Raw genomic sequence first — 72089 nt, 5'->3', positions numbered from 1 at the left:
TTCATGTTCTCGTAGAAGCACTGCTATGTCTGGCATGGTATTTTAATGCTTTTATTTAAGTTATTGATTACTGCAGCTTATTATAGCGATATAGTGATGCAAAGTTTTCTTTAAATATAGCAAAATATCAACGAAGTTCTTTATTCCTTTGAAAGTACATTCGATTATATGTGGATTTCGACTTCTTTTGCATGACCACCACGGGCACGCTTGAGAAGTCTAGGCGCTGAACCAAATTTTCGACAGCTTTCAAGCATAAATCGGTCCATACGGCTGCAATTTCACGTTCGATACTCGCACGAAGTTCATCAATCGTTCCTGGATTGTTGGCATAAAACATAGACGTGACCCAGCCCCACAGGACATAGTCTGAAGGCGTCAAATCGCACGACCGAAGCGGTCATTGAATTTGCCATTTCGTGAAATAACACGTTCACCAAACTTGGTCCAAGCCCATATCATCCAATTCGGTCACAAAATATGCAGTTATCATTGAGCAGTAGCGATTCCCATTTGCAATAAAAAAACTTTTGTAGCGCTATTATTGATAAACTCGCTCAAAAAGTTTGGTCAATTGTCTCCGAATTTCGGTAGTAAATTTTAGTTCGGCTTGTTGTTGGATCGAATATCTTTCCATAATAAAATGGCAAAAATATGGTTCCGTTTGCAATTCAATTTTACTTACTTTGATGAAAGAGTTTAAAACGGGTGATCCAAGTAGTGGTACCTTTATCCAATAGCCGGTTTTTGAAATATCACGCGTGAGTCGTGTCAAGCTGTCGTATTATTTTTGTTCAGTATTGTTTGGCATTTCATCATGGGAATGCTTACGCCTGTACAACATTTACAAATAGTTCAACTTTATTATGAAAATTCGCGTTCTGTAAAGAATGTGTTTCGCCCGTACACGCAACTTATGGTCAACATAAATAATCGGCCTATTGACCCATCACCCATATTGAAGCCCAATATTCATTATTGGATAATATTCGACCGAGTACACCACGTCCAGCACGCAGTAAAGAAAATATAGCAACCGTAGCTGAGAGGATACACGTGGGCCGTAGAGGATTGATTCGGAGCCGTTCGCATCAACTCGGACTGACGAGCGGAATGACTTGGCGCATTTTACGTGAATATCTTAAACTAAAAGCGTACAAATTACAGCTTGTGCAAGATCTGAAATTAATAGGCTCTTGAAAAGTTCCAAGAAGATCCAAATTTTTCGAGCCCAATTTTACTCAACGTTATGGCCAACTTTTGGCACAATGCGTATATAAACATCCCGCATTTGGGACGACGAGCAACCTAAAGAGATTCAAGAGCTGCCATTTCATTCAGGATAACAACGGTTTGGTGTGGTTTATGGGCCGGTGAAGTTATCGGTTCATATTTCTTCAAAAATGATGGTTGGGAGAACGTAGCCGTCAACTTAAAATTATAGTAACCTTTGCCTATTATATTTGAAGTTTCTGTGTTTTTTCTTTAAAAGGGAGGAAACCACGAAACATATCACTCTTTATATCGATAGTTGAGGAAATTACAAATTTAAAGTCAATACATTTAAAACATTAATTAAGACATTTCGAAATTGTTTTAACAGGTTATCAATATAAACCCTCTAACTAAAATTTTAAATATAGGAATCCTTTTTAAAGGACACCAAGTCAAGTGCCACAGCTTTTCGATTTCCATGGCCAAAACATGAAATTTCGGATACATGAAAAGGACAAGCTTACGACCATAATGCATACATTTTTATAAAGCTCAACAAAAAATATGAAAACATTAAAAAATGTCTCTATTTTATTGTTGTAGCCGCATAGCTTGAAAGTGTGATCTTTACAATGTTGAACAAGCCTCAATGGCAATTGTCATAATATCAAGTTTTTGTCAATGTTATTGGTGATGATGGAACTTTCTCTTTGTTTTCTCTGTCAGTTTCGTATTGTTGAGAGTGGCTTTGAGCTTTTTTTCTTTAACACCTTGCAGGAAACGACAGACACTTTAGTCTATTTATCTGTCTCTCCTTCAGTTTTTGAGATAACAATCTGAAATCGTGCTTATTTATTTTTCACCAAGAAGCTGCTCATCGGAATCAAGTGCCGGTATGGAAAACTTTTCCATTGGACGAGTTATTTTCACGAAATTCGTCATAGGCTATTGGTCTAGTCAATGGTGCAAGCTCCGAAGAAACTTTACACGTTGAACCGCGATACTATGTTATACAAACAGACCAATTAAATTCTTGAAAGAGGTCTTTTTTATTTGTGAAGGGTATTATAGTTTCGGTGCAAGGCAAGTTAAAGTTCTGTGTGTTTCTTATTTCGTAAATGCATAATCTTCGCCACACGCCCGCCTGTTGTATTCTCCTCAGTTAATAAAAGAAATCTCACAGCTCAATCGAATTTCTTGAACCAATTTGTTAGCAAATCATTTTATCGAAACTCTGTGCGAATGTATGCGATTATCTTTTTTCACTCGCGTACCAAGGCAATATTCGCTGCTAAGCTGACTGACTGAATGCGGCATCCTCTCTGTGGCTAGCGAGGTACTAGTACAAATAAACACACTTGAGTTTGCATTCTTTCCCACTCTCAACTCTCTTCTGCACTACGCGCCGCTGTCGGTTTGCCGTTGACTTTTGTTGGTTAAAACATCCCAGTTTGCCTGCTTGTTTATCAGCCGGCAGCATACACAATACGGTTAAATGGCGAATCGGTGATGGCAGAACTTGTAAATTTGCATTTTAATAATAAATATGATTGCTGTTGAAGAGGGAGCAGTGTGGACTAAAGAGGTTTGAGTGCGTTTAGCGACGCTGAGTTGATAAGTGAACAAAAAACCAGGAAAATATTCTAAAATAGGGAAAATGATATAAACTTTAAAACTACCAGTCAAAAGTTTTGCTAAAGGACCTATTTTTCTGGCAATAATATTTTTAGTTCAACCACATTAGACTGCCCCCGTTCAGAGATATATGAAAATGTCAACAAGTGCCCCTTAGGCATATATATAACAAGCAGTAGTAATAGAACAACAGTTTAGCCATGTTTGCTGTTGTGAGTGTTTCTGTTTTTTGTTGCCTAAGGATGACACCGACAATTTATCATTTGCATGTAAATAATCTTTGAGGAAGTTAACAACTTGTACCGAAACAAATTTGTACAATTTTCTGGGTGAGTGATAAACCATGATTTGTCTTTATGGTTGGCGTGCAGGCACATTAGGGCGCTTAAAATTTGGCTAAAAAGATTGAGAAATTGAACTCAAAAAATTTTTGGTCAAAAGTAGGCTATAGTTTCTACAGATGCTATAAAAAATTTGTTTCAATTTAAAGTGAAGAAGGGAAACAAAATTCCTACCAGAAAATACTGCATACATTGGATTGAAATTTTCATTGTTTTTACATAAATCAGGAATAATGTTACAATAAAAAAATATCTTTTAATAAGGACAATATATTGAATTGGATCCAGTATATTTACAATTTTTATTATTCGTATTGAAATGAGTTAATGCTAATTTTTTTTGTATTACATTCACCTAAATTAGAGGAATAAACAAAAAAATATAGAACCTATTATGGATTTCTTCTGGCGAACTTGAGGCGCCCTGTTGTAAATCCGGCTATAACCGCGTAAGCGATGTCTACAACAATAAAGAAGAAGAAAAAGTAAAAGGGAGGGTTCATAAATTCTTATACAATTAGTAAAACTTCTGATTCAAATTAAATTTGAATAATAAAATAAATGTGTATGTAGTTTTAGGTCTCCCAAACTGAGAAAATCTAAGACAAAGAAGTCCGAATTCATTCAAGCAAAATCGCTGCTGCTTCACATTGCAACGCATCTGCATAAATGCCTTTAAAGCTTTTAACGTTAAACGAAAAATGCAAAAGTATTCTAGCTAACTTCGTGGCAACCGCTAGCAACAACAATTGTAAAAACAATTGATTGAATTTTCTTAGTTGTTGCAGTTTTGACCGATTGAATGTTATTCTAGTGGAATATGGCTCTTTCGGAAGAATATTGATGCGGCGATGAAATTTCACCTTAAAAAGCTCTGCGCCAGACCAGTTAAATATATAATATTGCAACTGTTTGACATTAAGAGGATTATATGTACGGTGGAGGAGAGGAGTTAGTGAAAGCAATAACTGAGTACCACAAAAGCTGTTCCGTTTGACACCTTAATGGATTTAAGCGACGGATACGCAATGCGGTATTGAGCTTCAATAAACGTCCGATGTGTCGCGGCTAATACGCATTTAATTGGATTTCTACACCGCGGTGCATCTGATTCACCTCCACAGCTCCCCTCAACTTGTTTGAACACGTTAAATTGCACAACGGTTCACTAGTTTCGGCAGCTTTGATGGCGCTTTTGTGAAATTAGACACCTAGATTTATCCGAGTATTTAGTTCAACGAATTGTTTGTCTATCTACCAGTCTGCTTAACTTCAAGGCGCGAAAATAGGTAAAAGATGCGCGAGAATGCCGGGAAAACTGCAATGCTTTGCATTAGCTCGATGAGAAGATTTATTTATGTAAATGTCCAACTTTGGACATAAATTGCGTGCACTTGGGGCGCGCCAATGAGCTTTATTGGTTTACGTATACTTTGTGATTTAGCGAGATGTTAATAACAAGTTTATGGGGTCTAGTGTTTGATTTCAAATGCATTAACTTCATTTTTTTTTTGTGAATAATGGAGAAAATAATATGGAAAAGGTTAATGGGAATAGACTTTTAGTCTTTTTACCAAGAATTCGTATTGCAGCGATTGATGAAAATGTGAAAATGTTTACTATAACAAAGACTCAGTAAGCCATACTCGTATATTAGCCTTTGAAACGAATTGTGATAACTGAATATTTTTATTCAGTGTTAAAAAAAAGTATGTTATCTTATGATATTTAGTATTTTTCCGGAAATTGACTTTAAAAACTGCTTCAAGGATTGGTAAAAACGTTCGCACAAGTATTTTGGAGGCAAGATAGATTACCTTAAAGAAGCGAAATAGATTTTGAAGAATAAGAATTTAGAGTTTTAAAATTACGAACAAAGTCTTACTATTTTTTGCGGTGGTATATATGGCGTCTAAGATAGGTCGTTGTTGAACATGGGTGTAAGCAAACAAATGTATTTGGAACTAAATTAAAAAAAGTGATGACTCCGATTATTTCGTCATTGGCGCCTCAGAAATGCTTTGTATAATAAAGAATGCATTTCGGCTGCCTACGGTTTGACCCAAACTCACTAGCTGCCCTATAAGCGAGATGAAGTGTAGCCAACGCGGAGACACATTCAATAGTTAGTACTTAGCTTTGCTGGTGATTTAATACTGTTTGCTTTGCACATTGTCCAAATGCCAAAGTTCATGTTGCGTCCGATTGAGCGCTTTTCCGCATACATAGAAATCTACATTATTAATTGGCAAAGCGCATAGCAATACATTAAAATGTTGCCTTGAGAAACGGTTTGACATTTTTGTTGATGTGCTGGTCACTGCGAAAATGTAAGCGAGATTTATAAGAGAAAAACATCTTAAAGTCGCTGACCTGAAAGTAATTGACCCTAAAATATTTTCGTTGTAAAAAGAATTATTGCACGATTTATGGTTCAACTAATAACAATCCCTCCCCCCTGTCGCTTTCTGGGAGAATTTAATGCAGCGAGAAGCGGATTAAAGTTTGGTGTGCCAGAAATATATTATACTACTATAGTACATATAGTAATTCCGTATGAAGTTTAAACTGAAAATTTACTACTGAATGTTATGGCTTTAGCTGACAATATATCGATGACTTTTACCATAATTTCCCTTCAGTTTATTGTGCCTCATAGAATGTCATCTGGTATTAAACTGCATTGATTAAATATTACTTGGTGGCCAGAAAGTCAGTAAATATTGAGTATAATTACAGAATTTTGCATAGACTTTCCTTAACAACGAGCTGTGTTAAGTTCATAATTTAAGATATTTTTTGGAATTCCAATGACGCTAATACTTATAAAAGATAGCAAGATTTGTAACCGAAAATTCTATAAGAGAGTTTACTCCGCCGACTAAAACCAATGATTGAGTTTACTGGAGACAAATGCTAAAGGTTACTAGCTTTAGGCAGATTAGATGGCCATGCACAGAAATTTTTATTGTTGGTTAATAGGGTCTTACTAACGATCTACATTTGCTTCCTTTTTCAAAAGGGACTCTTAATCGCTTATGGGTTGAGAACAAATTGCCGCTAGTTAAGGATTCGTTAATATAAATTAGGCAGATAGCAGAGGTATATTCATAAAATAGCTTTACGCTTTGAGATATAGGGCACTTTACTCCCAAAATGTGACCATTTAGAATTTATCTTAAGGAATACTTTGTAGCCCATTTTGGAGCACAGCAACAAAAGCAACATTAAAACAAAACTTATATGAATATGATGGCAGAGCAAACCCGTTGAGTTTACATTATATAAACTGTGGGTTTGAGACTTGCTGAAAGTTATTGCTACAAACATTGTTAATTTTTTTCAATTACTGTACACTACTGGAACTATAAACATACTCAGAAAGTGCACTTATATACCTTTTCTTGGTGAACTCGCTTCTCAAAATGTAAATGTGTATAGAAATGTAAGAAGGAATGTTAAGAAAAATGTATATGAACGTGGCGTACATAAGAGGCCGCTGGCCGCAAATGGAAATTAAAGTTAGCATATTGTATTTGTGGTAGCGGTCAGTAGCTGCAGTGGAGAGTCTGTGCTGATCCCATGCAAAGTGGCGAACACTTGGTGACAGTTAAAAAGCACTCAAATAGATATAGTTTGTTCGCACATACATACATATGTGTGTGCAAGCAACCACTTAGCAACAAATAAATTCCTCCACTTCCATGCTTTTCAACACGCGTGTTAGTATGGGTGTGGTAGACTGATGTCTGTTATGCAAACAATGCAGTTATTTTCCAACAAAGATTAGCTTACCTATAACCTTGTCAAATATGCAGTTCACCTAAAACAATTTTAGACACACCTGCATATATGGGACATATTTACATAATTAGATATTTCTTAATAAGGATGAGTCCAGTTTATTGTTAGTTCGTTAAAATTAATTTAAATTTGTATGGTAGAAAAATTGGTATTCCTTCTGTCAATTGACTGTTGACCAGCGGCTCTATGGAACTCGTCTAGTTGTAGTTTCACTCAAATATACTTTCCTTTTATGTCATTATTGCAAAATTATTTGCTTGAACTTATTAACTAAGATGTACTGCGGTAACTACTTAACCTGTGCTATGAAAATTGTATTATAATTAATCTATTTGTCTTTGTAATTATTTCGTATGCAGTTTCCGTACATTGCGACAATAGTTGAAATTTACAGGTATTATATTAGGCATCAGGCTGATGTGTAAAACCAAACATACGTATTAAGTAAGGTGATGTATTCAGAAATCGAATTTAAAACTAGATACCTTATCATAATTACAGGGTAATCCATTAGTAATATTTTGTCGCAACGTTTGCTTACTATCAACTTGGTTCAATACGAATTCTCAACAACTTTACATACATCAATCAAGTGAATTTCACTAAAGTCTGCTTTTTCCGAAAGCGGTTTATCTGCTGAGTTCTAATAAAAAATGTAGAAAAGGAGAAAGAGAAGACATACTTTTACTAGGTATGTAGCCTAGGTTAAAATGGCTAATCTATTAGCGCGGCGGAGAAACCAAACCTAGGCTATTCATCGCGAAGCCAAAAACTCCTTTGGCTTGATAATAGCTATTCGAACAGTGTCCTGAATATATCACAAATAAGCTAAAGTACTTTATGTCTACTTTTGCTACATTACTTGGATGTCTAAGTGTATGAAACCAGAGGAGATTTTACCTTGTTCTGCCGAAAGCAGGACATTCGAGGGGAAAGTGTTGAGATGTTTCTTTCTCACGCTTCCTATGTAGTCACTAATTTATAAATGAATAAAACACTCTACGGAAAAGTTAAAGCTGTAGTATGGTCTTTAATTGTAGCTGGGCCAGTGTAGCTTGTTATTTCGAAGATAAGTAGTTTAAATAAATCTCATTAATACATAGTGATTAATAGGATATTGTATGTTATTTCTATCGAGTTGACAAAGGAATCATTTTTCAAATCAAAATAATTTCCAAAATAGTAAATGAAAGGATATGTTCAAGCTAAAAGTGAAGCAAGTGGATCGACATATTGGGAGTGCCGAGCACAGCTTTCAATCTTATTTGGAACTACTAAAAATTAAATGGAAATATGAATTGTGCACCTTTATTTTTAATTGAATAACGAATGAAGTTAAAAATTTAAAAAAACATACAGACTTAATTCATATCTGTTTACTTACGTTTGCAACAATAAATCCTTTCATTCTGCACTCTACTTTCATACCGTAGCAACTAACTGCATTGGGTTAATTGGGACAATAGTATATCGAAGAAAAACTAAATTAGCAAAATAACTTAAATTTATTTTTAAATGTTCACGTTAAAAATAAAACGCTTATGATTTTGGCGCAGATTTTGCTTTAATTTAGCGTGTTGAAGTATAAAACGTATATGCTACAAGTATGCACTCTGTTTTAAATTTCACCTTTGAAAATCACTGTTATTTACATTTCAGACGTCCAGCTTTGTCTCTTATACACTGTGTACTTATCGTGATTGTTGTACATTATTGTTGTAATAATATGATACCAAGTACCGACGATAACAAATAACGATTGCTGCATAATCATAACTCTTTAATGATTTGCCTACAAGCGTTTACTCATACGCAGTGTATGACGCGGCTGAACAAAGTGTGTGCCTGAACGTTTGAATATGGAGTTGATTGTCCAGCAGCGGTATCATACACTTTGTTGGTAGTTGGTGGCAGCATCAAAAAGGACAATAAAATGCGACGTAACTATTTATTTATAGGCATATGAATATATGGTTGTATCTGCATGGAGTGTTTAATCATTACAATAAAGTCAGTAGGTCACAATGAAATACGCATTGCCGTCAGACAAAAGGCAAATGAAATGAATCTGTAGTGCAATAAATGTTTTACGTAGCTGCTGGCAAAATCAATTTTTTATATGAGTACGAGCATGAATGTATATAGGAGTTTATTGTTGTTAGGTTAGCATTAAGGATTAAATTTACAGTGTGACAAAAAAGTGTGCGGAAATAATAAACAAAGCGCAAATTTTTAATTATTCAACACTGTTTATTTTTTCGCCTTCAAAGTAATCCTCACCGGATGTGATTCACTTATGCCAACGATTTTTGCAGTTCTCGAAACACTTTTCATAAGCACTTTTTGGGATGGCCTTCAGCTTCTTCAGCGGTTTTATCTCTTCGATCGACTTAAAACTGATTCCACGGACCGCCAATTTAGTTTGGGGAACAAGAAAAATTGCACGGAGCCAAATCTGGTGAATACGGTGGTTGATCGATGGTATTTATTGCGTGTTTGGCTTGAAATTCGGTCCCAACCGTGGCTCGATGCTATGGTGCATTATCATTGTCTAAAAACCATCAATTGTTCTTCCATAAATCCGACCGTTTTCGACGGATGTTCTGAAGTAAACGCCTCAATAAGGCCAAATAGAAATCCTTATGGAACGTGTGACCTCCCGAAATAAATTCATGATGCACAAACCCACGAATATTCTAAAAAAAACAATAAGCATCATTTTGATTTCTGAGCGCCTTAGGCCATTGATATGACTGTTGACTATCTGCATGTCAAACTCATAAACGCATGTCTTATCGGCATACATATAATGTTCTCCATGTGGAATCGGTATTCGCATGATCATGCATGTCTAAAGAGATTTGTTTCCAGTTTCTTTTTGAATAAGTTCAGCTTTATTGGGACGAGTCAAGCAAAAACGTGTTTAATACCCAAAATATCTACCATAATCGTTCGAACAGTCTCGCGAGAGATGTTGTGTCGATTTTCAAGCACCATATCTTTCAACGCACTACTGAGGTGTACCGACATAAGCAGCTGCTGTAAACAAACTTTGACAGTCCTACTATCTTAGCAAAATAGATGTTTTTTAAATATCATTTATCCAGGGAATATAGTTCCAATTTCCCGCCTGCTTTTTTTACACAATGTATAGTGTTGATGTTGAATGTAAACTTTTGTGTGTATTGAGCTAATCATAAATAATGCGATTATAGCCGCTGAAAATGTGGTGATACCCGTAATGTAGCTATAATCAACAACTGCTAAATGAAATAATAATATTTTGCCACTATTGTGCGTATGAAATTAAAATTAATTTAAAATATTCAAATATCACTACGAATTATATTATATCTTCAAATAAAAACAAGTCCTTATAAGCGGCAAAAGCTCCTAACGGGGACAAGTTACTTCAAGTCACAACTCTATTGGCAGACAGATTCCTTTGTAATTGGATTATTTGTTCTATACTTGAATTTTCATAGAAATTTTGCATTAATTTCACTTTATTCTCTTTCATTGAGGCAAATTCAAACTTGTACTGTGATATTAGAAGTGCATTATCGGCAAGTATTCTTAAAATAACTTTGATTTTTATTGCTTTCGAAATCTTCCAAAGAATTACCTTGACGAATTCGATTCAACACTTGTATATATTTTCCAAAGAAAAGTAATATTCAAATTTTATACTTACCAACAAAAACAGTGAAATGCCATTTTTAACAAATTACTATGTAATATTAGTTATTTTTATAAAAATGTATCATTTCCAAAATCAACATTAACATATATTTTCTTATTAATAGCAAACAACTTAACGCTTAAAATTATCGGGACATTAAGTAGTATTTAATTGTATACTTAAGCGTATCTTTATTTATTAATTTATTTAGTTTAGGCATTGTCATGATGTTTATTGTTATATTACTTAATCCTATAGATGCGATTTGACAAAAAATTTTGTTTTTCATTTTCATAACTGAGCACCTGAACGTGGTTCAATATCACACCTACGACTCGGTAGATTATTACCGCTGTGACGTTCGTTCCTGTCTGGTACTCTAGTCTGTCTATGTAAAATATTCGTGCAAGCGTAACGCTGATCGCAAAATTGTTTTCGTGAAAATTCGCATCAAATGTTTCATTCAACGAAGCTACGAATGTTTCAAAACTGCACGATGATTCTTAGTGATGGCTGTGTCGCTCTTTCTATTCAGGTCGAATACCAGGTTTTGTACTTCGTTTCTGTAGTTTTTTAAAGTTCCACGCTGTGTTGCCATTATTTTATTATTATTTACCTAACTCAATATGGTCCTTGCAAGACAGGCTTTCCCTTTTGGCCTGTTTCCCAACTCATTGCATGGTTAAAGAAATGGAGGGAAAATAGTTGTATAAATAATTAAAATAAATTTGAATTAAATATTTAATAAATTACACTGGCCTACAAAAAAAAAATTGTTTGGTTTGGTGCAGCGCTTTGCGCATCAGTAGTCGATATAGTAGGTAGGATGAACCATATTCCCGCTACTAGATGTTTTTTTCTTCTTTCTTATGAACAAGAGCTGATATGGAAAATGTGATCATGTGATCGTATTAACTCACAAAATAGATCCAAAATCAGGTACAAAATCTTAGGCACCAAATTGAGTGTAGACCTGTGTTATTATACCCTATTTATTTAATATTAAAAATTTAACTTTATAACCACTATGAAGCCAACAACCGGCTGTAATGGTCATACAGGTATATGGTATCTTGAAAGAACCTTTAAATTTAATTTTATTAGATGGACTGACTGAATAATAATGCAAAGAAGATGTAGCTTAAAACGAAAAAATTATATAAAAAAATTAATAAGCCTCCATCAAAAAATCTGGAATTCTTACAATATAATAAAATGTACACAAAATACTCTACTAATTTTTTGCACAACTTGGCTGACTCTTGCACACTTACATAACTGCGGGAAACGGTTGGTGACAATAAGCGTTACCTGCTGGTCGACGCGTGTCATATTACACACTGTAAAATACGGTATTTAATTTCCTGGTGACCGCACTTTGCATTGCACTGCAAGAGCAAGGGATAAAGGGAAAAAAATAAATGGGTAAGAAAAATTGAAAACGAGTCAGAGATGACAAAAAAGGCAGTATACACTCACACGAAGGCGCACTTACCTCGGACCATAGCTCAAGATGCCAAATTTCCTTGCACCGCTCACTAAAGCACTCTTGCCGTCTAATGGGATGCTGTGACATACTTCAGGCGTCCGTTCCCCCAGTGGCATTCGTAAAGCCACATTTAACCTCACGATTTTGTATGACCGTGTTGCATACAAAGCTACGCGAACGCTGACACAAAGTCCACTCGCCAGTCTCCCAACGGACACACTCCTCATGACCGCACATTTCAAACGTGTCAGGAATGCTTAGTACATAATCCGTGCAGCATGCATTTTCGACCGTTTCGATGTCGCTTCCACTTGTGATTCCAGCGAATTACAAGTATATGCGGGCGTGTGAAGGCGCAGACGTAGGCAAGCTACTGAGCGACGCTATGAAATAAAAAAATGGTAGGGGAAAATATTGTAAAACTAAATATTTGTGTAAATAAAATTTCAACATATGAATGTATTGCGCACTCATACAGATATGGAAAACATGCCATAAAGCTAATGGACGGTTAAAATGCAATACAAACAGTATGTTGGTTACTCATACGCCATGGCGAATTGTTTCGTGCACAGTTGTTTATTTGCGTGTGAGAATAAAAAATTATGTTTTAATGTGCGCGAGCGATACTTTGGTAGCAACTCAGTTGAACGTGAATAAATTGACTCAAACCTCAGAGTGTCAATTTGGGAATAATTTTCGGGAAATTATTTTTTATGTTTCCAAGTCTACCGAATTTTCATAATGTTGATGCCAATATTTTAAACATATGATATTTGAATCAATTAAAAATTTAGTTTAATTTAATTTCTAAGAGACGGCAACCTTCTCCATAAAACTTTAACTTTGTTAATTTTTTAATTTTAGAAGGTTTTGCTTTGATTTTTGAGTTTTAGCTTAAAATTTTCTTAATTTTTTTTTGGAAACTCTTGTAAAAATATTTATAAACCTAAATTTTCGTAGAAATTTTTATAATTATTTTGTCAACATCCAGTTGTGTTACTAATTTTGCTGAGTTAAATATTTTTACGGTGGCAACCTTATTTCAAAATAGTTAAAACTGATAATGTCTCTTAAAACTTTATCGTTATTTTGAACTTCTTATCACTTTAATTTTTACTCGCAATTTTAATTTTTCTAGTTTTTTTTACAAGGGTGGCAACTCTTCTGAGAATATTTTCAACTTTTAAAGTTTTCTATGCTCTTTGAATATTGCAAAAATTTTGTTAACATATAAATTTTATTACATTCAAAATTTTAAACATGTGGCAACTCACAAAATGTGAAAAAGTAATATTTTTGTGATGACTTCCATCATTCTATAGCTTTTTTTTATCTTATTGATTTTTTATTTTAAGTTTTAAAACAGTTGACTCTCTTTCAAATTTTGATCACCTGATCACCCACTATGTATAGTACAAACAGCAACGCTTAACTAAATTTATTAAAGTCGAAATTGTGCGAAACTTACCCATATACTTTCCTCGCCAGCATTATCACACTTCTCTGAACACTCCGACCAATCGCCGATGCGCCATTTGTGCGTGACTGGGTTATTCGTAGCCACTGTTGCTGCGTGGTGAGCCGGAGACCCGCTGCTGCCACCTGGCGCGGTTAATGTGGTGAGACGGCTTCGTGTGTTAGTTGTGTTATGCCAACGGCTTTCACAACTGTTGATAGTGTTGTTGTTGTACTAGTGATGACGCTTATGTGGTCGGTTGCTTCCTGTTCGTTCCACTCATTGCTGCTGCCGTCCATCGTGATTGCTACAGATGATGGAGCAAATACTTCGGACGCTACAATGTCCCGCAGATATTCAGTAACGAATTGTGGTCGCATCTGCTCGTCGTGTTCAAAATTTTCCAAATCGATGCCTAATTGTAGACTCTTATCGAACAGCATGTGATGACGTCTCGTATCGCCAAAGTTCTTGAAGGCCACAAATGATGTGGTTGTAGAAAACTGCCAAAATAGCAAATTGAATTAGCAAAGTGGGCGGCTTAAGTTCTGCAAGATTATTTTATACTTTATTTTTTTTTTTTTTGGTGGCATGGCAAGCAACTTCTGCTCAAAATAATGGTAAATCGTTAAATGCTAAACTGAGTAAAGATACAGTTGTCATGCTTTTAAGCGTACGTGAGGCACAACATAAAGTTTTCTACAAGCATATAATAACCTAGCACTCGCCAACATCTCTGCATCACCAACATGTCCATATACATATTCATCAGTGACTGTGTATGTAAAGCTACTATAAAGTTTCTATGATATGTTGTGGTCACCCACATTGTAGGCGAATACTTGACAAAGCAGCCACATTGGCCCACTTTCTTTTCTTATAATCACCCCTTTGTGCTATATACGCTATTATGTGTATGTGTGTATACAGAATTTGTTCATAAAGCAATCTACGCTCCTCTGCAACTTACCTCAATCACCTCCTCATTAAACACATTTATTTCCTGTGACTTTTATGTCCTTCTCCCTTTAGAACTCATCTTATCCATCGCACCCTTTCTCCTGCACTAAATTCTGAAATTTATTGCATACATGTATGTATACAATGACTAAGGCTATTTTTGGGTATTGCTAAACAATTTTAGTCGTCAATGTTCATTAAGATCTTTGTTTTTTTCTAAATTAATATTTTTTTGCAAATACCGCCTGTATTTTTAGTTTTTGTAATTTTATTTCTAAAATCATCCAAAACACCAATCATATATTAAAACCTGCGGACTGAATATACAAGTATATGGTAATAATAGATTACTCACCAAATACAACAACTCACCAAAAGCATCAAGCTTATTGCTACATACCTAAAGCAAGCCCTTTCCGTTTACCGTTTGTGTGTCGAGACAATATTATGACACTGCTCGTAGCAGACTTGCTGATTTCCCTCGAGTAGATGATCTACCGACAGGCTGAGCGAGTGCAGCATTTTGTAAAAGTACAAAAAAGACCAAAAGCTTTGCGAAAGCTCGCAAAACCATGTAAATGGCAGCAACAACCTGTGGCCATTCTGCTACAGTTATATTGTGAAGCAATTATGCATTCATTGAGCTCGCACAGGTTCTGCGCCAATTGGTATTGCTCCCTACGGGCAATATGTCGCTTTTTCAATTTTCTACTACTAGTGTAAGCACTTTCAATTGAGCTACGTATACTAGCTGCTATGTACTGGTGAATGTCTCAGTAAGTGTGATTTGAGTCAAACATCGTCAATATTGGCACATGCAATATACATACATATGTCTGTTGGTTACATGCCTTGGAAAGTGTGGAATAATACAGCATTACTGATGCAGTTGGCTGGCCCCTGCGACTGGTGTGAAAATCAACTGCAATTGTGTAATGAAAATGAGCAGTCACTTTATAATCGTTCTCTCTGTGCTAAGGACCGACAAGTGAATTGCAGATAGACTATCTTATGTTTTGAGGTAATACAGTTGCCATGTGTCGCTGCGCCGCATTAAATTCTATAGCTGATCGCACGGAAAAGAGCATTTATGACTGGATGTCTAATAAAATGGGACAAAAAAATCCAATTTTCTTTTGCTTTGTGCTCTAAAAGATTGGCTGATTAACATATCTAAGAAATGCTCTCCGAATTTGAACATTCTCTTGTTGCGTGAAGGTCCTCCACCTAACGGTTTTCTATTTTTTCATGTTATCAGAAAGAAGAAGTTGTATTGTACTTCAAACTACCTTAATTATTATTTCGTTTTATCGATTTTGTAGGAATTTGAATGCTTTTAAAGAAGGTTTAAATTTTTCCATTTACCTAACAGCTTAAAAGATATTAGCGACTAAAATTTTATAATATTGAAGAAAATAATTTTTTTTGCTTAAGAAAACGAAGGAGAAGTACTATTTATATTATTCGCCTCATTCAAATGTAAGATATGTACTTAGTTAAAAATTGCGTCAGTATTATGGATAAAGTCAGCTACAGAACTTGATTATCGCAAATGGCTATAAGAAAATGTTGACTCCAACGTATTTTCTCAGAGTCAATATCCATTATGCTCGGGAAGTATTGATCAACAGCATGCACAATGTTGCCCATATCAATACACCAGAAGCTAGAACCACACAGAGCGTCCACAAGTAGGACAGACAGCTCTGGCCCCAATGACAATGACGAATAGAGAAGTGACGTCTTCTGCATGCATAGCAAGTCAGTAGAAATACTAAAAACGAAATACTTCTCAGTCGTGCCACAATGGAGCTGAAGCTGGAAATTGCGCAACAAGTCCAACATGGCACAATTGTTCATGCTGGCGTGCCCCAAAGGCAATGTACACGCCCCTGTGCTTTACATTCTTCATACAGCAGGGCTTCCAGTGATAAACCTTGACTCTACAATAACGACAACCTATGCTGTTGATATTGCAGTTCTAGCATCAAGTGGCAATCTTAATACTGCTTTCATAAAACTGTAGATGCAATTGGATGCTCTACAACCATTGTCATCAACACGGAAAAGTTCGTACAAATAGTGCATATCCTCAAACACCGAAATTGTCCTCAAGTAACTTTTATGGTCAGTTGTTACTAACAAAGATCACTTAAAAATGAAAGGAGCTTAACTAGGATTGAAGTTGGCAAAGCTTTACTTGCTACTTAGGCCAACATCTCGCCTTAGTCTGAATAATAAGTTGCTAATTTGTAATGTAGTACTTAGGCCGATCTGTATGGCATTCGTATGTGGAGTAGTGTAGCGAACTCAAATTTAAAAAAAAGTAATTTAAGCTTTTCAAAATGAAATGTGAGAAACGAAGTCCTCCACCCGGATCTAAAGAATACGAAGAAAGTGTGATTAAAAACTGAAACTCTTATTTACCTATTAAATACTACCTTACATACATATGTCATTTTACTCCAAAAAGTCTGATTTAAAATTTCAAAATATTATAATTAACTATAAAACCCATAAATGCGTATAAATTTATTAGGGTTGGAAATTTAATTGTGTGACTATACGAATTATGCAAAATTGAATTACACTTTGCAATGAAAAAAAAGTATAGCGACGTTGGCGTGACTTTCCGTGACAATAGCTTATATGACATTTGCTAAAGAGACACAAACATGCTTACATTGCATAAATATTTACAAACTTCAATGTCTGCATCAGACATTCGAAGCGTTACGCAACTGACTGGAACTGACGATGACGCTGAAGCTGTAGCTATCGTCACTGTTGCTGCTATTAGCATTTTACGTATGCTAGCGCGCTTCACTTGCTCAATGTGTAATTCGAAAGTCGACAGATAAGTAGAAGCAATGCTGACTGCCACATTGTGTACTTAGCTCAGGCTAATACGTTCGTACGTTTTCCACACAGTTAGTTGGCAGCCGAGCGAATCGCTATCAGCCAGACGGAATTGCACACGTACACATGTGAAGTTCTGTATGTATGAAGTTGTTTGCTTTATATTTAAGAAAGATTAGTGTGCACTTAAATTTACGAAATCACGACTTCGCACTGCTTTGCATTTGCCATTTGACGCTTTGCATTTTAATTTGAAATTGAAAAAGGTTTTCTGATGCTTTTTTATATACATAAATATTTATTAAGCATTTTAAGCGCATAATATTTTAAACGTTAAGGATTATTATTAATTATATTACGTAGTTACGGTTTCTACGCCAGTAAAGAAGAAGAATAAGAAGTTACTAAGAAATAAAAATATGAACAATATCCACGTATAATTTGTATACTCTTGCAATCCCGTTGCTACCGAGTATTCTAGTTTTGTTCACCTAACGGTTGTACGTATCACATAAAACTAATCGAGATAGATATAGGGTTATATATATGTATATACATAAGTGATCAGATTGACGAGAAAAGTTGAAATCCGGTTTGACTGCTGTCTGTCTGTCCGTCCGTCCGTTCATGAATTCTGGACCAATTCACTTTTGCTCGATATGACCACCTTTTGCCTTAACTATGGCCTTGAGACGGTCAAAAAACGAATCGCAAGCTGCCCGAATGTGACCTGCCGGTATTTTGGCCCACTCACGGCCAATGGCTTTCTTCAGCATCTCGAGATTGGTGTATTTCCTACTTCGGACCTTGCTCTCCAAAATGGCTTAGAGAGAATAATCCACTGGATTCGCATCTGGTGAATTCGAGAGCAATTGCGTGGTCGTAATGAAGTTCGGAACGTTGTTTTTCAGCCATTCTTGGTTCACTCGCGCTTTGTGAGACGGTGCTGAGTCTTGTTGAAACGTCCATGGTTTGCGACCGAAATGTTTGTTTGCCCACGGCTTCAAAGCAGCCTCCAGAACACTGCTTCGCTCTCTCAAGTCTTACTTGTTACTGCTTCGGTGTGAGATCATGGGCCTTTTGGTAAGGCTTGACGTTGAGCTCATTTTTCAATACGCTTCGGATGCTGCGTCGGATATTTTCAGTTCTTTAGCCATTTGATTAGCACTTCGTCGTGGATTTCGCTCAAGTCGCTTCTTCACTTTCCGAACCATCTCACGTGACGTTGCAGTCTTTTGATGACCACCTCCAACAACTATAAAGCTGGTAACTCGGTTGGGGTTGGTAGCGCGCTTGCGTTTATTAATTGGTTAGTGGTCGACGGCTACTCCTGTTGATCATATATATATAAACACATATACATATATGGATCGACAATGAACTCTTCGCCAAAGCTTTTGCCGATGCACTTTTGGAAGTTAATAAAATAAAAAGTAAAAATTAACTTAATTGGAAATTTCATTTAAAACTGTCAAAAAAAAAAAAATATTAACAATAATATATCAATCACTTGAGTTGCATAATTAAAACTAAAATAATATGCGAAATTCACAAATTTTTATTTAATTCAATGTTAAACGTTAAAATCTTATATGAAATATTTTTGAAAATAATATAATATACCTTGTACGTAAGACTTTTGAGGATTTTATTACATCTGTTTGTTTTATGTAACAAGCGGCATGCAGTACATGTAAGGACTCTTCGAATAGCGAGATTTTCAAACTATTGACAACAAATACTTCTAATTTGTTTAATTTAGTATATATATATTGGTGGTGCAAATTCAAATTGGGAACGAAAGCAAGAGAATATACACTAATATGTAGCTAAATATTTACCTGTTTACATAAATCCATACAAGAACATCATTATAAACCCGTTAAATGCATTTATTCATTGTCACATTTTCATTGTTCCCTGGCGCTAATAGCATTAATCTACTTCCGTTTTGGTTTCCATTTTCGTCGCTTTGTATAATGCGTGTTTCTTATAATATGCGACCAACATAACCGCAGACAACACGTTTATGCGACCACGCACTCTCATACAGTGTCTAGTGCGTACACACCCATATATAGAAATGCGATGCAACAGTTTTTGTTGGCATGTGGCAAACCGCTTGCAACAATGACAACGCCAACAACAATATGGCTAAACGACAATTAAATTTGCATTTAATTTGCAAATTTAGGGAATTTTTTTCATTGGTTGAAACAAGTGAGATAATATTTACACATATGTATACATACATACATACTTAAGAACTGAATCGGACAATTCAGTCTTCTGGAAAATATGTATTTCAATGGCACACTTATTAAGAGCCTACCCAAGTTAATGAATGTATTGAGTTTATATACTAATAGTTTCGAAGAAATTTTTACTGTAATAAACTGTTCTTAATACGTTCCAAAAGGAAATTACATTAAAGGTCTTTGTAAAAGGAATTGTTCATTAATTAGAAAAAACACAGCGTCTGGGTTGTATACAGAGTTCAATATAAAATAAAGAAAAGTGCAAAATTAGATTTTAAGCGTACAATTTAAGAGTTTTTCCTGACTCGAAAGGAAAAGCAGGTTTGATTGATACATATTGCTGTTTGTTTTGTTTTGTTTGCTGATAAAAAAAACAAAAAATGGCAACTAACTTACTATATTGAAAGCATACAAAATACAGCTTCTGCAAGAACTGAAGCCGCTTGACCTTCACAAGCGTCATCGCTTTGCTCTATGAAGATCCGACGTTTTCGAGCCAAATTTTGTTCAGGGATGAGACTTACTCACCGTTCATCCATCAAACCGTTAGAGTTTTTCCTGTGGGGATATGTAAAGTTTAAAGTCTATGCAGATAATCCCGCTTCGATTCAGGCCTTGGAGCACGTGTCACTCGCCAGCCGAAATGCTTGTACGAGTCATTGAAAATTGTACTCAACGGATGGATCTTCTGAGACAACATTTAAAAGCGATAATCTTCAAGAAATAAATGGCAAGGACCGTTCTCGACTGATGATAAATTTCCCCATTAAATTTGTCTTTTGCTATAAGTGTCTGTGTTTATTCTTTAAAAGGAAGGAAACCTCGAATTAGATTACCCTTTATACGAGTGGGTGAGTGCATACAGTGGTTATCTTATCCTCATTGATGTTTTATTATTATTATTATAAAGTATTTATATTATAACTTTTGTGGTTAAGAAAATTGCCGCCAGCAGGCAATATTATAGCAAATAACAAAATATGGCAGAGTAAATATGAGTGTAAATCTACATATGTTTCTTTGTAAAACCATTACGATGTGCAACAACAAATAATTATCATCAAAACCCTATGCACATATATATAAAAATGCCAGTAAAGAAGTGGAATGCATGGGAAAAGGTCAGCGCCTGAAAACACACTATGTTTGGGCCAACAAATGCTGCCATGATTCTACAAAAATAAATCTCCCACAAACAATTACGCAAATGCTCAGAATTAAGAATGTTTGAATAGTTGTTCACTTCATTTTTACCCTTGTGACACTTACCACTATCACTTATTTAAATAAAATACCCGTTTAAGTTACAAGGGTAATTCAATATGGATTTAATTCGATTTTTTTTTTCTCTTTATAAATCTTAACAAATATATACAACTAAGGTTATTACAATTAATTTTGATTCGATTTTCAATTTAAAAAGAATATGCGGAACTATACTGATCGAAAAGGTGTTCGAAGAAGCGAGAGAATCACAGCGGCGACGTATTTCGAGGTCTGACCAAACGAAACTGGAGAAAAACCTTTGACGATGACCCTTACTAGGCCAATACAAACACATTCTCACATATGCAGAAAAAAACATACTTAACCTTGAAAGGAGCATCATCGCAGTAGCCGATTAACTCTACTTCTGTGCACATGTGTGTATAGAACTTGACTACTTCTCATTGTAAGCCAAACATGTTCGCTATACCAAATGGCGGGGATTGATATTATTGATCGCTTTGAGGGTACATACGTTTAAATCGCTTCATTGATATTCACTATATCTATAGTCCACATAATTTTAAGTGTTACAGGTAAACAATTACAGCCATTAGCTTAGCAATTTACGGAACATGATCGCTAATTGTGCAAAAAACTGCCTGCACGGCGTATCCGCAACCAAAGGACAAGCATATGTGGAACAACATGTTGTATGAGTAACTTAATAAATTCGTTTTCAGTGTTGAAATTTAAAAAGTTACATCATAGCTTAAACTAATAAAATTTTAAAGCAGGCTTGTGCTTCTGTGTGAACATGTATCTTTGAGTATTTCTTTTAAATATATGAATACAGATAAAATTTGTAGAAACTCAAGTTAATTTACCTATGAAAGAAGCTTAGTAAGCCTGTTTATGCTGTATAGTATTTCGAAATAATTTCAGTTGTCCCACTGCATGCACAACGTTCATATATATTATTTATTATGTAGAAAAAAAAGGGAAAATAAAAGTCAAGAAAGAAAGAAAAACGAACGGAAAGCGTTAGAAAAATTTCTTACAATAGTGAAAACATTTTATGTTTTTTTCATTTAAATAGGGGTTTTCTCTTATTTCACTATTTATTATTTGCATTCTGTGAATTCATTCTTTGAGCATTTTGTCGTGGTTGGTATTTGCTACGTTTGTTATTATTGTTGTGCTGTGCAAGATGCCAACGAATTGTGCGCCAAATCGGTGCCCCATCCACTACCTACAGCACTGCCAACTAGCCCAGCAATTGCGTCGTTGACATTGCTGTAGCAGCGGTTATTAGGAAGGCAGCATGCGCCTGTGGCTATGCTATTATTTGCTTACTCGCGTGCAAATATTATTCTTGCCATTTTTAACTATTCTGCTCAGATTAAGTTTTCCGTGTTTTTAAAAAAGTTTCATCTTTTGCTTAATTTTTGCAATTTTTAAATGCTCAATTTCATTTCCATTTCAACTTGTCTGTGGAAAATAGCATTCAGTGGTAATATGCAAAGCAAATAATGAGTTCGGGAGCAAGCGAACACTTTACACTATTTCCACTTGCAGGACTGTACACAATAAGAAATGCATTCGACCTTCTAGCGAGTATTGTGATGAGAATTGCTTAGAAAATTAATTTCATGCCATGAAGGAAGAGAATATAAGAAAATATTTAAAATAAAGTAGATTTTGAAAGGCGTCTGTTAATCAAAACTATTTACTTTATTGCTCTGTAGCCATTTTAAAAATCGATCTTTTCACGTTGGATCTGCTCGCCTGCAAATTGTTGAGTAGTGCGTAGAAGAATAGGATCACCAGTAGAACATTTACAAGACTGCAGGCATTAATGGCGCTGTAGATTTCAGCAAGCCACCATCATCTTCGCCGAGCTGCTGTATTAATTGCAACTGCTGAATGATAATGAGAAGTTGAAAGCAATATGTCAAAAGTGGCATGAGCCGAAAAGCGCGGGGCGAGCTTAAATTTGTAAATAGCACATTTTGCTACCTTTTTACATTACTTTGTTACGAGAGTATTATAGGTGTGTTCACATAACGGTTGTTTGTAAGTCATAAAACTAAAAGAGTCAGATATAGGGTTATATATACCAAAGTGATCAGGGTGACGAGTAGAGTTTAAATCCGGATGTCTGTCTGTCCGTCCGTCCGTCTGTCCGTCCGTTTGTCCGTCCGTCCGTCCGTGCATGCTGTAACTTGAGTAAAAATTGAGATATCATTATGAAACTTGGTACACGTATTTCCTGGCTCCATAAGAAGGTTAAGTTCGAATTCGGGGGAAAAATCGGCCAACTGCCACACCCACAAAATGGCGAAAACCGAAAACCTATAAAGTGTCATAACTAAGCCATAAATAAAGATATTAAAGTGAAATTTGTCACAAAGGATCGCATTAGGGAGGGGCATATTTGGACGTAATTTTCTTGGAAAAGTGGTCGTGGCCCCGCCCCCTACTAAGTTTTTTGTACATATCTCGGAAACTACTATAGCTATGTCAACCAAACACTACAGAGTCGTTTCCTTTAGGCATTTCCATATACAGTTCAAAAATGGAAGAAATCAGATAATAACCACGCCCACCTCCCATACAAAGGTTATGTTGAAAATCACTAAATGTGCGTTAACCGACTAACAAAAAACGTCAGAAACACTAAATTTTACTGAAGAAATATCAAAAGGAAGCTGCACCCAGGCTTTTTTTGAAAATTGAAAATGGGCGTGGCGTCGCCCACTTATGAACCAAAAACCATATCTCAGGAACTACTCAACCGATTTCAATGAAATTCGGTATATAATATTTTCTTAACACCTTGATAACATATACGAAATATGGGTGAAATCGGTTTACAACCACGCCTTCTTCCAATATAACGCTATTTTGAATTCCATCTGATGCCTCTCTGTATAATATATACATTAGGAAATGAAAATACAATTCAATACTCAAAGCACAAACATTGATCTAATCGAATTAATTTTACAGCAAAATAAAAAATATGTAAATGACGGATAATGAAATCTCGATTATCACTTTATCATGCGAGAGTATAAAATGTTCGGTGACATCCGAACTTAGCCCTTCCTTACTTGTTTGTATTAGTAAGCTACTGAAAATTGCAAACGACTTTTGAAGAAAGAAGAATCATAAAAATCCAGAATATAATTTTTTATGTTGAAGGTAAGAATTTATTTTACTGTAAGTATAAGTAATAAGTACCATCGAAAATTGCATGCATAAGAACAGAAAAACCAAAAAATCACAGAAAAATCAGTCCGAAGGCGACCAAAGAAACAACAGAAGCACAGTGGAATCGAGAAAACAAATTGCAATTTCCAGAAACAACAAACCCAAAATAGAGTAGCTTTTACAATTTCATATTGGAATGCTGACAACATTAAAATGGTGTAATATTTGCTGTTGTTGTAATCGAGATTGCACAAGACCTAGCTTGTAATCGTCGCTCACATGAGAAGGATGCGCATTAACTTGCTCGCACGCAACAAAAACCAGTCGAGTAAACGGATTGACAAAATCTTATTAGGAAAGCAATTCAGCATTCAACCACGTTAGTGCTTCAGCTCTAGCAAGGTAGTGGCATTCTTCGGAGCTTCGACGCGAGTAAGACGCAAGCGAAGCGGAAAAGTTGATAAAAATTGTTGTCCACAATAACTATCCGTAAATCTAATACTTTCTAATAAGTAACCGCAAGTGCGCGTGTGCATCCATGAAACGGTTTGAGTGCACATCTCAACGCAGAGCAAATAAGTGTACGTAAGGACTCAGCACCCAGAATCACCAGCAGCTAAAGGAAGTCACGCAAGTGTATATCAGAAGTTTTTTTGTTTTTGTAAATATAAACACTTCTTTGGTTTAGAACTACACTGAAGAGTCTTTTGTCCAGCTCGAAAAAACTAGTTTTTCTTCGTTTTTCAGTTATAAGTTGAAGTTGTTTGTAGTTGCTTCATTTCAATTTTGGTATATCTGCACTCATATATACATATGATATGTGTAAATATGTAAAAATACTCAGTAATGTTTGCAGACTCACCTCATTTTTCATGATGTTGCCGTCCACATTCTATGCCTGAGCGTTTTTGAAACATCAATTGCTTTCTCGAGGACCTTGCTGCTTACGACGAGTGTATTGGGAGCTGAAAGAGGATAAATACGTAAAATATAATACATTTCACATTACGAAAGCTTTCAAGTTAGTTAGCTTAAGTCCTTCTTTGTACAAGTAATAAAAGTTGTAATTTTTTGATAACTTAGTTGGTAACTCTTGTAGTCGCTTCGGATAGTCAGAATTTACCAGTTGGACATATCTCAACCTCGTGATCGGCAAATACTCCTTCACCTTTTAAACTTAAAGATCAAGTTGTCTAATAAACTTTTTTCGAACGAATAATAAACAATGTTATAAAGAGATTCATCCAATATCGCCAAAATCGTCGCCAACTTTATGCTAACACTTGGATGGTCGGAGTAGGGAAACTATTTTGAACAAGCCGTCCCAAATAACAAAACAAAAGTAACTACTTTCTCAAGAGTTGAATAATCCGAGCCAATAATTTGGGCGTGTGAGTAAAGATGATTTTTTGGAAGAAATTATGTATCACATTTGGTCTACCGAAACAGTAAAGATACCAGCTGGATATTAATAAAGTTTGGATTTGAAAATGAAAAAGAGACAATTTTAAAAAGTTCCAATAACATTTGACGAAAAGCGTTTAAACTAGCAAAAATCTGAAAGAGTTGGCTGATGAAATTTTTAAATTTTGCTTGCCGCTTTTATGTTTAACATTTTCTGTTGCTTCTGAATAATCTAAATTCTTTTTTGTGGTAAAAAACAGCCAAATTTCTTTGAGGTCTCACTTTATCCTAAAGTAGCATCATTACTGAAAAAAAGTTTGTCTCTCATAAAGGTGACACCAAAAACTTCTCTAAATTCGTTCGACAGTAATATGACTTTTAATTTTTCTTAACTCTGTTTTTAACTTTGTGTTCCTGTGTTTTCTTTTTGTGTCATTTATATACATATTTTAATTCCCTAATGTAAATTCGAAACGTAAGTATCCAATATACTCCACTTTTTACACATGCAGCATCAGTGCCAACGGCTGGGAAAAAGGACAAGCGGATGTAAGTAGCGAGGACATTAAGCTCGGCTCTGGCATTAAAAGTGTGTGGGTTCGAATGAAGCAGAGCGAGGCAAAGTCAAGTTAAATGAAGTGAAGCGGCAGCGGGTTAGCAGGTGACGAAACGCGATAAAGCGGTTGAAGCGATATGTGATTTGCAGACATCGTCTTGAATGCTTTTTATAGGGATTGAGAACAAAAGTAAGATGGTAAGACAACAAATATGAAATACAAAAGCAGTTCACATACATAATGTGTGTTCTGACAATAACAATTGTGAAAGCATATGAAATCCTACAGACGCACATCTATTGCGTTTTTTACAGCTGTAGAAAAGGATATGTGCCGAGCGCACTTCAGCACTTTGTTAAAAGATTCTTACCCATACTATTTTACACGTAAATGAAAGTGGAAACTTCGTAAGTAGATGAGTGCCAAAAGGCCACAAAGCTATTTGTTGTGAAGCAAATGGATACCTACTCAATATCTACGGCCTTGGTGAATAAACAATATCCTTCGCCAGCAAGAATATCAAAGGTCTCTGTGTTCAGTGCGATCAGAAGGATGTGGTAAATCATGAGGTTCTAAAACATGGCGAAGCTGTTAAAACTAATCGCTACAGACAATAAATTATAAACTTGAAATATGTATTGATTGAAATACGACCACATTTGGCCAGTAGACACGGCAAAGTAATTTTGTTACACGATGATGCAACTGCACACAAAGCAAAATCGGTTCAGGATACAATGAAAGTACATTTACTGTTATTTTATAGTAGAAATGTAATAAAAATAAGAATTGTTTCATGTCTCTTAAACAAAGTGTACGAACGAATGATGCCAACAAATTATTTAGGTTGCCAAAAAATGTCGTATGTATAATAAAAATATTTCTCGCATAATAGCAAAATGCCAGTGCCAACAGCCGAGTTCTTAACCACAATGAAACAGTAACAATCTTGATGGCGACACGGCGACGCGACAAAAAGTCTCTTCTCCACTACGTTTGCCGACAGCAGAAAATAAACTGGCAAACATCTTTGAAATAATAAAAATGAGCAGCAATAACAATAACAGCAATAATGTATTATCTCGCTGGAATTGGCCTACTCCAACTGCCGCATATGCGAGACCTCAGGCAGCTAAGAGAGCTGGCTGCTGGTTGCAATGCACATTAGGCACAGTTGCTAAGAGCATTGACAGACGGCAGTGTTAATCCTGATTAACTGAAATAATACGGATTAATTCAGAAGTTAGTAAATATTGCTGACTCCCATTTAATCCTCAAAATCAAAAGAATTAGCTGCATTTTCGTTGGGGAAATGGGATAGCACTGACTCAGTGCGATCGTTTTCTCGAAATCAAATGTTGCTTCCCTCGGCCTTAAAATTGTTGATGAAATTGTATATCGATAGGTCCCACAGTACAAAAACGGTCCGCATATGTATAAAGGCGATCTACTCTTTACTATACGTTAAGCTCTGTTGGCGTAGAATATTCGGATTGTGAGTCTGTACAGAAGGCTACAGAAGACGACGTCACTGAGACTCCAGTAAAACCGCACTGCACTATATAGAGAGTCAGCCAGGGGGAACCGAATAAATGAAAAGAAAAAAGAGAGAAAGAATAAAAAGGAGCAGTAGAAGAAAAAAGAGAAGGAGGAAAAGGAGAAGTAGAAAAAAAGAAGAAGAGCAAGTAAGGAAGGGCAAAGTTTGGGTGCAAACGAACATTTTATCTCTCTTGCAACTTTCAAAAATTGAAGCCAGGGAAATACTTTAAGGTGTAAAAGCAATCACTTTACAATCTATTCTACTATCACAAGCTTTCGCTAAAATTTATCTGTTTTAGGCACAAAGATACACTGTTGTGAGTAAAACACATTCTCTTATTTTCGTTGGTATAACTCACATATTTTCCGATATTTGCGGTACAAAATCACCACGAACTTCGAAAATTTTTATATTAGGTTTATGGTATTTTTATATTAGGGCTTTGGCATACAGACATACCTTTACGAGAGAAGGATTATCCCTAAATTTCAGGTATACCGCTCATTGACCAAAATTTTCGATCAAAAACAACTATAGGCACCGGGGTTCAAATATTCGGTACCTAGGGTCTTAAACTGGATTAATTGGATTTCAACAGTGTTTAGAAGAAAAAAGAGAAGTAGGAAAATGGGAAGTAGACAAAAAAAAGAGCAAGTAAGGAAGGGCAAAGTTTGGGTGCAAACGAACATTTTATCTCTCTTGCAACTTTCAATAATCGAAGCCAGGGAAATACTTTAAGGTGGTCATAAATTGGCACACATTAAGGTCATTCTTCTACTTCTTAATTGGCGCAGACACCGCTTACGAGATTATATCCGAGTTAACAACAGCGCTCCAGCCGTTTCTTCTTTTCGCTACGTGACGCCAATTGGATATTCCAAGCGAAGCCAGCCAACGGAGTGGGGGTCTCCTCTTCCTCTGCTTCCCCGGCGGGTACTGCCTCTAATACTTTCAGAGCTGGAGTGTTTTCGTCCATCCGGACAACATGATCTAGCCAGCGTAGCCGCTGTCTTTTAAATCGCTGAACTATGTCGATGTCGTGGTATATCTCGTACAGCTCATTATTCCATCGAATGCGATATTCGAATTAATCGTGCAAAATTTTATCCCGTTATATTAGATACTTCTTGATTTGTGTACTGGAAGCGGAACGAATCAAGAGGAATTTTAAATGGTGCTAAATGGGAAAAATGCATCGATTTCGCTTATTTTCACACTAAATTTTGTCGAAATCGGTTGGTCAGTCTCGAGATATGGGATTTCACCAAAAAGTAGTCGATGCCACGCCCGTCTTCCAATTTCATACCACCCTCTATAAAGCTTTCTTATACTATCTCGACGGTAAAATTTAATGCCTCAAGCGTAATTAGTTATTGATTTATCGCGTTTTGAGTAGTTTTTAACAGAATCGTTATATGTGGAGTGAGCGAGTTATCCACCGATTTCATTTTAACACTGTCGGTAGAAGTTTTTATAAGATTTGCATTCAGCAAATTTGGTCGTTGTAGCTTAACTGGTTTAAGGGATACGTACTTATTAATATAACTTGTTAGAAGGCGGTTATATATTTACATCTTAAATAAGTGCTTAGTTATGGCACTTGATACGTTTTTCGTTAATGACGATTTGTGGGCGTGGCAGTAGTCCGATTACGCTCATCCACGAACTCAAATTCAATCGGATTTAAACTTTTCTTGTCATCCTGATCATTTATATATACATATATATATATATAACACTATGTCTATCTCGCTCCGTTTTAGGTTATACGTACAACCGTTTGGTGAACAAAATCATAAAACTCTGTAGCAACTGGTTGTAAGAGTATAAAAAGGAGAAAACGAAGAGGGAGAAGACGAAGAAGTAAAAAATAGAGAAGTATAGAATCAGATTGGTAAATCATTATAAAAACCAATGAGGGTGAGTTTGGTACCAGTGGCACCAACAAGACAGCAGTAAAACATCCAATAAATTCTTACAAATATAAATTTCCTACTTCTTGTTTAACAACAATATCTAGGCTAAACAAATAAATGTAATTAATATTATTACTATACAATTTGTGGAGGCATAAGAGGTGCAGAGAAATATTGGATGGGCAACGAGAAACTTGCGGTTCTTGACTGGGTTTAATATTAATTAGTTGTTGGTGACAAATTTCATTGCCTAAAGAATATATGCCAACAGCAGCAACAAATATATATGTAGATATGCGAGTGAAGCTTTTACAATAATATATTATCAAGCTACAAAGAAGATGACATTAGTACATAGACTGTAAAGTTCAGAAAAAACAATAACAACAACAATAAATTTAATTGGTTTATATGTCACATTCATTTGTCAATTAAATGTATTTGATTTGTTATTATTATCTTTCAATCCGTTCATATGATTACTAGGTCAGTGGACACGTGCAACTGCCGAACTAAAAGGAAACCAAAAAATTCCATAAAGAAAAAAAATAACGGTAAGCTCAACGGTGTAAAAAATTATATTTCTTGTACCAATTATAGTATCCAATTGACCTCACCAATTGCTCTATTCGTTTTGACATAATGAAGCTTATCATTAGCGCTTGATTTGATACGATAGGGACCGAACAGCAAGTAAGAGTACCAACGATTGGTAAATTATTGTAATAACAGGACTACAAATCTACCTCTATATCATTAAATAAATGTTTGGCGTTGAGTATAATCACTTAGGGCCATTAATGGCGCCAAATTCAGTGTGCTCAGTCATTTCAATTGCTCGTTCACTCAGTGACCCACTCACGTTTCGGGGCTTTTGAGCAAATAAGCTGTCATTTAATGTTTACCACTTTCATTTACTATCCTGTTTACCACACTGTCATCAAGCAAATTCGATAACTATCGCCATCATCAACGAGCGTCACTCTGCTGTTCCATGCTTTCGTAATAATTTATTGTTTTGTCAGCGGCATGCGGGACCTTGCACAAAAGTAACTATAATTTCTATGTCATTAATTCCCGAGAGTGCAGTGAATATGGTGCACAGTGTGTGCTGAGCGTGGGGGGAACAAAATTCGATAACAGTTGTGAAACCATAAAGTATTTAAATTCTTGTGCTATTCACTGCCACACGGACTGATTGGAAAACTTAAACTTGTATAATATACACATGTATGTTTACAGTCGGTAGAGTTCAGTACCATAAAATAGTTATATCATCCACATGCCCTTGAAATATTTCTTTTGCGAGGTTTTTTTTAACATCATGGAGTCATATCTTAAAATTCAGGGAACAGTGTAGCCAAATCAGTATTCAAAGTGATAGTTTTTCTTCCGGATATTTTGAAAAAGCTCGAGGAAACATCAAAAAATTCAGTGTCTCATGGGATTACCCCGAATGAAGAGTTTCTATATATGGTTTTCGAAGACGAGCAAAGTTTAACAATTAATAATATAAATTTACCTTTATTCGCTTGTATTTACTTATTAGTATGACAATCTTCAAAAACTCGATTGTACGTTTTGAGATACATATCTATTTACTTTATGCATAGTTTCTCTAACATAGATAATTACTCATTTTAAAAAAGAGTGACGAGTTTTAAGGTGGTGGGAAACCTTATATCCAAGGTTTTTGGAAATGAAATTTTCTTCAAAAGCTAATAGAATTCGACTGATTTATAATCAAAATCTTTAGTTTTCTATAAGGTAGAACCACTCGAATAGTTGTTATAAGTATGTTTATACTCTCGCAACAAAGTTGCTAAAGAGAATATTATAGTTTTGTTCACATAACGGTTGTTTGTAAGTCCTAAAACTAAAAGAGTCAGATATAGGGTTATATATACCAAAGTGAACAGGGTGACGAGTAGAGTCGAAATCCGGATGTCTGTCTGTCCGTCCGTCCGTCTGTCCGTCCGTCCGTGCAAGCTGTAACTTGAGTAAAAATTGAGATATCATGATGAAACTTGGTACACGTATTTCTTGGCTGCATAAGAAGGCTAAAATGGGCAAAATCGGCCCACTGCCACGCCCACAAAATGGCGAAAACCGAAAACCTATAAAGTGTCATAACTAAGCCATAAATAAAGATATTAAAGTGAAATTTGGCACAAAGGATCGCATTAGGGAGGGGCATATTTGGACGTAATTTTTTTGGAAAAGTGGGCGTGGCCCCGCCCCCTACTAAGTTTTTTGTACATATCTCGGAAACTACTATAGCTATGTCAACCAAACTCTACAGAGTCGTTTCCTTCAGGCATTTCCATATACAGTTCAAAAATGGAAGAAATCGGATAATAACCACGCCCACCTCCCATACAAAGGTTATGTTAAAAATCACTAAAAGTGCGTTATCCGACTTACAAAAAACGTCAGAAACACTAAATTTTACAGAAGAAATGGCAGAAGGAAGCTGCACCCAGGCTTTTTTTAAAAATTGAAAATGGGTGTGGCGTCGCCCCCTTATGGATCAAAAACCATATCTCAGGAACTACTAAACCGATTTCAATGAAATTCGGTATATAATATTTTCTTAACACCCTTATGACGTGTACGAAATATGGGTGAAATCGGTTGACAACCACGCCGTCTTCCACTATAACGCTATTCTGAATTCCATCTGATGCCATCTCTGTATAACACTCGTATATACATTAGGAACCAATGATGATAGCGGAATAAAACTTTACACAAATACGGTATTTGAAAAATATGTAAATGACGGATAATGAAATCTCGATTATCACTTTATCATGCGAGAGTATAAAATGTTCGGTGACACCCGAACTTAGCCTTCCTTACTTGTTTTCTAAGCGCGACGTTCGCTGCATACTCGATTTTCGCGACCTCTTCTTTCTAGCAGCAAAGATCTCACGATACTTGGAAGCAAGCTACGACTCCGCTGCGTGAAAGCTCTAAGTATGAGCCCAATTAAATATTTAATCAAGAGTAGAACAAAATTTCGACCTGCTCCTCTGCAGCAAATATCAAACCCATGAGGTAGTTATTTGTATAAAAATGATACTAATATATGTACATAAATCATTAAGGCGCTAGCACACTTCCTAAAGCATATCGACGGAAGAAATTCCACAATCGCGATGAGGAATTCGATTATATAAACAAAAAATATGCACAATAATATGGGTGATATATCGGCTTAAGGGATAAACCATAAAAATTAGATATGCATATGTATACATACACGTATCACATATACTTACATACGGATCTAAATAAACGTCTAAGTATACGGAAGAAGGTTAATTTTCTGTTAAAATAAGAATAAGAAATAACCTCACGCATATATACGTATATATAATTATTTTTACCTGCTTCTACTGTCAATTTCATAGAATTTATTTCTATAGAAGAGAAAAAATTAAGAATGTTAACTAACGCACAAGTGATTAAACGATTAAATGTCTGCAGGTCTGTCACGATGAAATGGTGTGGAAATAAACGAAAGTACAGACGTATATGAAGGCGTAACACGGCCCCATCTGGTGAGTCAAGTAGAGTCTAATACGGATTATGTAACAGAGTCAAGCTAGAGTACAACGCGATGGTAGGAATGTTGCGTTTTACCAACGAACGTTTTGTAAATAACTAAAGCTTGTCAACAGACAGTTGAGACAGATGAAGACAGTTAAGTCAGACAAAGCTGAGTGGAGAAAATGCTGGAAGGCGATTAGCAAACAGAAATCCCTAGGTGACAACTATTTAAGCTTGTCAACTTTGGGGGTAATGTATATACTTGTATAAATGTTTATAATGAAAGAGATAAGGCATCTAATTTATAGTAACAAAAAGTCAAGACTGCAGTGAGTTGTTAGTGTCGCCAGCGTACGTGTCGGAAATGTATCTGCTTGAATTTGTTTGGAGTTGGAAGAAAAAGTTTAGGATTTCTTATTAATAAAATAAAATTTGAAGGGTTTGGAAAGCTAAGAGGGCTTAAGGAGCGTTAGTCCCGTATTTGTTCAGTGTGTATGGCAGACTTTATTTCGCTACGTGAATGGGAAAAAACGAATGAATGGTACCAAAAGATATATTTAAACATTATATTTTAAAATCTAGAGCCGTATAAAGTATTATCAAATACCAACACCAAGACCAAGACCAAGACCAAGACCAAGACCAAGACCAAGACCAAGACCAAGACCAAGACCAAGACCAAGACCAAGACCAAGACCAAGACCAAGACCAAGACCAAGACCAAGACCAAGACTAAGACCAAGACCAAGACCAAGACCAAGACCAAGACCAATATTCAACACCAAGACCAAGACCAAGACCAAGACCAAGACCAAGACCAAGACCAAGCACCAAGACTCAAGACCGGGCAAGACCAAGACCAAGACCAAGACCAAGACCAAGACCAAGACCAAGACCAAGACCAAGACCAAGACCAAGACCAAGACCAAGACCAAGACCAAGACCAAGACCAAGACCAAGACCAAGACCAAGACCAAGACCAAGACCAAGACCAAGACCAAGACCAAGACCAAGTCTAAGACCAAGGCCAAGACCAAGACCTAGGTACACCTCAGTATGAACTATGATTTCCTAAAACCCTATATAATAAGACATGTCTTTCTGAAGTCATTACAATTAAATAGTATTTGAATAGAGATAAGCTTTTTGATGCATTTAAGATATTTTTCCACTCACTTTAGGTCGCCGGCAGGAACCTCCGCTCTGAATCCGAAGTACTATGATAACCGTAGCTGACACCGCTACCGGTTAGCCGCTCGACATGTGGCTGCTGGGGTTCTTCATGGTGCTGGTGACTGACAGAGCGATGAGCATACTGTGTTCAGACTCATCATGATACTTATGTCACCAAGCCGGCATCATTATTGCAAACTCCACTGGGATCATAAGAGCTCAACATTATCTACATCCTTCGAGTCCTCATCATCCTATTTATCGTCCTCATCGACATCTCCATCATGCGACTAGAAAGTGATAAGAGAAGCATGTATTTACAGGAGATTTTTATATTTCATTGCTTTTTGTAATCCTGTTTTTCCTTTTAATTACTTAATGCTATGTACTCACCATTGCTAGTGGTTAGCTGCTGCCGCATATAATCGTACCACCACCATCGTCACATGAGATTCCCGTCGAGCATTACTGCAGCGATGCGGGCTTCGTCAGTGGGTCGCATTTGACGCTGTGTCTGCCATCTACTTCACGCAACTGCAAGCCCTGCCCACAGGTTACCAAGCACTATCAGTGTGTAAAAAGGCAAGCATATATTCAAACATATGTATATGGATGTGCAAGCCGCAGGGCATATCGGAGTAGTTGAGTTGTGGCATAATTCCATGGCTGAATTATGTTTAAATATTCAAATGGCATACGAAAGAAGTGGTTATTCTTGTTGTTTGCAGGACACCACCGCAAGTGAGGATAAAACCTAAATGTCATAAGATAATAAGGAATTATAAATTATTTAAACGTGTTTGAGATAAAAATTTGCATAAAAATGTTTGTACGTAGGTGTGTATATAATTGCTATGGTGAGTATAGAATTATGTCTGATACCGGCATTGTAAAAAGGTCAAAACCGCATGTTATTTCGTTCGCTGGTAAAAGAACTACGAAAACGAGGAAAAAAGTGCACAGAGCCAGTTGGTGAGCAAATTTGAGTGACAATTTAGAAGAAAAAGGATGGTGATAATATTTACGAGGGCGGTTTGATAAGTACATAAGCTGAAACAGAACTCTTTGGAAAAAGTGGCGGTTTCTTTCTCGGCATATGCACCTTTAACTCGGTAATTCTCACTTTTTAACCTGTTTGACTACGATTTCTGCAGGTATTTAAAGTAGGCTGTCGTGATGACGATAACATCTTCGTTTGATTTAAATTTTGGCTTGACTAATGACGCGTGAAAAAAACGCCAAAACAAAACTGGAGTGTTTATAACAGCGGAGGCACTTTTATCGCCAAAGAATTCAATAAATCAGCTTTGTAGAGCCTTATGTTTATTTAACATAATGATACATAATTTAAGTTGTCATTACCTTTCCAGTGGAAAGAATAGTTTTTGACTACTTTTAAGTACTTATTGGCTGACCCTCGTATGTGTGTAAGTGTATGTCCATATGGGCTTACTTGCATTTGGTTTAGGATAAAGTATTTACATATGTACATATATTCAAGCCGGTGCGGAGGCATTAAATGCCAAAAAGTGTGGGGATGATGCTCATATTTTTATGCGTTGTCATGATAAACATATGTACATAAATACTCAGTTATGTTGTCTAAACATTTGCAAAGACTTGGGACACCTCACATTCATAAGGGAACTTAAGCAAATATTCGGGTTACCATATTTTTGGAAAATTTGTACAAATGTATGTTGAAAAATATTCTAGAAAATCGAATATTAATACTCAGTAACGTGCCGGTCTTGACCATCACGGAACAAATACGATCCAATGACGCCGCCGGCCCATAAACAGCACCAAGCATTAAATTTTTTTGAGATACAATGGTGAAAGGTAGACAAGTGAATTGCTGCCTAACCTATAATGCATATTTTGCTTATTGACAAAGCCGTTCAGCCAGAAATGAGCCTCATTGCTGAAGATGATTTTTCGATGAAAATCCGGATCATTTTCATACGACGATTCTGGTGGCCAAGCGGCTTCAGTGCTTGTGTCAATTTTATCTTGTAAAGATGTAAACCTAGAAGTTTTCGCAAAATTCCCCACAACGACGTCACATAGATGCCCAACGCTTGAGAACGGCATTTGACAGACTCATTTTGGTCTTCCTCAATTGATGCGCTAACGGCAGCAATAATCTCGACAACAAGGGCACTTTTTTGCCTCACTGCGAGGGAAACATTTCATACTGTGCCCATGGATTAAAATTTTTCCATTAGATGCTCTATTGTTAATCTGACAGGACGATTATGACAACAATAAATTGGACGTAGCGCTCTTAAAGTTGAGTTCACAGGCTCCAAATTTCGGAGGTAAATTTTAATATTTTTGACTCGTTGTTTGATCGTATATCTTTTCTTGATGAAATGGCAAACTTTATCGAAGGGAAATGTCAAAAGAACCGGAAAAGCTATGGCGACGTTTGCTGTCACTATTTGTCTACTTTTGCAGCGTCCCTATTGAAACCCCATCATATTCAATATTATATCAGTATAAATCAAAGGGGAGACAAATTTGGATTACCAAATATCTGGCGAAAGACATTTTAGTAATGAAAACTTTTTATTTGAAAACCTTACAGATGGCAACATTTCCCATCATATTTTATAAAGACTTCTCCCTGCACGTAAAGTGATTCACCATGCGGTAAGCTATATCATATATGCAAATATTTGGTTTTTTCGTTACTCCTGTGTCTACAAACAGATGAACACGCATTAAGTCGTCACAAAGCATCGCAATGAGGATCTGAAAAAGGGTCTGATGTTGGAGTTTTTTAGACAAAGTAGTCTACCGCCTTCGACGGTACACATGTCATACTACATATATATCGTTCTCTTATGTAAAAACACGTATACATAAGTTCACCATGAACTTATATAATTTGAACCATTTCCTGTCATGTGAGCATGACGAGTTTTAGCAGCTTTTAATAAAGTTGGTTATGCTTTTGCGTTCGTTGTCCCGAAAGTTTATATATAAGTAGGTTGATTTAAAGAATATGAGACAAGGCAACAAGTCGCTGCATTTGAATAAATGAGACGTGCGACCTGCTAAGTTAGTGAAGGCCGACAGCGTATTTAGGATGCTGACAACATTGCTGTTGCTTTTCGTGACTTTTTGGATGCATTTCAGCTCAAGTGCAATCACGGCATAAGGCACTGGCAAACATTTGACATAAACACTTTCCGCCTCAATGAATGGCCCATCGAATGAGAGCTGTTAACTATTTGCCGAGTGCAAGTGAACTTGGCGGGTGGGTTTTCAGATGTAATTTGGTCTAATATTGTGTAATGTTATAAAATATTGCATTTCATATCGCTGTAGTTGTTAGCATGTGCAACTCACTTCGGTTTAAATATATTGATATTATTGTTCTTCAGTATTCTTTTTCTTCATGGTCTCAACAAAGTTAATGATTTTTATTACAGATTCCTTTTTTTACACTCATTTAGTGACTTCCGACATCATCGACCTCTTGAACAGATATGTAAAAAATATGGTTTTAAAAGAAAGGTAATAAGCCGCTTATCCACTACATTACGCAAAGCTTCAATTAACCCCAAACGTAAAAAACCTGATGAATCGAAGTGTTTAACAGGGACAATTATATTTAAGAAATTGAATAAATGATAAGTGAGGTGAAGGCATAACATCAGGAGATGGCCAAATCAATTCCTCAATCGATGACGATGGAAGGAAGTAACAATTACCCGTCTGAAGAACATCGGCGGGGGCCGATGGATTGCCGGTCTAGCTATTCAAACACACGGCGAAGAACTGATAAGGATCATGCTTCAGCTTCTTTGTAGAATATGGCCAGACGAAAGCATGCCCGACGATTGAAATTTAAGTGTGCTCTGTTCAATCCACGAAAAGGAAGATCCGTGAAAAGATAATCGACACGACACGAAAATATCCGTCGATTTCAAAGCTGCTTTTGACAGCACGAAAGGGAGTACTCGCGATTTATCTCTCACGTCACTGTTGAGAGTCATAACTTCGAAGTCACAGATAATTTCGCTTATCTTGGAACCAGCATTAACACCAACAACAACGCCATCTTTGGAATTAAACGCAGAATATCTCTTGTCAAAAGGTGTTACTTCGGACTAAGTAGGCAATTGAGAAGTAAAGTGCTCTCTCGACGAACAAAAACAAATTACTATAAATTACTCATTATTCCGGTCCTGCTGTTCGGTGCAGAGGCATAGACGACGACAACATGTGATGAGTTGACGTTACGGAGTTTTAGGAGAAAGGTTCTGCGGAAGATTTATGATTCTTTGCGCGTATATCGCATTCAATGGAACTATGAGTTGTATGAGGTTGCTATATATATTTCTGGCCTAATAATGTAAATAGGCATATTTATCAACGAAAATGTTTTTTTTTACTTTTTGTTTTTCAATTTTATTTTTTTTTTCTTGTCGATTGCTGTTTTGTTTCGGGCTCATACGCATAGATCCATTATTCGTCACCTATGACGATCTTATAAACGTCTTTTGAAACACCGCGATCCTATTTTTTCAGCATTTCTTTACACCAATCCACACGAGCCCTTTTTTGAGCGATTGTCAAATTGTGCGGGATCCAACGAGAACAAACCTTTTTTACGGCCAGGTGTTCATGCAATATCGAATGTATGCTGGTGGGAGAAATGCATAGGCATGTCTCTATCTGAAGGTATGTTACATGACGGTCTTGCATTATCAGTTCACGTACGGCATCGATGTTTTCTGGCACAACGGCTGTTTTTGGACGACCTTCACGGAATTCGTCTTTGAGCGAGCGTCGGCCACGATTGAATTCGTTGTACCAGTTTTTCACAGTGCTATAGGGTGGTTTTTCATAGCCATACAAAGATTTTAGTTCATCGATGCACTCTTGTCGTGATAATCCGAGTCGAAAGTTGTGAACAATGATCGCACGAAAATGTTCACGAGTTAATTCCATTTTTTGGCCGAGATGAATTTTTTAATAAAACAACTCACGATTAAATGACAAAACGTTCTGAGTGATGTTATGCTAAAAAATGTCAAGCTTTCCAATGGAAATGTCAGATTGCACCTGGCAATACTTAGTGTTGCCCTAGGCCGGAATATATATAGCAGCCCTCGTATATGACGACATTGGCATAGTTCAGCGAATTAAAAGCTGGGTCATGACGCACGTATGGACGAAAACATCCCAGCTCTGAAAGTATTCGACGCAGTACTCGCAGGGTCAAGCAGAGGAAGAGGAAGACCTCTACTCCGTTGGAAAGATGAGGTGGAGAAGGACTTCGTTTGGAATCTCCAATTGGCGCCTCATTTTAAAAAGAAGAAACGACTGGCGCACTGTTGTTAACTCAGCTACAGTGAATAAGAAGTAGGTGATTTATAACCTTGGAATTGGTAGTATTTGTTGGAGAAGAGCGAGTGTGTTCTTTTGCAAGTAAAGTCCCGGTCTTAATAATCTTAATGAAAACTTACCGTATCATTTCAACTTAATTACTGAGAGGAAACTAGCGTTGTGACCATATGTTAGTGACTCCTCTATCATGACGGATCTACCCTCCATGGAGACGAAATTATTGACAATGGAGAAAATACCGTTTTTTTTAATTTTCTGACCCAAATGCTCTCGAGCAAATTATTGCTTTGATAATATCCAACCATTAGGCGAATTTCTAGGGATTTTTATGACCCTCCTTTATGCACAATGACCAACTGCATCAATAATGAATTTCAGAAGCCATAAAATCAACGTGGGTAAAAGTATTTGCATACCATACCGTATATGTACATGGTAAGATTAGTTTTTTTTAACTGGAAACTATAATTACACAAACCGTAGCGGAAATGATGTAAACATGAAAGCTTCACACTAATTAAAGTTTAAGCAATCGAAAGTTAAAACTTTGCAACATAAAGGAAAAATTTAACTCTTAACCATCATGCGAAAACTGACAAAAGGAAAGACTATGAAAATGACTCAATATCAAAAAATTAAAGTAGAGTGGACTCAAAAAGCATCATCAAGGCGAGCTATAATCCTTTCATTTTTACTGCAAAAGCACAAACCCACTACATTATAAAGTAACTAAGCATACTCACTACACGCCACTCTTCCACCTCCCATGCTGGGCACTTCTCAAGCATGCAAGGCTCTAGTGTGGCTGTTTTTGGCGCTCGATACGTCACATCCGGGTTCAACAAAAGCAATATAGATATAGTTAAAATTGGATAAGAAAATGCGGATGGTTGGCGGTTATTTCACGGAATTAGTCAATTTGCCGCACATCAACAAGAAAACCAAAAGAAGAAGTGGCTGAAATAAACGTTCAGTAGAAATTATGAATACAGTGGTGGACCCGCTGCGTGAAGCGCTCGAAATGGAAAGTTGAAATGCATTAAAACAGTAAAGTGTAAAAAGTACGCGCGAGTACGCAGTGAGTAGTGTACTCTACTGAATAATTGTGCATGGCTATGAATAACATTGAGAATTTCTTGTTGTTGTTGTGCGTTTTTATTTCGGCTTCGCAAATTCTATTGTTTGTCGGTAGTTTATTTTTTTCCTTTTTTGTCACATTGTTGCTATATTATGACTCAATTTGCGCTTACCTTTGTTTTAACGCCATTATTCTCCTCCGCATACACCACCATACGCTCACGGTAGCCAGGTCCACAGAGACGGCTGCATGGACTCTAGTCATCAGTGATGCGCCTGAAGCGGAATGGAAACGAAATTAAAGCAAATAGATTATTTTTCCTTAAAGACTTATCTAGGAGGAAAAGAAAATATAATAAATATACTGCGATAGCGAAGTAGGGCTAAATTTTTTTACATTAAAACAAATGGTTAAATGCTTTTGTACAAAGAAGGTTAGAAAAAGCTCTTTTTGTTTTCTGACATCTTAACCTATGATGGTGTTGCTGTTGCAGCGAAAAATTCTGTCGAGTTGACAGTCCTTGGCCGGATAAAAAATCCGGGTCCGTTCCGATTAAGTAGATCCCACCTTCTTGAGAGTGGTAGGGATCATTGGTAGGGTGCATAATATGTTAGAGAAAAAAGCTCCAGCTGTCATGGATGAATGAGAAGGAGGAAGCGTTTATAAGAAGAAAGGAAAACATGTAAGGCTTTTCGATTAAGTGCTCGCAAAGTCTTTGGATTTCGAATTACAAAGAATTTCACTGCGAAGTACTTAGAAGAGTGAGTTACAATCTCAAACCATAACTTCTATTTTAATCAAGATAAGAACAATAAAACTAAAATATGATAGCTGAAAATTCAAGATGTGAAACTTTTCTTACTATCTTTCTTACGTATTCTATAATAGTCTATAACTCACAAACAAATTTTATGGGTACAGAAATATTTTTCCTATGCATTCAATAATACGTTAAGGGAGAATTTATTATTTTTTACCCAGACTGTTTTGAGGTTATTTAAAAAATATAAGTTTCCCAAAATAAATACTTTCAATTAGGTTTCCAAGAAGCGTTGTACGATTTGTGGAAGTCGACAGGTTGCATAGAGCATCTGTCTGTGGTTAAAAACTGTGAAGATATCCTTGATTTTTTAGCTGTTTTAACGTGGTTTTTTCGGCTTCGGCTCACCTTTGTCACAATATTCGGCCGATTGTCTGTTTACGGGTCGTAACCATAGATCCAATACTCATAGCCAGTAATAATATTCATGGCATCCTGGTGGTTTTCAAATTTAGTGATTTTGGAACCAATATGCTTCCATTTTTCTTCTTTTTTCAGAATGGTTTTCACTGATTCTTTCGATATTCAAACGATACCAGTAAGAACTTTCACTGTTAATCGTCGATTCTCAAGCATCAATTCGTTTATTTTATTATAATGTGGATGACCATCCTGTACATGGCTCGTCGTCAAATTAAAAATTCTTACTATTTTTTGCCCACAGCAGTATAAACGGGTTCGGTGCTCTTAGCCCTCTTGTATTCGTATAAATTGAAAACCTTGTCACAAATAGTTCTATGAGTTCGCATAGTTTGCATACATTGAAGTATTTGCAATTGAGCAAGTGATCGTAAATAACTTTCACTTTTCATTTTGTTGTTTTTGTGAACTGCATTGTTGCAAAGGATAAGATGTCGACGAAAGCAATGGTAGAACATGGCAAGGAGTGTCAAGCGAATGGCGCTAAAAGCGTAAATATTTTTTTGATAACGAACATTAGCGGAAGCCAAAATTTAAAAGTCATGCAGCACTCTTGCTGAGATGCTAATTGTGTCCTATATTTATGGGAAAATTTAAAACTTAAATTAAGACCAAATATAATATTAAAACAATGAGACCTGCATTCATACCTTCACAAGATTTTGCTACAGTTTCTTTCACCAGTCGTATATCTCCAGTGCTACCAATCACATTGTGTCATACCATATAGTGTTGGAAAGATGAGACCTTAAGCTTCATTTAAAATTCAAAAAAACTAAATTCGGCTGAGGTGAAAAAGAGTTACACCTGTTTCAAAATGACTGATAATAATGAAGAAACTCGCTATAATTTTAAATTTTTGTATACATTTTTTTATTTATTTATTATTAGAGTTGACGAGACGAGTTGAAATCCAGTTAAATCTCTGCCTGTGCGTCCGTGTGTTTGTGTAAGCGATAATTTGAGTAAAAATTGAGGGATCTTGCATACACGTTTGAGCATCATGAATCATCAATACTAACTGAAGATTGGCGGAATCGAACTGTTTTCATGTCCGACAAACGTTACCTGACGTCCAAAAACGTTATTAAACGAAAGTCTATTTATTCGGATGATACCCGCTGATTAAAGTATATAGCCAAGATGGTTCGGAAAAGCTTCATAGGAGTTCACGCCGCATTGTACTCGTACAGTAGGCGGGACATCGGTGAAATTTCATATTTAAAGAACTGCTTCACAAATTTCTACCAGAATTTCGTGATATGAAAATTAACTAAATCAGACTACATCCATGATCCTACTTCCCATATAAAACAATTTTAAATTCTTTCATTGTATTTAAATCAAGCTATAGGGAAGACGTCAGAACTAGCTTTTAAAATATGACATTTCATTTGCAGAAATTCAACCATCAGAACATAAATTTCTAAGCCACAAGATATCGGTGCTTATCACTGACTTAATACCGAAAATATCGAACAATCTTTAAGATTAATGGAATTCAGAGAATATATTTTCCTGATAAAAGTATGCCTTTGTGTCAAAAATGAATAATAGCAAGCCCACATATTCATGATTAACAATTTTCGCAATTTTGGTTAATCTGGCGCATATATAAATGAGTTTTCTGATGGTTCCGGCCTTTGGGGACCGCTGCACATTGAGTCCTCGACTTCCAAGCCAGTGGCACGATTTCGACACACTGGTTGCGACATCTTGTAGCCTGTGGGCGAAGAAGACAAGAGAGGCGAAGTGAATGTATATAGTACATACAAAACAACCGTTAGTTGGAGGAAAAGGCATAAAATTAAATGAAAGACTTGTAAGAAATTTTTAATGTTTTTAGTAAATGGAAGTAAAAATTCAAGGTATGTTAAATGGGTGATAAGTTAAGATATCCTATACCATTCCTAGCAACAAAAGTGTGAAATCGATAGAAAACTAAAAGTACCGAGGCACACGCGAACGACAGACAAAGTGAAAGTGACGGCAATGAAGATGAGCATAAGGTGAGCGCAACGGAGCGCGTGGACGGTAATGGCGCCAAGTAGCAGACTTAAAAACTCAAGCACGGCGAATGCCACAGGCGACACAGAGACACGCAAAGTCATTGCGGAATTTATGTGCTTAAGTGGCTGCGTCGCAGAAGAGACGTGAAGAAAGATAGTGAAACGAAAAAGGGAGAGTCTGTGTCACCAAATATTGAAGAAGCCAGAAACAGAGTCGGCAAAATGTGAAAGCAGTGATAAAAAACGTCAGCTGATTTGTAGGTAGCTACATATACGAGTATGTAGTTGCATCCTCTATACACACTTGAGACTCGCCTTGTAAGCACTGCAAGCAAGCATACAGTTAATCTATGTACCTTATTTTGGATGCTTGAATACCACCTCGGTAGTTATCGAGCATACTATATGTGATAGGGAAGCATGCTCTAAGCGTATTTGGAATCAATATATTGTCTGGCTGTTAAATCAGGATGAAAATATAAATTGAAGTGGCATGCGTGCATACGCATTGACAGCCTCATATCATTGTTGATATATGACACTATAACACTCCTTGTAGGAATTTTAAGTTTGATGTTGTGATGACTTTTGTAAGATATTTTACGAAGATAGACCAGACTAAAATATTGACTTTTGGATTATTGGAGTACTCAGACGAACTGAAATAAAAAAGTAGAAGACAGCACTGAAAAAATTTAAAATTCTAATACCAAATTCATGAAGAGCATTATATGTAATTGCCGATTAGATATGAGTTTATGAGTCAACAATCATCGGAATGTGTGAAAAAACGAACCGAAAGCAAAAAAGCCACGCCAAAGACGTTCAGAAATTAGGGTGATGCTCATTGGTTTTATCGATAATCGTGATTTAGTGCATCATGAATTTGTTTTAGAGGGACAGATGGCAATAAGGAGTTCTATTTGGGCGTATTGAAGCGTTTGCGTGAGAACATCCGTTGAAAACGGCCGGAATTGTGGAAGAACACGTGGATTTTGCACGATGACAATGAACCATCGCATCGAGCTATGATTGTGATCGAATTTAAAGCCAAAAACGCAATGAAAAACATGAATCAACTAAAAATTTCAACAGATTTGGCTCCGCCTGACTTTTTATTGTTCCCCTAACTGTCGTTTCCCGTTTTCAGTCGATCGAAGCAATAAAACAAAATTCGCTGAAGAACTGAAGGCCATTCCAAAAAGTACTTATGAAAAGTGTTACGAAGACTGGAAAAATCGTTGGCATAAGTGCAATTCATCTGGTGGGATTAATTTGAAGGCGGCAAAAGAAATATTTATTTTCGGGAACTTTTTTGTTTAGTCATGTAAGTGTTACCAAAAAAAGTATATAAGTAGTACTTATGAAAAAATATAAAACATTTGCACCCTGAAAAGGTGAAAGAAAGAAAAGAAAGAATCGAGAATTATTTATTTAAATCTCCCGCTTATATGGTAGACAGGTACATTTTTTTCCTAGGTTGGCACAACTGTTCTTAATTATGATGCCAATTAGCGCAATCTGTCAACCAGTGTGTTTACAGCACCTGTTTATGTCAGTTGAGTCAGCTCTCGCGTCGAATTTGTTTTGATGTCTTCAACTAACTCAAAACGGTTTACCCGGAATCGTTCTTTGAGTTAGAAGAATAGCCAGAAGTCACATGGAGCTAAATCAGGTGATCAGGTGCTTGCTCAATGATATTTGTCTTTCTTGACAGGGTGTAAATATAATAGAGACGTTTGATATGAATGAGCAGGCTTAACCAGCGGGGAGGGCCGGCAAGAGCTCGCTGAGGAATACCGTGTGGAGAAAGGAAGAATAAGCAAATCCAAAGTGAAAACGATGCTCATTGTCTTCTTTCACATCAAAGGCATCGTGCACCATGAATTTATCCCTCCTGAACAAATCGTCAACGCCAAGTTTTGCGTGGAAGTCCTCAAGAGACTCAAACGTAGGGTCAATAGGGTCAGAGAAGACATTGCAGTTGTTAGAAAGTTTCACCACGAAAACGCCCCGGCTCACAACGCCTTTCTTGTGAACAGCCACCTAACTAAGTTCGGCATTTCAACGCTTCCGCAGCCGTCGTACAGCCCCGATGTGGCCTCCCTCGGAATTTTTTTGTTTCCTTGCTTGAAAAGGCCGATGAAAGGTAAGCATTTTGAGACAACAGAGGGCATCCAAGCAGCACGCACCTCGGCTCTCAACGCTATTCCGGAGAATGCATTCCGTGACGACTTCAACGCAAAAACAAAAAAATTGCGCTGGCAGCGCTGCATCGACGCAGAAGGAGCCTATTTGAAAGTTCTTTAAAGTATTGTAATTATTGGTTTTTTAAATAGACTCAGTCCTATTACTTTCCGGACAAACCCTGTATGTCAATGTCGTTGTATAATCTCATACAGCTCATCGTTCCATCGATAAAAATATACTCGGATCGGTCCATTTAAACTGCACGCTCAAACTGAATCACTAAATTTTATTTTTTATATCTCTTTGTATAAGCTCCTCATACCTCAATTATTGTGTGAAATCTTGGGTGTTGAATGGAGTCACGGCTAATGAATCGTAATGTTGCATATACAAAAATATATTGATATTGAAAACAGGTAATACCAATTTATTCACTTCCATACGACTACATCGCAGATATGACGACTGACCAAAACAAAGTTACGTGAGAAGTCACAACTTCAACACTTAAATAACCATCTGCCCATATGCCACAGAAGCCTAACCTGTAAGCTCACCTAAAGGTGAACAAGCTACTATGTTAAGCACTCAGCAAACCGCCTGAACGGTTTCCTCCAACCGCGAAACCATACATAAAACGTATACGAATAAAAGTGGGGCGAAACCTGAAATTACACAGTTATTTGTTATTCAAAACAAATCGACGACACGTCATAAGGAGCACGCAGTTAAGTAACAACGTAGGAAATGCGAATATGTGGACTGGCAAGTGGGGGCCGAAGGTGCAGATAAGAATCGAATATAAAAAGTGAAAGCGAAATAAATTTTACATGCAAAATTTGGATTCGAACTTTCATCAGCAGGTGGGAAAGCAATGCGCGAGTATGTGTGGGAAGAATAGGTGCGTGTGAAGCAGATGAATTACAAACAAAACTTCGGCACGCGAGTCTTGAATTGATATGAGTTCAGATATATGGTTTCCACTTCCAGTGAACGAATTGAGAGTGTCACAGTGGACTGTCAGTCGAGAAGTTAAAACGCGAGTAAAGGAGGAGATGTATTAGCCAAGGAGTTTTCTTTATTTTGTGCTTCATTCACTAACACCGCAGGCAATTCAACAAGATTGTAAAAAAATTGGTGAAACACTATATGTCACCGAATCCAATAAGTCTGTTTGTCAAGATTATTGTTACTAGCACCCGTTAGATGTGTGTGGCCCAATTCCTTGCGCCCCTCTTCTTCACTTCTTCACAAAGTCGAAATATAGTGACACATTCAAATTTGTTTTTCAGCATATTCCCTTCCTGACGTAACATTTTCGTAACACGTCTTTTTGGCGTATTTAGTGACAGAGTAACAGAGCCTGAGAGGAAAGTATGAATATGTTATAACTGTTTATTATGTACTATAACGTTTACATGTTTATTAGTTTTACTATGCTTAGACTTACCTCTGACACGTGTCACTAAACACAGTGTTGTTGACGCTGTCTCCCAATTGTTAACAGGCTGCGAACAGGAGCTATTGTCCGCACCACATACGCCACAGCTGTCAATCTTTTTCGTCAAAGCGATTTTTAAATCACATCCAAATCGCTGAAAGGAAAGTGAGAACATTATAATTATGAAATAAAATCTTAAGATATGTAGAATTGATTTTAAAATATAATAGTTGGGGTTATGTAAGTTAAAAGCGGATTCAGATTTATCTTCGGTACAGCATTCCCACAAAAAAAATGTTTCTTGAATATTTTGGCTATAATCTTTGAACTTGATATATCCTTCGGAATATTATACAGAAACTACAAGCATGAAAACTGAAAATGTGAATGGGAACGTAAAAGGTACCAGCAATTGAACCACTTTTAATCACAAGATTGAATTATTATTATACAATAAGGAAAATTTTCAATACACAAAGTATCATAAACAATTTTTGTTGGGCACTTAAGTTCCCAGAAATATAATCGAGCCCATATAATTAAAGTAAAATTTTCCTGCAGACGTTTCAATTGAGTTTCTTAGAGTCGGATGCTATCATCCAAAGAATTGCAAAACTTCTTTGCATTTATTGCAATAATTGGAGGTAATAATTTGTGAACATATTTAAATATGATAGCAATGCTATGGATGGTTAGGTTAAAATGGTAATGGAAAATAAAAAAATAAAATTTAACATAAGCTAAAATGGTCACAGCGTTTCGGGTGGAAAGTAATGTCAATGATACATTTGCTAAGTAAATAGAAAAAATATATCTCTTTTCCTATTATTCTAATACAACAAATATATCTGAGTTGGATATCTTTGGTTGAATCGAATATATTAGGAAAATACTGTGGTATTTGCCGACCAAGACTGACAATAAGCAATTTTCTTGTAAGTATATGTGACCTGGTCTACGGAAAGGGGGCTTAGGTGTCAAAAAATCAATTTTTCACTTTTTAGTTGATTCGGATAGAAGATGAGATGCTTTTTCACGTAATAGAATCCAAAAAAATTGATTTGTTTGACACCTAAGCCCCCTTTCCGTAGACCAGGTCATATATAATTAATAAACTCTCTTCAGTGAAACAAAGTTGAAATGTGTCACAAAAGTGCTTATATTATCGGTCTTGGTCGGCACATATATTTTTATAAAAATTAAATATTAATTTAGAAAGTTTTTTACTAAAGTTGTAAATTAAAAGTTTCCCTCTTATAACAATACTTTTATTTACTCCTGTTACGCTTATAAGACGATGTGCGAAGAGTGTAAGTAGCAGTAAACACGAAAGGCAGTGAAACTCCGTAAAAACGGTTTTCCTGTCATTCGAAAGACACTCCAAAGGCACAGAAAGACACATTCACCTTGAATTTGTTGGCGTGAACATACATATATATGCATGTATGGAGCTTTGTATTTATTCACGTGGTATTGTATGTAATGTTGACTCCCAGACATATCGAGGCCTAGACATATTCGAGGAAATAGCACTTTTGCGGTTGCGAATGATTTATTGGTTTGCTTACGAACTCATACGGACTGTAACTTTTTTACTACAATGCGAAATATTAGAAAACAGACATTTTACGAGCCCTGCAAACCTCCTTTGTGTCAGTCGGTATGTCTATAATAGTCGGTTTTACAAGTTCAATGGAGTGTCAATAAGTTTCTGAGGCATACACAAAAATGTAGGAATGTCTATAAAGCAAAATAAAACCAACAATAACAATAACGATAGACTAAAAAGAAAAAATCTAAATACAAATTCAGTAATCATACACAATAAAATCATTTCAACGCTCGTAACTTTAGTCAACAAATGTTTTACATCGAGTTACCGCACAACTTGGTTTTAAAGCCAATCTACTTATAAAAGTTGGTTGCTGTCCAATTTCCTCCATTTTCACAAAGTGTCATAAAAACGTAAGTAGAATGCCATGCACTAAATTTTGTCGAAATCGATTGGTCGGGCCACGAGATATGGGATTTCCCTAAAATGTGGGCGGTGCTACGCCCATCATCCGATTTTCACACCGGCTTCTATGAAGCGCTGTTATATATGATAAAATTTCTTTTCTCTGACGTATTTAGTTATTATTGTATAAAAAAGTTATCTAAAAGCTCCGGATGGATCAACCGCCCCATCAGATTATTATAGATTTGACTGATGTGTTTGCATTTTTAAAACGAATTGGAAAGTATGGAAACCCGAGGCCGTTTCTAAAGGTCAAGCGCCAGAAATGACGTTAGCGTCACTGAAACCAAACCATTTTCTTCCCGCATATTTTATCAAAGCGCATCTTGGTTCGTGCGATTGCCATACATTTGGTAAGCTTTTTTGGCCGCGGTGAATTATGTACGTTTGTACACATTTGCACAAATGTCGCGTGCCACACGTTATCATAAATTTCCAGTAACTGACATTCGACTCCAAAACAAGGCAAAAAAAATAAGAAAAAGCAGCAATAGACACAAAATCGGACAAGAACGGCCGATCCTGGCGGATGCATTTACCGCCCGATGACCACGCCATTATTTGTTGCACGATTAGAGGATGTGAGTAACATATAATATACTTGATTGTTATTGCATTCCAATGCTCACCCGCATATCAACGCACATGGCCCCATGTTGCCGTAGTGCGGTAAACACTCGCAGAGTGTGACGTCATAGGGCACATCATTCACCTCTCAATTTGATCACAGTGCGAGTAGTATAAATCGAGAATATTAAGAAGAGACAGAATATGTTTATTATTAAGTATAAGAGAATACAAATTTTCTAGGCCCGCCTGCTGAGCTGTTTAGACCGTCAGAAAGCAATATCTTGAAATGATATAAGAACGGTGAAATTAATGATTCGGTTAGTGTAGATTCCTTCGGGTTTAGTGTAAAGAATATAACAATATTGCAGTTTTTCTCATTTTGCGCGACGCCTTTTTAAAGTATATATGTATATTAAAGCGCTCCGAAGTTTTTTTCCTCTTTATCCTGTCACGCCACTCTACAAAACTAAGCCAGCTACTTCTTGAAATATATGAAATACATATATACAATACATATAGTAATTATTTTCACTCACTTCAAGTTCATTCTTCAAATCGGAAGCGGTCTTCCATTTGCCATCGAAAGCTTGACTGGCTTTCAGGCGTTTCGACAGCGATGTACTTGTATTGTCAATGAAAATTTTCATCTAAAAATAGAATAAAAATACGAAATGGTAATAAGTACAGAAAAGTAGAGTAATCAATTAAAAAGTCTTCGATAAAATAGGCGAAACAACATCCATTTAAAATAATCAAAATAATTACAATCTACTCTACCCTACTATTAGCCTTACATTTATTTCGCTTACGTTGGCCTTTCGTGCTGCTTTGTGAACGTTTTTAAACTGTGATAGTTGTATTTGTTACTGACTTTTAAATAATTGATATTTGTCATTTGCTGTCAGTCAGTAAGTCAGTCACGTTGCTGCCATTTCGAATGCAAATGACTACCAACGAAGTTGAGGAAGGAGGCGAAAGTAAGAATAAGCGAGTACCAGCAGTGTCAGCCGGTAAAAGTTGCTACGAGCTTGAGCCGGTTCCATTGGCATGACAACGTTGTGTTCAAGAAGTCTTGCTGTGGCACTTTAATGCCCCATAAAACATTAACCCCACGGCGCCGGCTGTCAATGTTGCAAGCAACTGAGCGAAAAAACAACAAAAGCAACAAAAATACGAATATGGCAGAATAGGAAAAAAAGAGAGTAAAAGCAACAAGGCTGGGACGTCTACAAAAAGAGTTAACGGTTGTTTGAGGATTTTAAGAAACCCAAGTTAGGCACATTTGTGTCAAAAATGGAAACTGCGACATAACTAAGCATGAATTTTGGGCTCTCGATGGAATCTACTTAAGCTAAAATACATATATCCATATACATACATAAGAACAGTAAACGAATAGTATCATCACCCTTCATGCAATAATAAGTTTACTCAAGCGGCGTTAATCCCTTAACATTTTCTTGTATTGCAAATACATACATATCATACATACACATACATAAGTAAATTGGGCCTTTTGTGATTATTATACTCTCGCAACAATGTTGCTAACGAGAGTATTATAGTTTTGTTCACATAACGGTTGTTTGTAAGTCCTAAAACTAAAAGAGTCAGATATAGGGTTATATATACCAAAGTGATCAGGGCGACGAGTAGAGTCGAAATCTGGATGTCTGTCTGTCCGTCCGTCTGTCCGTCCGTCCGTGCAAGCTGTAACTTGAGTAAAAATTGAGATATCATGATGAAACTTGGTACACGTATTCCTTGGCTCCATAAGAAGGTTAAGTTCGAAGATGGGCCAAATCGACCACTGCCACGCCCACAAAATGGCGGAAACCGAAAACCTATAAAGTGTCATAACTAAGCCATAAATAAAGATATTAAAGTGAAATTTGGCACAAAGGATCGCATTAGGAGGGGCATATTTGGACCCAATTGTTTTGGAAAAGTGGGCGTGGCCCCGCCCCCTACTAAGTTTTTTGTACATATCTCGGAAACTACTGATAGCTATGTCAACCAAACTCTACAGAGCCGTTTTTTTAAGGCATTTCCATATACAGTTCAAAAATGGAAGAAATCGGATAATAACCACGCCCACCTCCCATACAAAGGTTATGTTGAAAATCACTAAAAGTGCGTTAACCGACTAACAAAAAACGCCAGAGACACTAAATTTTACGGAAGAAATGGCAGAAGGAAGCTGCTCCCAGGCGTTTTTTAAAAATTGAAAATGGGCGTGGCCTCGCCCACTTATGGACCAAAAACCATATCTCAGGAACTACTAGACCGATTTCAATGAAATTCGGTATATAATGTTTTCTTAACACCCTGATGACATGTGACGAAATATGGGTGAAATCGGTTCACAACCACGCCTTCTTCTAATATAAAGCTATTTTGAATTCCATCTGATGCCTTCTCTGTATAATACGAGTATAAACATTAGGAACCAATGATGATAGCGGAATAAAACTTTACAAAAATACGGTATTTGAAAAATATTTAAATGACGAATAATGAAATCTCGATTATCACTTTACCATGCGAGAGTATAAAATGTTCGGTGACACCCGAACTTAGCCCTTCCTTACTTGTTTTTTTATTGTTATTGCGTCATTGATCCCATCTGACGTCTTGTGGTTACTGTTATTATTAATTTTATTACTTGTTATTGCCTTATTGTTAGCTGTGATTGACATTGATACTTGAATATTTGTTTATTTTATAGAATTGATTATTATTCCTGCATCTTTTTGGTATGTATGTATAAACAGATATAATTCAATATAATTCTTCTTCACAGCTGTCACTTGGATTTTTTGCCAATTTCCGGTGATTACTATCGAAGGCGAAATCGTTTGTTGCAATGTGCAGAGGCGAGTCAGAAAAGCCGAACGTAAATCACAGCACGATACCTGAAGAGGGAAGCGAGACGCATTTGCAGACAAAAAAAAAAAAGAAAACGGCCGAAATATGTGGCTATGAAGAGTTTGCCAAGCTGGTCTTTAAGGGTAATGCTCGAAAATTTTACGAAAAGATGCGGCGACTAACAGATCATTCTCTTGTATAACCCCCAGAGGTGAACCCTTGACTGATGCCCAGCGTATTGGAATTGAAATGTGCTCTGAACAATCCACAAAAAGGAAGACCCCACAACTGAGCCAACTATCGTGGGATAAGTCTAAGTATTGTGTGAAAGATTAAAGCCCATCGTCAACAAACTGATTAGCCTTATTAGTGTGGTTTTAGGCTCGGAAAATCAATGAGTGACCAGATGTTCACCATGCGCCAAGTCTTTCAAAAAGACTCATGAAAGGAAAATCGACACACACCACCTCTTCGTCCGATATGTCTGAACTTAGTATTCCCGCAAAATTAATACGGCTTGTAAACTGAGTAAGCAATTGAGAAGTAAAGTCCTCTATCGACGAACAAAAACAAAACTCTATAAGTCACTCTTTATTCCCGTCCTGCAATGTGGTGCAGAGGTATGGACGATGACAACATCTGATTAGTCGGGGTTACGAGTTTTAGAGAGAAAAGTTCTGCGGTTTATGGTCCTTTGCGTACTGGCAACGGTGGATACTCCAGTCAATAGAACGATGGTCTGTATGAGGTATATGACGACATTGACAGAGTTCAGCAAATTAAAGACAGCGGTTACGCTGGCTATGTCATGTCGTCCGACTGGACGAAAACACTTCAGCTCTAACAGTATTCGAAACAGCACCCGTCGGTGGATGCATAGGAACAAAAAAACCTTCAATCTGTTAAAAAGACCGTGTAGAGCGAAAAGGAACATTGACGAAGAAATATATGTATATAAACTTTCTATAGTCAAGTTGTACATATTCGTAAAGGACCTTGATCGAGTACAGCATACAAACGCAAAAGTTATATTATGTAGCAATTTTTAACGCAACTTTTCTAATAGGAAGATTCGCTAAATTTTGATCAATTTATTAGGTTTTTTGGTTCAGTGAAGGCAAAATCAGGATAACGAAGTTAGTATATTGCATATGGAGATCTTAAACAAGTTTCTTAAATTTCAGTCATTTGAATTGAAATTGAAATTTTTTTCCATATACAGGCCAATCTATAACGGAATCATACTTCTAAAATCTCTTTTATTTGAACTATCGATCCAAATACTACTTGCAAACAACAAAAATTATTTTAAAATTTGTAGATAAGAAGCTAGTTGTATTTCAATTAATCCTTTATAACTAAAAACTTTTCAAATTTGAAGTTCCATGGAATTTTAAGACATTAAAAATGATCTATGACTATTTGCCCCTTGAAGCGGAAAATATCCTATACTTTTTCGGTCAAGTCAGGAATAATAATAATAAAATACGCAAGAATACTTCCAGCATTCTTATAATTTATACCTGCCAAAAAATATCCAACCCGTTATAAATCCGAGCTTAATAAATGATAAATTGAGCTCTGACTCTGCAAATTATTTCCTTCATTATTTTAATTTAACATTTTTAAGCAAGAATCAACATATATCCTTAATGCGGAAATAATAAAAATGATGCAAATTGAAAGAGAAAGCCTAATAAACAAAAAAAAAATATTTATATATACATACATATGTACATACAGGCGAGCAATAATGCGCCTATCAGCAGTGCTTCTTCCCATCTCAATTCTGCTCACGTCCTCGTTGAACTGCTATGCTTGCTTTCGCTACCAATAGCAGTTCTCTGCTCATTCAAGCTTTCAGACACTCTATTTGGTTGAGATTAAGAATTACAAAAAGAGTGGAATGAAATGAAGGCATTTGTTGCAACAACAGCAACATTTACAACCCGTAAGCATTTTTGAACGCGGTCTTGAACCAGCCGCACCGACTTCTCATCTACTGTGGTATGCAACAGTCAGCAGCATATATCATTACAAGTGCTGAATAAGAATTTTCGTGAGTGCTGGTGACTGCTGTGAAAATCTTGTAGTGAAAGGCAACATGAAAAACCATCATGTGCTCATCATTGTGTGTGTAAAAGGAAAGTTAAATGACTATTTAAGAGTCCATTACGCAATTACCTCATTAAAATTAGCCAGTGAAGATACAGAAGTGACGTTATTTAAGCTCAAGCTCTCAAATCCTGAGAAGCTTGTTTGACTTTATGAGGCTGAAAATGTGAGGTAAAAACATATTATAATGGACTGTCACCGGTGCTCTCTTAAAACAAAAGTAATTGCGAAAGTAAATTTCAGATTGAAATTTGCACCAAAGAATATAACACATTACAAAATTTTAGACAATGGAGATTTTGAGCTAGCCCAACATTATGGTTAAAGCTTTTGTGTGAAATATGTGGTTGTAGGTCACGTTGTCTAACATCCACCCAAAATTTGCCACACCAAATGCGTAATGCGAAATTAAAAAACCGAAAAATTAATATCAGTTAATGCCATGTGTAAGTGTGTATACCACATACGTATAGATGTTTCAATATTTCTGAGTTAACACATGGACGTAGCTTGCTGGCTATTTATCTTGGAGAGTTACGGGGTAGCACTTTCGGTCATAACGAGGCCGAGCTGTTGTTCACAATGTTGAAATCATGTATGGTATACATATACGTATGTGTTTGTTACATATAAACGTACAATTTTATATGGCTGTGTGTACCAAGGCCACACAGAAATAGACTTCCAGCACTTTGCCACATTTGCCATTTCGGTAATTATTTATTTATGAACTGAAACGGCTTCAATAAGTCATTTCGCATGACGCTTCGGTACCGTTGAATGCCAGAAGTGTTGGAAAATGAAGAATGTGTCGAGAAATTCAATACTCGTACAAGTGGAAACTGAAAGCGTTGATGATGGCCGGTAGTAGGTAAAAATAAGTGTTAAAGCGTGCGAAGACATGGACGTTGCGGGTATTAAAAAAGGAAAGAAAAAAATTAACCAAAAAAGTTTTCAGCAGTAGGTTCTAAGAATATGTCGATTATTTATTAAAAAGGTCAATGTAAATGCCATAGCTGTAACGAAGGTTACAGTAAATACACTCGAGCGTGTCTCTCGTAATGGTTAGAAACAAATATAAGCATGATTTGCCGCCTATAAGCAAGTACCGCTAATGTACACGTGTCCTCGCATACTCTCCGCGCACCATTTGGCTACGTATTCTGATTGACTTTCTTTCCCAGAAGGGTCTTCAAGGCTTGCGCTGTCTTTCAATCAATTTGACTGACATTCCTTTACCATTAATTTTCGATAACCTACAGTTCATTCTTATGTCGAATTAATTTGTATTCCGGTACTAAGTCAGCGCAACGATATTTAAGAAGCAAGCAAACTTATTATTAGATATACATTTTGACAAAAAAGCATCCGGTAATTGTAATAAAATTCCCGGGTAAAAGATATTTCGAAAAATGTGATTTGCTCAGTTGGTAGGACCGTCCTTAATTACTATGCCAAATATGAGCGCGATTTGTTAACCAGTATGTTTACAGCAGTTGCTTAAGTCGGTATACCTCAGTAGTGCGTGCGATTTTAACAATGGATAAGAATATCGATAAAAGAATTTCTCGTAAATTTTGTATTTCTTACCAAGGTCCGTGGGCAGAATCATTGCCAATGTTAAAAAGGCTTACTGTGATTCATTTTTATCAAAAACACCAGCGTACGAGTGGTATAAAGCCTTCAGAAACGGTCGAGAGATCGTCGAAGCCATTCTGTACGACCTTAAACCTCTTCAACTGATGACAGTATTAAAAAAGCGAAATACATGGTGAAAATCGTCAGGTAAGTGTTAAAAAGATGACAAAAGAGCTCGACATCTCTCGTGAAACCCGTTCGATCAATAGGATGAAATAAAATTCGATAAATCAGCTGAAGTCCATCCCAAAAAGTTCTTATGAAAAGTGTGTCGAGGAAAAGAAATCATTGGCATAAGTATACATCAAATCGGGGGAGGGGGGTGGAGAATTACTTTGATGGCAATAAAAAAAAATGATGAGTAATCAAATATCGGGTGATTTTTTAAGAACTTGATAACTTTTTTTTAAAAAAAAACGCATAAAATTTGCAAAATCTCATCGGTTCTTTATTTGAAACGTTAGATTGGTTCATGACATTTACTTTTTGAAGATAATTTCATTTAAATGTTGACCGCGGCTGCGTCTTAGGTGGTCCATTCGGAAAGTCCAATTTTGGGCAACTTTTTCGAGCATTTCGGCCGGAATAGCCCGAATTTCTTCGGAAATGTTGTCTTCCAAAGCTGGAATAGTTGCTGGCTTATTTCTGTAGACTTTAGACTTGACGTAGCCCCACAAAAAATAGTCTAAAGGCGTTAAATCGCATGATCTTGGTGGCCAACTTACGGGTCCATTTCTTGAGATGAATTGTTCTCCGAAGTTTTCCCTCAAAATGGCCATCAGAGATCATGCGAGCTTTGGCAAGCGCCACTCTTGTTGAAACCACATGTCAACCAAGTTTTCTTCCATTTTTGGCAGAGCGGTTGACATGTGGTTTCAATAAGATGGCACTTGCCACACAGCTCTCGCGATTCTATTTTTGAGGGAAAACTTCGTGAAATGCTAAGTTAAACTACCAAGATCAATTTAACGTTTAGACTATTTTTTGTGGGGCTACGTCAAGTCTAAAGTCTACAGAAATTAGCCAGCAACTATTCCAGCTTTGGAAGACAACATTTCCGAAGAAATTCGGGCTATTCCGGCCGAAATGCTCGAAAAAGTTGCCCAAAATTGGACTTTCCGAATGGACCACCTAAGACGCAGCCGCGGTCAACATTTAAATGAAATTATCTTCAAAAATGTAAATGTCATGAACCAATCTAACGTTTCAAATAAAGAACCGATGAGATTTTGCAAATTTTATGCGTTTTTTTTTAAAAAAAAGTTATCAAGTTCTTAAAAAATCACCCGATATATAATATTTATATCATCTACATATATGTATATGCAAACAGATATATGCATATGTCTTTTAAGTTGTGGAATTGTGGATAGTTGTGCTATAGGCTAGAACACGCCACTCATATATGGTAGTCTTCTGCGAGCACTTAATGTCACTCATACGCACTGTCAGCGAGACAATTCAAAGTTGCAACTTTGTGTGAATGCATGCGCTGGTAACGTATGTATGTATGCTTGATTCGTATGTGTAAATGTGCGGAAAGCTTTAAAGAAAAGCGAATAAAAGGCAGTGTAAGAATTTATGACAAAGTAATAACCAAACAAAAGTCTATACAGTTAACAGCACATTATATATATATGTATATAGTTATATGGTATGCTGAAGTATAAACAATTTTGAAAGCTCCGCGTGCCACAGTACATTATCACCACAAGTCGAAACTTCAACACGTCCGAGAAAGGAAAGAACAATGTCGATTGTTGTACTATGCACCACTTGACTTTCGACTGTATTGGAAACAAAAGCAAATTTCAAAGATAACGAGCTTGTTTATAGCAAGGTATGAATACTTGTATAACGATGTAGAGCAATACCAACAGAAACAAAGTATAGGAAAACAAGTACAGAAATAGCAAATGAAACGCAAAATATTTAATTATTTTAATTTTTTTTTATATTTTCGATCGACTGAAAACGAGTTCCACAGTGAAGCAATTTCAGTTTCACACCGAGGCAAATTCGGTGAATACGGTGGTTGACTGATGGTATTAATTGCATTTTTAACTTTATATTCGGTCACAAACGTGGCTCGATGTGAAGGTGCATTATCATCGTGAAAAGATTTGTTTACGGTAATCTTTTTGAAAAAAATTTAGCTTTATTGGGACGAATCGTGCAAGAACGTTTTTCATACCTAAAATATCTACTAAAATTGTTCGAACGGACTGGCGAGAGATGTCTCTCTTGCCATTTTACTAACACTTGCTGACGATTTTCAAGCACGATATTCGTGGTTTGGTGCACAATGAATTTGTTCCGGAGAGACAGATGGTCAATAGGAATTAGCCATCAAAAGTAACAACAACAACAAAATACGCAAAAAGTGTGTAAAGTTTTCCAGCACTTTGCTTTGCGGATTAGCAGCCCATACGCATAAATTTGCATCGATATAATATAAGTATTTCAGTGGGTGAAAATAAGTACACACAACGCACATACATACTTAAACGAAGAAATAACCGGTTTACCGGCAATAAAAAGTGCAACGCTGAATACAAGAAAGCAACAGACTATAATTGAATAAAATTTCGTATACTGGCTCAACAACTTAGTGGCAGCTGCTTTGGCAGCAACAAGATGTGGCAAAACGATAAAAATGAAGAAATTAAAACAAGTAAAAGTTAGCAGCTGTGACACACTTTGATTTCTCACGAAAGCCTTGTGAGGAGCTAGACATATTCTCCATACAACCATACATCTCTGAAATCATGTGTATGTTGAAAAAATAATGTATCCATGGGTGTAATGGTGTTTGCAGCAACTTTATGCTTGAGCTTGAAATAAAACTTTGCATGCATTCGGCAGTTTTTGACACGCTGCATTGATTTTGCTAAAAGGAAGTGTAGTCATAGAGTTGACATGGCTACAAAAGTATTATTAGACGAAATTTTGACAAATAAAATAAAGATGTGAAGAATTAGCTACATATGACAGCTCTGCTTTTTTTACAGAAGAAGTTTCAGTTGAAGAAGTGGGATTGGTTTTAAAAGCTTAAATTTACACAAAATAATTTCCTACAAATGCATAAATATACCTTAAGTTAGTCGCCTTGACGTGGCGAAGGAGCTTAAGTAATAGTTAGGTGCACATCCCAAATGGGAACGAACTTTACTCTTATGAACCAAGAAGGACACTTCATAATTCCCACAATGGTGATCTGGACAAATAAACTCTCGGTTTTACGTCCATTTCCTACGAAGTGACCAACCCTTTCCGGCCAACTCGTGGGACCAAACATGGACAAAGCAAAAAATACAAGCTACAAATTTGACGACAACTGTTGCGACTTCGGGGACTGCTACGACATATCGATTTCCAATAACGGAATCCGACAAAGATGATCTACTCGACGACGAGACGATAAATAGTACTACCGGACGTAACAGGCCAACGTACACCGGTAGTGAGAGCAGCGAAAACCGACTGATTTGGAAGCCTCCACCTCCAAAGCTACTAGGAGCACCAACAAAAGTGCACTGGAAACTAGAGGAGACAACCAGAAAAAGAAACGAAAAAAATCTCACAATCAACTGAGAAAAAACCGGCACCAGAGGGCAGTCTTTATACTTGGTCTGCACTCCCTCCTACTTACCACCCTATTTTCTTTTCATCCAAATATTTATCGTTTCCAACCAGAATTGTACTAATTTTTTGCAAATCGCGAAAGGCAAATCCGTGTTAGACGGCGAATAAAAATAAGGACAAAAAGCAAAGATATGCTGAAAGAAAACAAAAATAGGCATTAAATGGCGTTAACTACGGCGCCGTCGTTGGACTCGAGGCGGTGTATTGCTTAAGAGGGGGGCCTGCTTTTGAGGCTTCAAAAAATATATTTTTTCGAGGATTTTTTTGGGAGAGAAGGAAATAATTGATTAAAGCAAAATTTCTAGGATTTATAGTCATATATTTAAACATCATTTATAAATTTTTTCGATACGAAATCTTTGATAGTCTGCCTTTGGAAATCAATTGCCTGATGCATCTCGCATGTGCATTTGTCGGACGGCGAGCAGGATGCAGGTCGCAATTTCTATCTAAATCAAAAAATCCAAAGCGATTTAAATATCTTCTAGTTAAACTAGTTAAACTAAGAAAATTCCAAAAAAAGTGTAAAATTAAAAAAAAAAATTTTAAATTGGAAAAAGTGGTTTCTGACCAAACAAATTTTACTTTATGTTGTTTAAAACAAATGTTCAAACTTGACTTTTCTTAGGTTTTTTTAGTTTAAATAGAAGATAATTTAATTCTAAAGATAATAAACTTTACCCCAATTCCATACGATGTTTAGTGCTTTTTCTATCCTGCCCGCCAATTAAGAATAATCGTAAAAATGAAAAACCGAGAAATCGCGCGTCAAAGTTTTCGCTTTCTGCCCAAGCGCTAATATATCTGCTAGACGCTCGGTCACTATTTCCCTTCTAGCTTCGAAAATATTTCGAATTCCCATCTATAACTTTGGGGACATATTCTTAGATAATTTTTAAAGAGATTTAAGCAAAAAAAATCGATTTTTTAATATACTTAAAATTTTGAAAGCCTGCGTATGCAACAAGGAACTTACGATCGTTTCAGCAGCGAAAAATCGCTAAAATACATACAATGGTACACGTAATGCTATTATAATTGAGAGACTTACAAAGCCAATAGTGAAACATGGTCCGGCACTCGAAGTGTAACCAATTGAAAAATACATACATTGGGTTTGGAAAATTATTTCTATTTATTTTAAAGTACAAAATGTGTGAAAATAATTATAAATTCAGGACCAATTCACTTTTGCTCGATATAACCATCTTTTGCCTTTACTATGGCCTTGAGGCGGTCAAAAAACGAATGTGACTTGCCGGTATTGTGGCACACTCACAGACAATGGCTTTCTTCAGCATTTCGAGACTGGTGTATTCTTTACATCTGACCTTGCTCACCAAAATGGCCGAGAGAGAATAATTCATTGGATTCGCATCTGGTGAATTCGAGAGCCATTGTATGGTCATAATGAAGTTCGGAACGTGGTTTTTCAGCCATTCTTGGTTCACTCGCGCTTTGTGAGACGGTGCTGAGTCTTGTTGAAACGTCCATGGTTTGCGACCGAAATGTTCGTTTGCCCACGCCTTCAAAGCAGCCTCCAGAACACTTTTCCGATAATATGTCGCATTTACTTTGACGCCAGGCTCGATGAAAAAAATTGGAGAGCGCCTATCTGCGGTGACAACGGCCCAAACCATTATTTGTGGCGAGTGCTGCCTCTTGGTGGCCAATCGATGACTTTGATTATCCTATGAACGGTCGGTCAAGTAAACCCTATCGTTTTGAGAGTTTACGAATTGCTCAATTGGAAACATTTATTCGTCAGAAAACACAATGTTCGGAATTTTACCGCTTTCGGCCAAGCGAAGCAACTGCTTCACTCCCTCAAGTCTTACTTCTTACTGCTTCGGTGTGAGATCATGGGCCTTTTGGAACTTGTAAGGCTTGACCTTGAGCTCTTTTTCCAATATGCGTCGGATGCTGCGGTCGGATATTTTCAGCTCTTTAGCCATTTGATTGGCACTTTGCCGTGGATTTCGCTCAAGTCGCTTCTTCATTTTCCGAACCATCTCACGTGACATTGCAGTCTTTTGATAACCACCTCCATGGCGTTTTGCGATGCTACCAGTATCATTGTAACGAGTGATGGTGCGATAAACAAAACCTTTATTCACATTAAGGTGTATGAGCACACGAACAATTGCTGGCTGTGATTTTCCACCTAAATATAAAGCAATCACACTATTACGTTTGAATTCCATCGCTGATCACTTTTTTTGCGTTCACTTTTGGCAAAACGCTTTTGTACACTTGTGAACAATTATCCGAATTGTCACTCAGCAAATTTGTAGAAAGCTGATTCCAGTGCGACAGCTGCGCGAATGGACTGCACTTCGAGTGCCGTAATATTCGACCAAATACACCACATCCAACACGCAGTGAAGAAAATGTAGCAGCCGTAGTTGAGAGTATACACGTAGACCGGGGAATGCGCATTCGGTGTCGACTGCAGAATCCGGACTGACGTTTGGAACGACTTGGCTCATTTAACAGATTGTGCAAGACGTTTCCTTACGAGTTTATATATGTTTATGTTATTACAACGCTCTGCCAGATAAAGAGATCATAAAAGTTATGTTAACCAAGAACAGTGTTAAGTTTTGTGTGAAAGTAAGCTAAGGAAAAAGTAAGGTGAGTTACAGAAGGAAGCAGAAGTAGAAACGGTTAGTAAAGTTGCTAATGGGCCAACAAACTCGGCTAAGAATTCAGTAAAATTTGTTGACTTTTTGAAGATATTTAGGACAAGCTCTAACGTCTAAAATTTCCAGGATGTGTAGGTTTTCCACTATATATGCTTATGTTCTGCTCTTTTTCCAATAATTGCACAAATGAGAGCAACAGCAAAGAAAACTGGTATAATTTATAACTCGAAAGTATGTATTTGATCGGATTAAAGAATTTTAGGAAATATATGTATATTAGCGACATAAGAAAGAAATGTCTTTTCGTGTAATAATAAATATTCCATATTTAATTTAAAGTTTCTTTGTTTTTTTTTTTTTAATTAGGGAGCCTCAAAATGAATCACCCTATATAAGAAATGTTGATATCCTTAGCTATGTCGCTGACGCCAAATCGTCGTTTTCTTTACTTTTGCGTTATTATCGTCATCAACAGCAGTGAATGAACTACTCGAATGAGGCAAGTTTCGAAGATTTCACGATCATCCCTGAATGCTGTATATTCGGTAGGATTCTTAACAGATTCTTAAAATGAGGTAGTAATTTCAACACATTTTATACAGGAAAACTATTTATCTATGCTTTCCCCAGAAAGCTTTCGATTTTTGTTCTTATGAAGACTTACTATTTTCTAAAGTTTTTGAAACAAACTTGCTTAAATTATATTCAGCTTAAGAGTTTTAAGTATGCTACTGATGAAAAGCCAAAAGTTGTTAGTTATCTATCGAAGAATTCAGAATTTATATAAATATGACTATACTAAGCTTTTCCCTTACTTTTAAACTTACATTTCCAAGAGTAGAAGAAGTTTATACATCCAAGATTTTGTGCAAATGAGCCACAATGCTGAGTAACCCATGCACTACTGTATGACACTTGCATAGCGAGAAAATAGTAACACGCGTTTTTCCGTTACTTTTACTTTCCCCACAATGCTTTTCGTAACCACCTGTGATTTTTCCGGGTACCACTATTTTATTTTTTTGCCTTAGAACTAACTTTTAATTTTTATGCTTTCAACTTTGCACACACTTTCAGTTTTATTGCTGGAGAAGACTAACTGCATGGAACTTTTCTTTTACGTCTTTGTTTTAAAAGAAGTCGAAGTAATATTGAATGTGAAATCCTTTGCAGGATTTCCACTTCTTTTCGTGATTTATTTTATGCCTCACGTTTTGCACTTTTCGGGATGAACTTTTATGGCGAACACTAGATAAAAAAGATGGCGAAATTATCTAATGGCAGAGTAATGTGGCGAGTTGTTGCATATTAGGAGCACATTTATGCATTTTTTCAAGCGGAAAAAATACACTTTCACTGCATTTCCTTTTCCCGCCTTCTCTTCCGGTGCACATGGCAACAACACCCACGCCCGCCACGTAACCTTAGACTTTGTGGCGGCGACGCTACTTTTGTTGTCTTTATTGTTGCTGTTTCTTGTTTAGCCTTGCAACGGCTTTGCGAGGCACTTGCGAATTACCGACAAACCTGCAATGGCACGCCACATGGCTGCGTGTGTTTATGAAATCTAATCTAACTGACCGCAACAAAACGGACCAAAACAAAACCGAAACAGACTATCCCTCGGTATTGCAGTTGTGGAGTGATTGGTTTACGTGAGTTTCAGGTGGCACGTAGAATGCAGACAATACGGCGCGACGCAAGGACACACAAGCGCCGAATGACTAGACGCAGCACGACCCGACACAGTGCCCAGCATAGCCAGACGTAACGGCTTGAGACGCCAAGTGGCACTCAGCGAGTGCCTGAGAAGTAGGTGGAAGTGTCTGACGCAAGCACGCGTTTAGTTGTTTGTGTATGTGTGTGTGTGTGTTTGAGTGAGTAACGGCGTGTGAGTGGGAATAATGCCACGAATGTGACAGTGTAGTAATTGTTCGGAAGTGTGTATGTGGGTCTGCAATTTTATTTGTTTTTTAATTTTCTTACAATTTGAATTTTCGTACATGAAGCACTTAATTCAGGATTGGCCATACACTTATCGGCAGCCATGCTTGCTTCTTTTTTCTAGCTGCCTGAAGTTCATCGACACTATTTTAAATTTTTAATAGTTTTATATAATGTATTTATGTATTCATCTACACACCGATATTTCAAATACTTATGAACTACTCTCCAATATTAGTTATAATATTATAATCAACACACACAAATGCGAATAATCCCACTTTTTTACCAACAATAAACTATATTTAACCGCAGTCAATACGAAACTAACCATGGTTTCGGCTCAAATGCTAATGCTAAGCAAAGCCAAATACTCCACAAACACAATTGAGTGCAAACGAGAGCAAACTTACCACACGTGCACGAAGCAAGACGGATTTATAAATCGCTGACCCGATGTGTTGTTTGAGTATGTTGCAATTGGAAAGGAATAAATGTTGCAGAAAGAAGTATGTTAGCTCCCCTCTATTTTATAATTGAGGGAGTTTATTTTGATATGGCAATAAGTTGCAGACAACATGTGGCAGAAACTTGAGTGAGTGATATAAATGTTGCAGAACAAAGTAACATGTCCATTAGAAAGTTGCTGAAGTGAATATTTATCTAATTTAGTAAACCAGAAAACATAATTTTTTCCCATAGAAAGTTGTGGCTTCGAAGCCGCATTTATACTTACTCCGATTGCCATTGCTAAATAACTGATTTTAATCTTTTTAACATACATAACCACTTCATTGATTAAGAATTGGGAAACAAAATTCAAAGTTGAATTAAAAGCTTAACATATAGTTATGTAACATAACATATCTTAGTACATAATAGCACAGCATAACATCTACCCATAATAACATAAAATTTTCCAATTGTAGAATCCAAAAATAATATAATCCAACCGTTACTTTTCTTCTTCTTAATTGGCGTTGACATCGCTTACGTGATTATAGCCGAGTTAACAACAGAGCGCCAGTCGTTTCTTCTTTTCGCTACGTGACGCCGATTGGATATTCCAAGCGAAGCCAGGTCCTTCTCCACTTGGTCCTTCCAACGCAGTGGAGGTCTTCCTCTTCCTCTGCTTCACCCGGCGGGTACTGCGTCGAGTACTTTCAGAGCTGGAGTGTTTTCGTCCATTCGGACAACGTGACCTAGCCAGCGTAGCCGCCGTCTTTTAATTCGCTGAACTATGTCAATGTCGTCGTATATCTCGTACAGCTCATCCTTCCATCGAATGCGATATTCGCCGTGGCCAACGCGCAAAGGACCATAAATCTTTCGCAGAACTTTTCTCTCGAAAACTCGCAACGTCGACTCATCGGTTGCTGTCATCGCCCAAGCCTCTGCACCATATGACAGGACGGGAAATATGAGCGACTTATAGAGTTTACCTTTTGTTCGTACTTTTCAATTGCCTACTCAGACCGAAGTAGCACCTGTTGGCAAGTTGACATTGCTGGTGGTGTTTATGCTGATTCCCAAATATACGAAACTATCTACAACTTCAAAGTTATGACTGTCAACAGTGACGTGAGAGCCAAGTCGCGAGTGCGACGACTGTTGGTTTGATAACAGGAGATATTTCGTTTTGCCCTCGTTCACTGCCAGACCCATTTCTTTTGCTTCCTTGTCCAGCCTGGAGAAAGCAGAACTAACGGCGCGGGTGTTGAGGCCGATGATATCAATATCATCGGCATACGCCAGCAGCTCTACACTCTTATAGAAGATTGTACCTGCTCTATTAAGTTCTGCAGCTCGAATTATTTTCTCCAGCAGCAGGTTGAAGAAGTCGCACGATAGGGAGTCGCCCTGTCTGAAACCTCGTTTGGTATCGATCGGCTCGGAGAGGTCCTTCCCGATCCTGACGGAGCTTTCGGTGTTGCTCAACGTCAGTTTACACAGCCGTATTAGTTTTGCGGGGATACCAAATTCAGACATCGCGGCATAAGGCAGCTTCATTTCGTGCTGTCGAAAGCAGCTGTGAAATCGACGAAGAGGTGGTGTGTGTCGATTCTTCTTTCACGAGCCTTTTCCAAGATTTGGCGCATGGTGAATATCTGGTCGGTTGTTGATTTTCCAGGTCTAAAGCCGCACTGATAAGGTCCAATCAGTTTGTTGACGGTGGGCTTTAATCTTTCACACAATACGCTCAATAGAACCTTATACGCGATGTTGAGGAGGCTTATCCTACGGTAGTTGGCGCAGATTGTGGGGTCTTCCTTTTTGTGGATTGGGCATAGCACATCTAAATTCCAATCGTGGGGATGCTTTCGTCCGACCATATTTTACAAAGAAGCTGATTCATGCTCCTTATCAGTTCTTCGCCGCCGTGTTTGAATATCTCGGCCGGCAATCCATCGGCCAACGCCGCTTTGTTGTTCTTCAGACGGGTAATTGCTATTCGAACTTCTTCTTGTTCGGGAAATGGAACGTCTGCTCCATCCTTATTGATGGGGGAATTGGGTTCGCCTTCTCCTAGCGTTGTGCGTTCACTGCCATTCAGCAGTCTGAAGAAGTGTTCCCTCCACAATCTAAGTATGGTCTGGGCATCGGTGACTAGATCCCCATTGGGAGTTCTACAAGAGTATGCTCCGGTCTTGAAACCTTCTGTAAGCCGCCGCATTTTTTCGTAGAATTTTCGAGCACTACCCCTGTCGGCCAGCTTATCAAGCTCTTCGTACTCACGCATTTCGGCCTCTTTCTTCTTCTGTTTGCAAATGCGTCTCGTTTCCCTCTTCAACTCTCGGTATCTATCCCATCCCGCACGTGTTGTGATCGATCGTAATGTTGCGAGCTAGGCAGCCTGTTTTCTCTCCGCTGTGACACGGCACTCCTCGTCGTACCAGCTGTTCTTTTGCATTTTCCGAAAACCAGTGGTTTCGGTTGCGGCTGTACGTAAGGAGTTTGAAATGCCGTCCCAGAGTTCCCTTATACCGAGTTCTTGACTAGTGCTCTCAGAGAGCAGGAGTGGAAGCCGAGTAAAAAATCGTTCGGCTGTCTGTTGTGATTGCAGCTTCTCGATGTCGAACCTTCCTTGTATTTGTTGACGTGCCTTGTTTTTTGCTGCACAGAAGCGGGTGCGAGTCTTGGCTGCAACAAGATAGTGGTCCGAGTCGATCTTAGGACCTCGGAGCGTGCGCACGTCTAGAACACTGGAGACGTGTCTTCCGTCTATCACAACATGATCGATTTGGTTGGTAGGTTTTCGATCCGGAGACAGCCAGGTGGCTTGATGAATCTTTTTATGCTGGATTCTACTACAGATAACCATATTTCGGGCCCCGGCGAAGTCAATTAGCCTCAACCCAAGGCATCTTTGGTCACCTCGCCCTTCTCTTCCGTCGGGGCGTGGGCGCAAATAAGCGATATGTTGAAGAACCTCGCTTTGATGCGGATTGTGGCTAGACGTTCATTCCCCGGAGTGATAGATAGTACTCGGCGACGGAGTTTCTCTCCCACCGCGAATCCCACACCCAACTTGCGCTCCTTTCTATGGCCACTGTAGTAAATGCCACAAGGACCTACTCGTGTCTGTCCTTGTCCCGTCCATCGCATTTCTTGGACGGCGGTGATGTCAGCCTTTATTTTCGTGAGGACATCAACCAGCTGGGCAGCGGCACCTTCCCCACTAAGGGTCCGGACATTCCAGATGCATGCCCTGATATCGTAGTCCTTATTTCGTTTACCATGGTTCTCATCAAACGGGGGGTCACTCATCCGAGACTTGTTGTTCCTTTTCATTGGGGTGTTTTTTTACGTGGCGGGTCCCAGACCTAGCGCACAACCCTGTGAAGCGGATGTGTCGCCTTATCACTTTAGCTCGCCTTCAAATGGATATTCTTAGGCTACCCAGAGGATACTTGGTCAAAGACCGGAAGTCGTGAGCTGCTTGAGTCATATGTAAAAGAATCGTTTCTTACCACATCCAAGTGAATGGCGATCAGAGAACTTTCCTCATTTGCGTGAACTTCTACACATGACTCCATCCTCTACCAACCGTTAATCACTTTATATAAAAATAAATGAAGGAACTCGACATTAAATTAATGTTGCGAAAGAATTAAACATCTATTACTCGTTGAAATCGTCAATAAATTTCAATCAAAGTTTCAATTTTCTTGTTTTTGAGTATATGGAGTAAATTTAGCCGGATTTCAGAAACTCCTGATATTAGTTACACGCGGGTTTGGCCAAGTTTTCACCCAATTTTATCTATTTTAGACAAAAATACCACAGTAATGCGCTATATAATTTTGAATGAGATAACTTCTTAACGTGTTGGACGTATGACGTAACCAGAAAGTTCGAAAATTTTATCTTGGTTACATGGGAGCTAAAGTTTGCGGTTAAAAGTCAACTACAGGTACTGCGGTCCATATATTCGATACCTAGGGGGATGAACAGTTAGTGCTATATTTCGACCATTCTTGGTGAAAACGTGACATACTTTATAAGTATTAGTAATTGCCTCTTTATTTGCATCCCGGTAAGTGAAAAAATTAAATGGAATTTAAAATTGTGTTATATGAGGTATAGGCGTGGTGGAAATCCTACTCCACCAATTTTTGGTATGCAACGTAGAAAAAATGTCATAAGGTGATTTCCAAAGTAAACAGGACTGAAAAAACAGAATAAATGTTTTCTTCTTATTTTATTCAAAATAGTCTTCTCCTGCTTCAATTCAGCTTTTTGAACGGTCCAAAAGCATGACGAACGAGTGTTTTAGCACGTTAGCCGGTATGGCCGCCAGTATGCCGGTGCTAGCCTTTTGCTTGACCTTTACGTCGGCATAACGGTTTCCTTTCATGGCAAATGCATTTTTCTCAAAAGGAAGAAGTCGCACTGTGCCATATCAGGTGAAAACGGGGAGTGGTTAATAGTTAAAATGTGATTTTTGGTCAAATAATCGGTCCTTCGAATGTTGGATTCTGAGCAATTTTTGATCGTCAATCATTTTGTGGGGAACAAATCATGCACACACCTTTTGTAAGCTCAAATATTCGGTCATAATGCGTTAAATCAATGTTTTGGAGATGTTCAATTCCATTTCCATGAATTTCAATGATGATTTCGGCTGATTTTTGATGAATTAACGCATAGTTTCGATGGAATTTTCGGTAATCACGGATTTTCATTGGCCCACATGTTGATCGTCATTTATCGACCACTTTGAAAACGTTGAAACCACTCGTGCACTCTGCTACGGGATAGGCACTGATCGCCATAAACTTGTTTCATCAATTGAAACCTTTCAGTAAAAGTTTTACCAATTTTAAAACAAAACTTAATGTTGGCTCTTTGTTCGAAGCTCATTTTCGCACCGATAACACAAACATACTGCCACTTTAAACGTAATAACTTCACTTCCAATCAAAGAAATGTCATGAAATTCTCACTGGACAATCGATAAAGTTAGCAGATTCTGACGCACCAAACGACTATAGATGGCGTCACCAGGGAACGCTAGATTCAAAAAGTTTTGTTTACTTTGGAACCTACCTTGTAGAAATAATGCATTTGTAAGTGAATGTAAAAATTTTCTGTTAATTTACCTATATGCAATAAATGTACTAATTAATGACGCCAATATTGACACAAATGAGTTATGTAATTTTAAGTGTGTGAATAATTAGATAATTACGTACATGCAGACTAACCATGTGAGTTTTTGCAAATATTAATTCAGAAATACCTATATGTCCAGTATATATTTATGCAAATAATGTGCTAATGAAAGGGATTACAATTCTCAAAACTCGGTTACTGAAAACTATTTACGAAATTGGAATTAAACATTTTAATTAGGAATTTAAATAGTTCAAATTAAGGATAATATATGTATATGCAATTGGTAGCTTATTCAATTTAAAATTATCAACAGATTTGCTTGCCTTTGCAATAACAATATTTGAAATTTTTAATCCCGAAATGAGTCACATATACTATACTATACAACATTTTTTATTTTAGTTATCTCTTTGGGTTTAAATATCACATAAATAATCATGCACACAGCGATGAGAAGCGTAATTTAATGCATATTTCAACTGAAATCCGCTATAAATTTTTAAGCTCAGGGCTTTGGCGCTGGCAAATCGAAACAAAAGCATTGATAATACCCATGGGATTGTGAAGCAGAGTTATCATCGCAATTTTATTGCTGGCTTGTTTGTACAGAATATGAAACAAGTAATTCGTAGAGATATTTGTTATACTACTATGGGCAGAGAATAGTTAGACTTATTATTTTAAATTTCACGTAAAACCCATTCGTCGAAATAATTTTTTCTAGGTTAATATAACTGTCAGTGACGTCGGTGCCAAATGTCACAACAAAATAATAAATAGTGCTTAGTATACGCTAGTTTTCTGAAGTGTATTCGGCAATTTTTACAATGAGTTAAATTATTCAACCAAGAAATTCCATTGAATTTTGACTGCCAAATCAAGTTTGTGGTGCCGAAAAGTTCAGACTGTAAACAAAGGTGGTAATTGGTGTAGGGAGCAAATCCTTTTGATAGGTAAACATTTTTCAATGAAGTTCAAGAACCACGTCCAGGACGGCCATCAACATAAACTGATGACCAATACAACAATAATATGAATAATAATAGAAAGGAATTAGTACTTGAGAATCGATGATTAAAAGTCAGAGATCTTATGGCATATGAAGTGAAACTTTTTTTGAAGGATCATTTGGGTCCAAAAAAAGTGAAAGCACCGTTGGTTTAAAATCACTCAAGCTGTTAAGAAAGCAATTTATGAAAAAAGAAGATTTTTTTAGCCTATCATATGGGACTACCACATTAAAGAGATAACTATCCAAGCACTAAACCTTATAAAAGTCCGAATATTAATAGGTTGTCAAAAAAGTCTTGCGGTATTTTCGCTAGTTGGTGCTGAAAGCGCGTAGTTCTAGTTTTATTCGCATCGGGTTACGCTATACCTTTTTGGAAAACTCATTTCACGCGCTAACACGTGTTTGATTGATTGTCGTTTCTTTTA

The 72089-nt window shown here is 36.9% G+C and overlaps 1 pseudogene; it reads right to left on the bottom strand.

The window, feature by feature from the left end:
• Positions 1-11911: 11911 nt before the first annotated feature.
• Positions 11912-65321, bottom strand: LOC120781990 (annotated as a pseudogene).
• Positions 65322-72089: the final 6768 nt, after the last annotated feature.

This window comes from Bactrocera tryoni, unplaced genomic scaffold (genome assembly GCF_016617805.1).
Source record: "Bactrocera tryoni isolate S06 unplaced genomic scaffold, CSIRO_BtryS06_freeze2 scaffold_834, whole genome shotgun sequence".
Taxonomy (NCBI): Eukaryota; Metazoa; Arthropoda; class Insecta; order Diptera; family Tephritidae; genus Bactrocera; species Bactrocera tryoni.
Note: the sequence above shows the minus strand (reverse complement) of the source record. Positions and strands in the feature narration are given on the sequence as shown.